General features: G+C 42.6%; 2 protein-coding genes across 2 annotated transcripts; both read right to left on the bottom strand.

The window, feature by feature from the left end:
* Positions 1–3,480: 3,480 nt before the first annotated feature.
* Positions 3,481–15,366, bottom strand: Amacr (alpha-methylacyl-CoA racemase). Its single transcript, XM_005356631.2, has 5 exons — positions 15,077–15,366; positions 13,881–14,024; positions 12,585–12,745; positions 8,927–9,113; positions 3,481–4,234 (listed from the first exon to the last, which is right to left on the bottom strand). Exons 1-5 carry the CDS (start codon positions 15,321–15,323, stop codon positions 3,825–3,827), a joined length of 1,149 nt encoding a protein of 382 aa, XP_005356688.1. The 5' UTR covers positions 15,324–15,366; the 3' UTR covers positions 3,481–3,824.
* Positions 15,367–19,249: 3,883 nt separating this feature from the next.
* C1qtnf3 (C1q and TNF related 3) lies at positions 19,250–42,107 on the bottom strand. The gene is made up of 6 exons (XM_005356630.2): positions 41,977–42,107; positions 36,232–36,343; positions 33,562–33,716; positions 29,719–29,848; positions 24,365–24,464; positions 19,250–21,287 (listed from the first exon to the last, which is right to left on the bottom strand). Exons 1-6 carry the CDS (start codon positions 42,058–42,060, stop codon positions 21,128–21,130), a joined length of 741 nt encoding a protein of 246 aa, XP_005356687.1. The 5' UTR covers positions 42,061–42,107; the 3' UTR covers positions 19,250–21,127.
* Between the last annotated feature and the right edge of the window lie 22,105 nt (positions 42,108–64,212).

Genomic DNA, 64,212 nt, shown 5'->3' with positions numbered 1-64,212 from the left:
CACACACACACACACACACACAATTGTACACATTGATTCCATAGTTTTCAAATCATAAAGGCTCCTAAACAGAAACTAATAAAATGTAAATAAATGTAATAATTTCTATAAACTTCTTTCTATCGAGCTGTATATTCTCTTTCCCTGAATTCACATTTTCTACACACAGCTTAAAAGATAAATTAACTAGACTTAAAATGGTGGGTGGGGGTGTCACCCTTCACTGAACTCATTGTCACCTAAGTCCCTGAACGGTTTTCTCACTGCCCTCAGTACATTTTCAAATGAGATAATTCAGACAGTTTGTTATATCCTTTGTTATTTCCTTAATATATCCTTTGATTAGCCTTGATCTCCAGGACAAAGATCAGGTTGATTCATGGTATCCCCAGCATGTAGCCTGTCACCTCTTAGGTCTCCCAAAATATTTGCTAATAAATACAATGAATTTGAATGAACAGAGTATAATAAGTCCGTTTTGTGCCCTTCACTGCCTACTTTGCTTAGATCTTGGGACTACATTTCCCAGGTTCCTTTGTTCTTTGGCTTCTGGGTATATTTGCCCAACAGCAAGCTTTGGTGAAAAGCTAGGGAGGAAGGGAAAACATGTATAATCCAGTTTTCTTCATACCAAGGTATTTTTGGCATTGACTGTACACCCACCGTGAACCTACCTTCTAACAGCCACACTGGACTGCTGGATTTCCTTAACTCCCCAAAGTCATTGTTCCCACAGCCCTAGATGTGACCCTGGCTCCTTGATTCTGCTCATATTGGGGTGGCCTCACTATCTCTGTTCTTTATCGCCAATGTAATCCTCTAATTAAATTTACTGTTTTAAAGACTGACTTCAAGTAGGTCACATTTTCCTTACTGGACCCTAATAAAAATCCTTGGTAGGAAAAGTATCTTAGAAGTCCCTGATCTCCAGAAAAAGGGAAGCACACATCACTAACAGGCTACTAACATTGCTTATATACATTTATTCTTTAAATTCACAACCTACCAAAAACAACGTCTCTTTCACTTTGTGTAATCACCTAAACTCAGAAATCAGCGTCAAAGCCAGCTCCTCTGATTAGCCACAGATCTTAACCAATTTGCATTTATCTTTTCCCTAACCACTCCATTGAACAGATTTTTTTTTCTGAGAACATATGCTAACAATAACAATGGTTCTAAAAAGACTTGTTTGGTTTATATCTCTTAGAACAATGCCACTTGTAATGGTCAGTCCGTCTTTTTATGTATGTGGGTGTTTTTCCTGCATGTCTGTCTGTTCACTACATGCATACTTGGTAATGATGGAAGCCAAAAGAGGGTGGTGGAGCCTCTTGACCTGGAAACACAGACTGTTGAGGGCTGCCAAGTGGGTGCCAGTTCCTCTGAGCCATCTCTCCACCCCAGCAATTGCTAATCATGATTGCCAACAGGACTGAGTTTAGAAGTCCCCAGGAGACTAGTGAAGCATATTTCTGGGTGTACTGGTGAGGGCGTTTGCATACGGGATTAGATCATGAGGACTTTCACCTGAATGGTTTAACCCCCTGATGGACTGATAATGTGGATAGCCTCTTGGGAGGCAGTGAAGCTGTGGGAATGGAGCCTGATTGGAGATGTTTGGTTGCTGTTGTAGGAAGGCCTCCTTGTGGGGGGGTACTTCATGCCTTGGCCCCTCCTATTGTCGCTCCATCTGCCCCTGCATGCCATAATCCTTGTCTTGCCTTGATGGTCTGAAACTTAGCAAAAGTAAACCTTCTCCGGTATTACCTGTCTCAAGTATTGTGGTCACAATAGTAAAAGCAAAAGCATCAGAAATTAAGCAAGGCAAAGCCTTTGAGTTGTACATTATATACAATGGCTTGGATCCTTTATAGAAATGCAAATGTGTAGGTATAACCCTTGGCCCACCGTATCAACTTTCTGGGAGCAGGGCTCAGATTCTGTGTTGGCAGATTCTATAAATGGTGTCTTTGAACTAGATATAAATACTACAGTCATTACCCCAGGCGATCATGGCTTAGTGAACAACTTGTAAGCCATAATAAAAAGTAATTTCTATACTTGGACACATAAACAGAGTACATTGGGAACAGAGCAAGGGCCCTAACAGAAAGAATGAACTACTTCTGAGCTTTTACAATATGTCAAGTACTTCCAAAGTATTGAATCAGACATCACATGGGAGAGTAAAATTTGAGCACATGACCTTTTTGACATTATAGCTCACATTCACTGTGCAAAACCATCCTAGGGTTGAGAAGGGAGGAAGTTTGACAAAGAAGGCTGCACTTGAGTCAACATGACTTTGCTGACCAAGCGGCAGGAACAAAAGGTGTATTGTTTGTCCCAGAAAATGATGCAGTGCATGGAAGTAACGGAAGCAAGAGATACCACAACATGCAGACATTTGAGTTGGTCCAAATGGCTGCAGAGCAGGAGCTGAGGATGGGATTGGTGATCTAGGCAGCTTTTGTTGTTGATTACTGTTATTCCTGCTATTAAGATTATATTTTACCCCATAGGAGAAAAATGCACTATTGCAAAATTTTGCATGCCTAAAAGGCTAGTCTTGCATCAATTACCAATACGGTGATATGACAGAAATAAGAGCAAAGTAGTGGTATCAGAAGTGGAGACAAATAGACAAACAGCAGTCACCTGTCGGGAGGGAGTTCTGTTGAGGTGGGGGTTGGGGGAAATGAGGGGTAGATATGCTCAAGATACACTTTATGCAAATGAAAATTTCAAAGGATAAATACATTATTTTTTAAGAAAAAGAGCATCTTAAAGGAGTTGGGGCGCCATTAAGTGATGGAGGGGGTGTTAAGTCGCTATAGAAATGTGAACTCGAGCACTGAGCAAGGAAAACCACGATGCTCTGATCCAAGACCAAGGCTGACAAAGCCATGAGCATCTTTTGAAGTTGTAATAGAGATGTCCAAAGATGAGGTGCCCACTTTGCTCCTGAAGTTTATCTTAGTCATGGCTCTCACTGAGGGGCAGGTCAGCGTTAGGATGTCTTCTTTGCACTGATTGGTCTCCATGTTGTCTGTGGAATACCTCCTGACTTGCCTGCTTAATTAAAGCTGCTTATTGTGATTTTCGAGAGGATACGTAGAAGGACTTCTGGGGCAGACAGAGACATGATCAGTTCAGAGGCAGACACTGGTGGAAGGAGCTTAGCAGACTTTCATTGGATACAGGGCAGTTAATTGCAGGTGATGGAGAAGGCTACCCGGCTACCCCCACACAGCCCAGCATCCAGCACACTGATCTGAAGCAGGGTTTTATGAAGAAAACTTAAGACCATTTGCTAACATCTGAGTTCAAAGACAAGGAGGGAATGAAAAGCCTTTTAAGGGGTATGCGTTTTTTTTAACAATAGTGTCCCAATATTTCAATGTACCAGAAAATTCTATTTAATGAAATTTAAAGGGCTTCCTAGAACGCTTCTACAACTTAAAAACACTGTTCACATCCAGGTGAAAAAAAAGCTTTATTTATTAAAATTATATTAATCCATTTAAAATATACCAGTTATATTTCTATAAGAGCATTAATACCAATGAATCATGTTATCAAGTAAATTGAAAGGCAGAAAAGCCATGACAAGTTAATATTGGTACACACACAAAAATATTCCTCAATCAGAGGCTCTGGCGCGCGGCTTCAGAATGCAATCATTACGCTGTAATCAGCCTTCAGCTGTGTCTTGATTGGAATACTCGGATCACTTCATTGCTATTCATCCGCATTTCCACGCACACCATGGGTGTCATTCTCCAGTGTAACAGCGTTCAGATTCCCCGGAGCTATGCGAGTCAGAGGTGGGCTTTGGGCTTCGTATTCCCAATGACTCCATCTGAGCACAGCTGCTTGATCTCATCTGGACTGAACCCAAACTCTCTAAGAACCTCTTCGGTGTGCTCTCCTACGAAAGAGTCCCTTTTGGTAGAAGGGACGCCTGGGGTTCTGGACAGCAGAGGTGCAGGGCGGGGGCTTGTGTGCTGCTCCTCGTCCGTGATAAATGAGGCGCGCTCCCTGTTGTGACTGTGGTGGACGGCCTCCTTAACCGACAGCACCGGGGTCACACAGGCGTCTGTCCCGTCAAAGATCTGGCACCACTCGGCCCTGGTCTTCTTTGCAAACACATCTGCAAATTTCTTCTTCATTTCCGGCCAATCAGCCATGCTCATCTGGGTGGGGAGCTCATCAGACTGGAGTCCAAGTCCTGAAGGGAAATGCAATGTCTTAGGTTATTAGGCTCCGGGCACAGCAATAATCAGCAAAGAGTCCACCATGACAACCTAAATCAGAGTTTCTCAAAGGACCGGCAAGGAAAAAACAAACCCGTTTGAAGCTGGAGCCAACGGCTGCAGTAGGCAGGGGTGGGAGCAGTGACAGCTCAAAACAAGCCCGTCATTGTCAAGAGTTTTTACTGACAACTTCAGAAAGGCAGTCTGTTTCCAATGATCTAGTTTCCAGAAATTGACATCTTCCCTGAGTAGATTTTTTTTTTAAAAGAAATATCCTCAGGATAGCATTATCTGTCTAGTTGAATTAAGGTAACATGACACTTTATATAAAAATAAAATTTTAAATGTTATACCTGACTATCACTGCTAACAAGAAAAGAGGCTCAGGATAAGTGGTAAGCACAGGGCTGTAGCTTTGTTAGTAATATTCCTTTCTCTTCACCTTAAACTAAAAGCTCAAAGGTTTTTAAGGTAGCCAAAGTCTAGGTGAAGGTTTTTAGACCTCACAGTGATGTGAAAATTTGCCAAACAACTATTATTTCTCATTGTCGGTGTTCAATAAATTATATGGGATATTCAACAGCTTATTATTTTTAAAAAGCCATGGGTTCGAGGAGTTTCCCAACTGTATAGTCTCATGTAAGTGTTCAGAGCCCATTAAGCTTCGCTGTTCAGCAGATGCATCCGATGCATCTTCGTGAGTTTGTCTACAACACTGCCCCAAGTGAAGGAAGAGCCACTTTACAATCTCACGTTCCTTCTTAAAAGTGAGGTTTTACAGCTGGGCGATGGAGTGCAAGCCCTTAATCTCAGCACTCGGGAGGCAGAGGCAGGCAGATCTCTGTGAGTTCGAGGCCAACCTGGTCTACAAGAGCTAGTTCCAGGACAGGCACCAAAAAAGATATAGAGAACCCCTGTCTCAAAACAAACAAACAAACAAACAAACAAAAAACAAAAACAAAAAAAAGTGAGATTTTACCTAGCTTAGCTGAGCACTAAGCTAACTGGGCAGACTTCAGTGATTACACTTACAAGTAAAACAGATTAAGTTAATGAAATTCATTAGAAACAACAAACCTGCAGAGGAACAGAATGCCATATTAATAAAGAGAAATGAACAGACTTCTAAGACACCACCAAATATATTTACAAAGGCATTAATAAGGTCATAAAAAGACAGGATAGAAAGGTCAGAAGAAAACAATTGAACAACTATCTTAAAAGTTTCAATATTTGATGAAAACCCCTAACCCACATGTGTAAGAAACTACTCATCAAAGAAGGAATTTAAACCACAGAGCATCACTGAGATTACAAGGCAAGTAGCCCAGGTAGACGGACTGGGAAGCTTAATGTGGCTAAAGACAGTAATAGCCTCACAGAACCCCAGTAATATCCTCAGATCAGAGCTTACCCTCAACAGAACCCCAGTCAAAATCTCAGCTATGGGTTGGAGAGATGGCTCAGTGGTCAAGTGTTGCCACAGAAGCAGGGAGACCTGATTTCAAATCCCTGGGACCCACATACAGCCACGGATTAGTGATATCTGGCTAATCCCGGAGCTCCTACAGTGAGATGAGAGGCCTGAGGATCCCTAGCTGTGTCAGCCAGTCTGGCATTTGCAGCAGCGAACAATGAGAGAGACTCTGTCTCAAGCAAGGTCTAAGGGCAACACTGGCCCCCAAGGCTGTCTTTTGAACTCCTCACAAGTGCCAATGCCCACACTGGCCCCCACAAATGCCACACTGCCCCCTACAAATGCCACACTGCCCCCCACAAATGCCCACACTGCCCCCCTACAAATGCCCACACTGCCCCCCTACAAATGCCCACACTGCCCTCCACAAATGCCCACACTGCCCCCCACAAATGCCCACACTGCTCCCCACAAATGCCCACACTGCCCCCCACAAATGCCCACACTGCCCCCACAAATGCCCACACTGCCCCCCACAAATGCACGTGCACACACATATCATGCACATAAGCACATTTAAAAAAATCAAATACCTTGTTTGCTGAAATTGACAAACTGATCCTAAAATTTACATGGAAATCCCAACAGCCAAGACAGTGCTGAAGAACACACACCTCTCAGTTTCGAACCTACTACGATAATCAAGACACAGCGACATAAAGACAGACAATGCAACAGAACTGAACGTTAGGAGTAGAGTACTCTCCTACCATGTGGGAAGACCTGTGCTCTAACCCAGTTCTGTCAAATGAAAAGAGGAGAAATAAACCCTACATGTATGGTCACCTGCCTTTAAGAAGGATGCAAATATTATTCTATGCAGAAAGAACTGTCTTTATTGGGGAAACTAGAGATCCCAATGCAAAAAAAAAAGGAGTTAAATCCTAACTCACCTTGACCATAGACATTAATTCAAACTGCACAAAGACGAAATGTGAGAACCATCCACCAACGCAGCCTTCATAAGAAACCCCGGGTGAGACTGAATAACTGGGAGTTTTCTGTACTAATTTCTGTGCACTGTTTACCAGAGGATAAGGGGAAATGTACCAAGACGGCTTTCAGTGAAGTTACTAGTGCTCAAGAGAACTGTGATTGTTTAAGAGTTCAGGCCGTGAGCTTTTTCACGGAAAATATCTTCCCTTTGAAATGTGGATGTTGATGAGAAACGACAGACTAAAATTTACTTAGCCATTTAAAGGTATTTTCTGTAGACAATACATATATTATATACACATGGCTGTTGTGTGATGTAAAGGCCTCCATGCTGTACCCTTGCTGCTTTTTCAGGGCTCTGTGGACAAGACATTATGCACTGACCACTGACCCTTCTTCATCTAGCATTACTTAGTCTAAAATTCTGAAGTAAGCCTTTAAACATAGTTTCAATTTCTGCTCTATAGTTTTATCGACTATACTTGAGTGTAAGTTAATACATATGATCATAAAATGCTTTGGGATGTCTATAAAGGCAACCAGGACAGGAACATACAGATCATATGTAGCAGTGTCCTGCATTTAGAGAGCCACTAACAAGGAAATAATGGTACTGCATCGGCTTTTTACACAACTGAAAAATCCCCAAACGGACATTAATTCCGCTTTTAAAGGACTGGCACCCATAAAGTGTTGTTCTTCAATGATGCTTGGAAGAACAGCATGTTTAAGTTCTTTTCTGTGACTAACTCAACACATGGGACTGTGGGGGGTGCGTCACTCAGCCCTCATTCGAGATGGTAATTAACAGACAGTAGACAGTGACCTCACTGTCTCTCAGCCTTGCATGGGATGGATGTCCTTATCAAATTTCTCCCCTCAAAGCTCAGGGGACAGTGCTAAAGGTGAAGCAGAAAGACTGTAAGAGCCGGGGGGGACTGGTGGTTCCAGCGAAAATGGCGTCTTCCAGATATGACAGGGTGATGCACATGTGAACTCACAGAGACTGTGACAGCAGGCGCAGGACCTGCAAAATTCGAACTGGACAAAATTCCAGCACTGAGAAGGGGAAGCCAACACAGGTCCCACCACCCTGAACCAAGAAGGTAAATCTGTGACTGATACCTGCTGGGAGAGGGAAAAGCAGTTTTCTCTAAGGAAGTGGCACTGGGTATATGAAGGACACTACAGGGCAAGTCCCATATCCAGGTGGGTAGTTGTCCAACACAAAACAAACTCGGTGGCGTGCGTGTGTGTGTGTGAGCATGTGTGTGCGTTGGTTTTTGTTAGTTTTGTTTTGTTTTTGAAACAAAAAAAGAACAAAAAGGTGGTTGGGAGAGATGGTACGGAGAAACAGAGAGGACTTGAGAGAGGGAAAAGAATATGATCAAAATATAAATATGCTGTATAAAAATTTTTAAATAGTAAAGTAATTTTTAAGTAATAAAAAAAAGACATACAAAATAAAGCGGAGAACAAATGAAGAAAGCGCTGAACCTGAGCCTCTAGTCTCTGCATGCGTTCACCTATGGTACCACGTCTGGCCTGGTGTTTCCATGCCTTCACATGCCTGTCTCTACTTCCTGAGTTGCTGGGATTACAGGCATCTGCTATCATGGTCAGTTTTACTTCAGAGTATATCTAAAACCACTTAATGAGCTGTAGTTGGACCTTTAAACTGAAACAGTTCACATAACGGAATAATTCCAGTCCAACTATTTCACAAGGGAAGAAGCCATCCCAAATTCCCCCAGATAGTGGGTGACATGCCACAAAGATAGGAACTCACAATAAAGGGAAATTTCCAAGGTATCAAGGGACAGTGACATTGTTCAGCTGAATCTCACTCACCAAAATCTCTCTGCGCTCAGGTGACTTTACTACACCTTAGTAAAGAGATATCCATCAAGGAACAGAAGCCAAGAGAACCAACATACCTCTTCCAGGGTAAGGAAGGTACATGAGGAGGATTCACATGCATCCAGTGTCATGAGCAGCTGAGGCATCAGCTCTCCCATTAAACGGATTGTTAATGTTCCTTAAGTCCTGAGTTATTTTATAGAGTAGTAAAATCATCTGTCGATTTAAGAAATTGACAGGGAAAATGCCCCCACAACACGTTGATGGCTATGGTTCCATTAACTAGAAAGTTGGACGTAAAAAGAGCAACAACAGAAAGACACCATGGAATTCAAAAGGTCTCACAATCAAGACCAAAGAACTCACAGCAAAGGAGGAACAGGAGGCTCCTTACCTTTGACCAGCAGTTGATAGAACTGAGGCTCTATTGCACCAACAGCCATGAACTCCCCGTCTGCTGTCTTGTAGGTTGTGTAGAAAGGGGACCCACCATCTAACAGGTTTTGTCCCCGAGGCTGGCCCCACAGCATCGTGTGCTGAGTCTTCCACAGGAAAGAACTTAAGTAGGCTGTTCCTTCCACCTTTGAAGAAGCAAGGCACTTTAGGTTGCAGATGCTTAGGGAAGTATAAAGGAAGGATGATTTAGGGTTTTGAATATTTATGTATCTGCCTATTTTACAAGGCATGGCAATTATATCTAACCATACGATTTCACTGATATTTCTGGAGGTTTCTTTGTGCTATTGAGGCTTCAGGGCAATTCTGGAGTGGACCTAGGGCCTTGCACAATTATATCTAACCATACGATTTCACTGATATTTCTGGAGGTTTCTTTGTGCTATTGGGGCTTGAGGGCAGTTCTGGAGTAGACCTAGGGCCTTGCACAAGCTCAGCAATTACTCTCCCCTAAGCTATGCCCTCAGCTCTCTGTTCATTTTTAACTTTGGACAAGGTCTCACTAAGTTGCTCAGGTTGACATGATTGCAGCCCAGTCACAGCTGCTATTCTCCTGCCTCACCTTCCTGAGCAGCTGGGTTACCTGTGCTATCTGGCCTTATAGTCTAAAAGTTTTAGAGTTCTAACGATGTCAGTGGCCCAGGAAGAGCCTCTTACCCTGAGGTTACCCACAGAGGGTTCCTTTCCAACAGTGAGCACGGAATTCCTCATCTGCTGGCCATGAAACAAATGCAAAACAGTCTTTGGATACAATCCAGTTTTCCCTTCCAGCTTAAACTCTCAGATGCACCGAATCATGGCAGTGGCATCTGTCATTGCCAAACACAGTCCTCCTATAGCCAAATGATGTGGGCTACTTATGCTCATGTAACCAGCCTAGCCACAGGCGATGCTTCTGTGGGGTTAGGTCAGCATTCTCATATTTGTATGAGGACATTCATGAATCGCACATGGATATACATATGCCCATAAGTATGTCACTGCTTTAACTGAACTTTATGTTTATCACTTAATGCTTTAATCCCAAGAAATCAGAGATCTAGCCACACTCATTACGAAAGCTTTTCCCTCTCCTTTTGCATAAATTTGAGCTCGTTATTAAAACACTCTAAAGGAAAACGACTGCTCTACACAGATCTTAATTTGGGCTTGCTTATTCCAAACCCACTACAAAAAGGGCCGGCTTTCTCCTCAGGCCTCACACCTGACAGACGGTTAGTGGAGCAAATACTAAGCAAACTGGGTTACCCGAACGGTGGCACTAGCAGTTCTCGTGGGAAGCTCAGAATACTGATCATCTGACTTTCATATTCAGGCCAAAGAGGGCGAAAAGTTTTCAGGTTCCAGACTGAACCAACCTTGTAACAAAGTCTTTCCGCTGGGCTTCCTTGTAAGCGAGACACACTTAGCATCACAGGAGGCCACAGGAAGAGACCTAGGGCCAGCGATCCTCATCGTATGGTGAGGCCCAAAAGTGGCTACCCCAGCACGTGTCTCCTTCTCGCTTTCTCACCTGCCACACAAGCTGCTCAGACAAGAGCCTAGGGCACAGGAAAAGGGCAGCCCCGACTACCACCACTGTCATCATGTGGGCCAGCAGTCCATAGGCAATGCACAATGCCAAGGTCAGGTGCACTCCAAACAGAGAGCAGATACAACAAAATCGACCTTTGCCACAGTTATCTTAACCACACAGGTTTTAGGGCAAAGCACTGTGAAAAAAAAAACAAAACCAGGCCCCATTTCACTTCAAGTCCTCTGGAACCAAGCATTCTGTTGCTCAACAAGGAGCTACTGGCCTGTAGGGAAAAGATATCTGGCTCACCTTAGTCAGTGTCTACAAATCTTACACGGCTGAGGACATGATAAATGAGGTTTACTCAACCCGTTGCCTTGAGTCATTAACCAACAATTATGATTGCCTAATGTAAGTATGAATTTCAAGGGAAGTTCGTACTTACTCGGACCGCACCGCTGTCTAATAATTAGGGAAGTCTAATTAGATACATTCTGATGAAAAGCGAAAGCATCTTCTACTTACAGTTAACTATAAACAGTCAATTACATGCAGCAAAGTATGATCCCCTATAACTCCTAAGGCCACATGTTTGTTCTTGGTCCATTCCTTTTGGACGGCATGCACTGTGGCCGCGGCGGGCAGTAGAGGAAAGCTTTTGAAAGCCTGTCTTGGGTTAAACTGTGCTGTGGTTCTGTCTCTGAATCTTTCTAGCCACCCTTCAAAGAAGAGTATCTGGAGCCTTCAAATTTTCAGTAGCCAATGGGAATGAGCCTATCGCCCTTGGGTTGTGCGGCTCCCAGAGAGGTAGCCACACGGCACTCAGTGATACAATATGAACTGTTTGCCGCTGTTGCTAGCTCATGTTGAGGCTGTGTAATGACAAGGCCAGGAGCCAGGGTTAAACAGTAAACCCTACATTATGCCTCCCAAAATACACAACAGAGGGACCAAAAGGACAAGATGAGCTGTGCCCATGACAGAATCACAAAAAATAGGCATAGTGCAGAGCTGGATATGATACACCCACGGGGAGAAGAAAGCAGTCAACCAAGGCTTCAAGGTGAGGAGGTGCAGTGGACATAGACTCTGTAAAGGTCACCTAGTGACCCAATCCAATTTACATTGCTCAATCATTAAAACCTGAGGTGCTCACAGGCCTTCCTTTGACCCTCTGGCCATTAGTGTTCTCTGGGCACTGTCTGACTTTGGTCTCCATGATGCTAGTCCCTTCTTGTTCTAGGCTTACCCTTCCTCCACCATTCTCTCTCCTCTTCTGCCTACACACTGCAGACAGAACAGCAGTTTGTCCCCTCCCCAAGGGACCATGGATGCTCCACTTCATTCCCAAATGACTGCAAATCTGTCACTAGTCCCTACTTGGGTATTCCCCCTGGACATCAAAAAGCTCCTTCAAGCTTTAAATGCACAAAACTAAATTCATTTTCCTGTAAGGGGCGGGGAGAGACAATCACAGATCCTTAGAGAGTCAACTGGGGGCACCGCTGACACACCACACAGCGATGAACTAACCCCCTAGCAACTCTGACAAGTTGACATGTTATTCCTTGACACGGTTGGAATGTGACCATCCAAGAGGCCTGCAGAGCTAGGAGGAAAGCAGCTGCCAGCCTGGGCTCTGCTGCTTCGTGCCATCAGAGGGCACAACAAAGGAGGGCGCAGGGTCTCCCAAGCTGCCCTCTGACCTCCAGATGTACTCTGACACACTCACACAAAACAATTAAATGAACGAATAGGTTTAAAGTGCTGGCACCATAGGCGGCTTCGAGATAGCATTCTAAAGCATACGGCGGGTGGGAGGGGGCATTTGAAAGAAAAAGATACCTTGTTAGGCATGGTGGCACACACCTTTAATTCCTGCATGCAGGAGACAGAGGTAGGTGGAACCCCATGAGTTCCAAGACAGCCAGGGCTGTCTCAAAAAGGGGAAAAAAACCCTCTTTGGTCCCTTGAATATTAAACTTTATTTATTCCTTGTCTTATTCGGAGAGTTTCTGAGGCAATCATACATCACAGGGCAGCCCCACCATCACCAGCCCACCACCCAGTTAAAACTCACCATGTTCGCATCAATGACCTGACCCTGGCCAGAACGTGTGCGTTCCAAGAGAGCGAGCACAATGCCCAGTGTGCACATGAGGCCACCACCACCAAAGTCAGCCAGGAGATTCAACGGTGGGTATGGGTTCTCCCCACTTTGGCCAATCTTTGACAGAACACCTGCGCCATGGACAACAAATTGAATGCCCCTTTTAAATAAACACACGAGCATCTTCGAGGGATAACCGATTTTTATAATCATCGACCTAAGTGAAAATGGTACACGGTGCTCTTCAAACTATGAATCCATTTGGCTTAACTTTTCCTCTGCTAAACTGTCCTAGAGTCAGGCGGGGTGGCACAGCCCTGCAAACCCCGCACTCAGGTGACTGAGGCAAGCAGATCTAGATTTTTAGCCTGGGCTATACAGCGAACTCCCCCAGCAAAATACATAAATGAGTAAAAACAAGAAAATCACTGCAACTGACATTTTTAATATCTTATTAAAGTTCTCACTAAGTTTAAGAGAAAAATTACTGTCAATTTGTTTCCTGGCTTTAAAGCAGTACAATATACTTTCATGTTTTATCAAAAGGAAATGTAAGAAAAATAGAGTCAGGCCATTCTAACACAAGTTCTCACAGGCATGGATTCCAATGGAGTGATGGAGAGACCTGAAAACTGTGGGCTTTTCACAGAAGTCTGAAATGGTGGCTCAAAAGGATTCTTGGTGAGGGAATGTAAGAATTAAGCTTCACCAACTTTCCCAAAATGTAGAACGGTCATCCATCTTATTACCTTGTTCCTCACCCCTCGTAGGTGCCTTTCTGAAAACTGACTTCCCAATCGTAGAAAACAGGTGTTACTAGTGATTATCACCCATCAAATGAGCTGTGGGGGGGGGGCACAGGTAAAGCTTTAAAATGACAGTTCTAGGAACTCAAATCAACCTGTTTTCAACAACCACGTTCTCTTTGCCAGTTCCAACAAGTATTTCTATCTTTACACTTTAAAGTTCTTGCTCATCAGGGCTGGGGGCTAGAGAGATGGCTCAGTCATTCAGAGTGTGTGCTGCTCTAGTTGAGGGCTCGTTCAGTGCCCAGCACTCACAACAGAGACCTGTGACCCTAGCTCCAGATGCTCCAGGACCCTTTTCTGGCGTCCAGAGGCATGTACGCTCACACTCATATATCCACATGCATACACACAATGAAAAAAATAACGAATAGTTTTTAAACCCTTGTCAATCAACGGAACTGCACTTTCTGATGTTGAAGCCAATCCCAAGGCTTTTCAAAAAGCAGTTCCCACATACCTGACAAAGCCAAATAGTTGATGTCATGGCCAGCTGCCTTGGAGAAACTTCCCGACTGGCCGAATCCACTCAGTCTGGCATAGATGAGCTTTGGGTTGTCTTTCAGTAGGGTTTCTGGCCCAAGCTGAAGCTTCTCCATGACACCTTTAGAGAAAAGTCATCAATTGTTTGGGGGGTTTTTGTTTTTAAAGAGAGCACGAGACAGGGATAATCCCTTCTACAGGGAAAACTAAGTGTGCTCATGCAAGTAACACTAACAAGAGTTGCTGTAATTTTGATTAAAGCTGTCATAATTAAGAGTCATTTGGACCACCCTCATCTTCAAATGGGGCACTCTAATGCTATGATATAATCCTAACTGTTACCGTTACTGTCCTCAGATATGCCTGTGAAGACTAAAAGTTTTTTTTAATTTATTTTATTTATTTATCATGTATACAATATTCTGTCTGTGTGTATGCCTGCAGGCTGGAAGAGGGCACCAGACCTCTTTACAGATGGTTGTGAGCCACCATGTGGTTGCCGGGAATTGAACTCAGGACCTTTGGAAGAGCAGGCAATGCTCTTAACCGCTGAGCCATCTTTGTTACATATAAATACACCTGGTGCCCCATCCCCACTCCGTTCATTGTCCATCTTCCACCAGGCAGTGTCACTAAGAGTGTTTAGCAAGAGTGGCTAAATCCGGGATCGATGGAAACACAGGTGCATGGGATACTCTGGACTAATAATACAGGAGGAAAAAACATTTTTAAAAGGATGGAGAAAGACTTGACTCGGTTTGTGACAGTTGCAAATGCCTGTGGACGGCCAGATGGGGGTGTACGTCACCAAGTATGCAAGTCTACAGCTCGAAAATGGTGTCTGCAGAGCATTCAAACAGTGTCTTTGCAAGGCCCAAAGTAAATGAAGTGATCTTGAAGTCGGAGTTTAGGAATATCATCATTCAGGGAAAGGTTAGCACGGACTGTGGATAGCTTTAGAGCACATAGGCATACCAACATGTCAAAGGGTCAGTGGCAATATTCCAATGAGTTAGAGTCTCAAACGGTTCAAGGCCCCCAGAGAATAAGGGCAGATGTAGAAGAGCTTTTAGGGTCCAAAAAAAAAAAATTAAGCAAATTAAAAGCCTAAGGAACCAGAGAGGCTCAGAGTAAAGAGCCAGGAGAGAAGGGCGAACTCGCGGCGCGGCTCACCGCAGCGGAAGGGCTCCAGCAGCACGTCCGCGCTTGCGCACATGCGCCGCAACACGGCGGCTCCGCGCGGCTGCTTCAGGTCCAGCACGAGCGAGCGCTTGCCCCGGGCCAGGAGGCTCACGTCCCACGCGGACCCCGGCCGGTCTACGCGCACCACCTGAGCTCCGAAGTCCGCCAGCATCATCCCGCAGAACGGCCCGGGGGCCAGGCCCGCCAGCTCCAAAACCCTGATGCCACGCAGCACCATGGCCAGTCCCGCGGCGACAGCCGAGCGCCCCGGAGGCCCACCCGCCCTGTATCATCTCTGACCCCGCACCCCGCCTCCCTCACGCGCCTGCGCGGGGGCGCCCGAGAGGCTCTGCGCTTGCGCACTTCCCGCCTACCCGCGGTAGACCCAGGCTAAACTTTAGCCTGTGGTTTCATTTAATGGTTTAATTCGGGTGCCAATGTTAAGTCCTTGACCTTGAACTCTGGCTTCTGCCAAACCTATCTGGAATCCCTGCTCCCATCCCCCATAAGTGACTAAAGGTACTTTAAGCCCTTCATTATTTAGAGCAATATAAGAAGGCAAGCACATATCCTTCCATACGCCACAGGGTGTCTCCCTTGCTGTCCTGAAAACTGTTTCTTTCCAATAACAGTTTGAAAACCCCTCCTAGACACCCTAAGATTTAAAGGGAAGGCCTGGGGGTGTAGTTCAGTTGGTAGACTGAGTGCCTAGCATGCATAAAGACCAGCGCCGCTTAAAATACCCGTGGTGTGGATGGACTCTTATAACCCCAGCATTTAGGAGTCTGGGATATCAGAAGTATTGTTCAACCGGGGCTGAGTGAGAGCCTTAAAAATGGTTGTGGTTTGTCAGCTGTCGGTTTTATGGACAACTACAAGTTCGAGTTAGAAACTCTTTTTTCAACCTTTAAAAAAGTACGACAAACAATCAAATACTCTACCCACATTTACGGGTCGTATTACCAGTAGTGGTGGAGACTGCGTGCAGGTGGCCAAATGCAGTTTCTAAGAGCTCTAGGAAACTGCATAAAGCGAGAGAGACACAAATTCTATAAAACTCTGGCACCTATTCTTAACAAGTGAGGCAGATAAGAAAAGCAAAGGTGAAATGCTACATAATTGTAGCCAAAACTCTTTTAACCAGCTGCTGAATTTTAAGATACTTCTGGTCAGGGGGATATGTGCTCTCCCAGAGTGAGCTGCCTCCTGCCTAGGGCAGGCATCCTCTGCACGATCTCCAATGCTCCCCTCTGGTCAGTTGTTGTTTTGCGTGTCTACCTTTGTTCCAACTTAAAGTTTCCTATTATCGCCGCTTACTTTCTGTGCATTTTGAAAAACTGGAAAGGAAAGAGAAAATTGCAAACCCTGGTATGGCTGGCTTCCACACCGAGATAGCAGCATTTTATTGGAGTTGCTTCTGTTCTGTTTTTCTGAAAAACCTGGTACAGATGTGGCTTGAGCTTACATACAGAATCATAGTCACGTGAATTGAAGGTCTTAACAAGTACCATACTTTACAAATCATTTCAAAGTACTGAGTTATTCAGAGGCCCAGACAATGTACTAAGAAATCGCAACCCTCCAGATCTTTCCTCTGGCACAAACTGTCTTCACAAAGTTAATCAGAGGAAACAATAATCTAAAATTTTTGGTATGGTGTCAAACAGCTGTCATCGCAGCACTTAGGAAGTAGAAGCAGAACTATCAGAAATTCAAAGTCATCCTTGACTATATATAGCATGTTCAAAGCCAGCCTGGGCTACATGAGACCCTGTTTCAAATCAACCACAACAACAATAAATAAACAAATAAAATATAGATGCAAACAAAAAACCTACTAAATCAAAAAGATTAAATATTTAAGAAGCATTATTTTATACTTTTTTTTATTGGTATGGATGTTTTGCCTGCATGCATGTCTGTGCACCATGGGCAAGCCTGGTACCTGCAGGGCCAGAAAAGGGTGCTGTATCTGAGGATACAACAGTTCCCTGAGAGAACTGGAGTTACTGGTGGCTGTAAGGTGCCACATAAGCACTAGGTATCAAACCTCTAAAAACAAAAAAATAAAACAACAACAACAAAAAAACCCTCTTTGTGGGAGCCTAGAGGGTTTTTTGTTTGTTTGTTTGTTTTTTGTTTGTTTGGTTTTTTTTGTTTTTTTGTTTTTTTTTGTTTTTGTTTTTTTAGCAAATGGGAATTCTCTGTTGGGTCAAGATAGGAAAATATGTAGAAAACTTGTCAAATGATGTGTCTTATTACTGTGTTTGAAAATAAAAGTGTAAGTCTACGGTTGTTGGTTAGTCATAGAGTGTTCATGCTTAAGGTGATGGGCTTGAAACCCTAAACAATGAAACAATAATAAAGCCACAAATGCATACAGAAAAGGATCTGGCCCCTTGCGGTCTGTGGCTGTTGGAATCTGCCTCACACCATGTTCCCACTTACTTTTAGCCTACTGTCCTCTGTTGAAAACTCAGAGAAGGCAGACGGAATGGCTGAGTAGCACGTATCTTGCAATGGGTAGATGTTTACCAGCTGTAGCCTTGTCCTTTGGGATTTACATTCTCATTGGAATACACATTTATTTTGGTTTAACTTTACTTTTTTTTTCCAGTCATGGGATTGAGCCTAGTGCCTTGTCTATGCTAGGTAAGCACTCTACCTGGGCTATATCTCTAGCCCTGTTTATTTTCTAGATTGATTCAGGATCTTGCCAAGTTGCCCAAGCAGTATGGAACTTGTGATCCTCCTGCCTCAGACTGACAAGTAACTGGGATTACAGACTTACACAATTCAGTATTGCTTTTTTATTTAGACTTCAACTCTTTCTCATAATGCACTCCCTTATTTTTTTTACTATTTCAAATAATGCAAATAGCATCTGAGAATGTTCTTAATACATAAGCTCAAATCCTAGAAGACTGCATGTGTGTGCAAGTGCACATTGAGTGTGAATATTTATTTCCATATATGCTTATGAAGTTTTTCTTGCAGCAGTTTTACCTAAGGATAACTCAAAATCTTCTTCCAAAACACTTTCTAGGTTAGTGGGTACTCTTTTTCCTCCATACACTTAGTAGTATGTATGTTGATGGAATTTTTCTTATAAACACATTCATGAGTGTGTTTTTTCCCCATTGTACTTATTCACTTACGGTTGTGGCTTTAACTTACGCAGTTTGAAGTCGAGCATCAAATCTGGCCCCAGCTTTTTCCTCCTTCACACTGCCACAGGCAGATGTTACTGTCATCCTAGCAGCCTTGCTATGTGATTTTGTTCTCTCTTTCCTTTTTAAACACAGAGCTTTCCCCTTTTCACTCAAGGGGAGCGCTTCATGGCTTCTCTGTGGCATGCCCAGCTTGTCAATAGCACGGCTTTGTGTTTATTGCCATCATTGAGCAAAATAGGTGTTTCTTGAACCCAGGAGCTGAGATGTGAGATGATAACCATGACAGACAGTAAGCGACAAACAGGCTGGCAACATACATAGTGTGGATATGCACAGCAGATATTCCTGTCTTGTGGTGAAGGAGTAGAGAACATGAACCCCATTAGTCTGCCCGGAATGGCATACAATTCGGATCTTATTATGAATGTCTAGGGTGTCCTACTTAGAATCTTTAGACCTCAGTTAACCACATGTATTTGAAACTTGCAGAAGACATCACCTCAGAGAAGTGACTACTGTGTATTTAGACCATGAGCTGTAGAACCATTATTGATAAGTGCTTTGATCTTCCAGTTCCCTCACAAATCACCTTCCGTTACCCACTGGTACGCTTTTGCAAGAGAGGTAATTGCATCCTCCACAACCAATTCCATGTACAGCTCTGCTAGGATGAAAATTAAGATTAAATTGTGACATGAGCATAAAAAGATTGTAGGTGTGTGATGAAGACGCATCCACTCAGAGATACTCGGTTCTTAAAAGGGAACTGGTACCCACAGATGTCTTAAAGGGTTAACGATATGGAGTAACTGGAAGTGGAGTCTTGTGGAGACAAGTGACCCTGCAGTTTGCACATCTCTGAGTTGCATGACTGGTAACAATGACAGGGAAATATATTGCTTTACATTAGCCACATGAGTTACAATTATACCACAATTGTGCTTATTAAGAACAATTACAAAACAAACATGATCACCAAAAGTGTGTTTATTTCCACATATACTTATGCAATTTTTCTTGCTACAATTTCATCGAAAACTATGCCAGAATCTTCCTGCAAAGCAGGAAGTAGTAGGTAGTGGATACTCTTCAGATATGAAATTCCTTTGGTCATTATGTAACAGTCCAATATCTTATGCACTTCTGTGAGATGTTTGTGTCATTTAATTGCAGTAAAGCTTAACTTTGTGACCCCATATGCTCTGAGCATAGAACCACACACTAAATCACAAAAATACTGTCTGAGAAGGCAAATAATGACAAATAACCTTTCACTTCAAAGAGGTTAAACAAGTTTGTGGGTGAAAAGTATAGGGTCAAAGGTTGAACTGAACCTGGCCACCAATGAATTAGGCAACAGGACAGCCTCACTTGACTTTCATTGTCTCTAGCTGTAGGGTGATAACTTGAAGGAAATCTGTGGTTTAAATGCCTTTGCATAAGTTTAAATTGTTGTAGAAAATAAATTCAGGGTTCATTACTTTAAAGAGAATTGATGATATGGTATTTTTCATATAAGAATCTCATTAGTGCATTTTATATATGATTTAACACCAGGGGTAAACACTTTGAAGTGCTATGCTTCAAGGAAACAAACTTGGGTGCTGAAGATGTAGCTCAGTAGAAGAGCACATGCCTAGCATGTGCAAGGCTTCAACAATACACACACAAACACACACACGTATGTATACTTATGTATATGTGGTACTAACTGTGAGTGCCAGCTTATGGCACATTCTATGAAGGTGTTTTGATGACAAATTTAACCCTTTTCTGATAGATTCTGGGGTGGCGAAAGTTAGTCAAAAACCAACAAGCCCCATCTGTAACATATTACTGTTTTGTGAACGTTAGTCAAGTGTGATAATAAAGAAAATATTACTTTTATTGCAAACATTTAAGATGTGTTATTTTGTGTCTCTTAAATGGAATACTCTTATATTTTGCATCCATTAGTCTGCCTGTATATAATTAAGTTAATAAGTCCTTCAACATAACATGGCATACATAAAATATAAATATTTTGGGATAGTTCTCAAATTTAAAAAATGTGATAACATCTGCACTATATCAGCTTAATCTTACCTCAGCTGGTTGTACAGAGTCCAGAGAGCTCTACTGTGGTCCAAGTAATGCCATAGCAAAGACGAGATCTGGCAAGCCAGATGTGATAAGCCCAGTTCTGGATTATAAGAAAATTTTATATCTGGAAATCTAAACCATTAGAACTCAATATTAATTTGCATGTTTGTTTATGTTCTTAACAAGGAGCCAGTTATTTGTGGAAATAATTGTACTATTTAAAAGTTATCTGAAATAACTAAAGCTTTCTTATAATTTATTCATGAGCATAAGAACACAAATCCATAAAACCAAATGCTATTTTGCAGCGTAGACTTTGAAAGAATTTCTCCAGACAGGCTCTGGTAAGATAGGCTCTAATTCTCTCCCTAGCCCTGCCGTAATCAGGCTATTCTCTGGAATGTGAAGAACAGTAAACTAGAACTTGTTTGGCTCCAAAGCTGATACTACATTTAAACAGAGCACCAAAACTCTTTGCAGATGCTTTCTTTGAGAGAAACACTTATTCCCAACCTGCATCAGGTGACAATTCCTTCAGATGTGTAGGGAAGAGTGATAAAGATGCTGAGTGTCTCCCAAGGTCATCTGGGAAGGTTACCTTGTGGTCTATTCTTCTGAGTCTCCGAAGCATCCAGCATTATTGGTATACCAGTAGAACGAGTAGCAATGTGACCAATACAACAGTTAAATATTCCATATAGATCCCCCAATGAAACTCCCTTCCAGTCATAACACTCCAAGCTCAGCTACAAGTCTCCCTCAAAGTAGAGCTATCCTATCCTTCCTGTCACTTAGTCTCAAAGAGCAGGAAGCCTGCGAAGGTAGAGAAGCGCTGGTGGTCCCCATGGAGGGCACCGTTGCCCATTCTCAGCCAGACTTCATCCCCTTTGGCCAGTTTGAGCACTGCGTGGTTGCTGGATGTGTCTGACTTCCCCTTTGTTTCGTAGCTGGAAATAAAGAGAAGGACACACTACTTAGTCTTCACCATGCAAACCCAGCCCTTGAACCCACTCTGTCTCTACCTTCTCCTACGCTTTAGGTAGAGTCGTGGGTTAAGTTCTCTAAGTGGCATGCAAAAGGGAATAGCATAAATCACTTCTAGACCTGTCCAGCAGGATTACTATATAGAAGAGAGTTCCTTATCCCTATCAGACTAGAAACTTATGCCCAGCATTATCTTACCAAACCTCCCTGGACTGTTATGTGAGAAAAAAGAACAGTTCTGCTATCTTTGAATATTTACATATAATCTTTTTTTTTAACAATGATTTATTTTCTTCTTGACAATCTGGAATTTGGTATTCAAGGAAGGTACTTTCAACCACCAAAATGAAAATGCACTTGCTAACAGCCAGGCAGGAGGCAATGTAGAAATAAATTCTGCGTACTGAAAAGATAAACGCTGGTGTGTGGTGGTTTGAATGGGAATGTGGACTGTCTAGGAAGAATTAGGGGTGTGGCCTTGTTGGAAGAGGTGTGTCATTGGGGGGCTGTCTTTGAGGTTTCTAAAGCTCGTGATGCACCCAGTCAGTCTTATATTCTAATATTCATATATATTCTCTCTGTGTTTCTCTGTCTCTCTCTCTCTCTCTTTCCTGCCAAAGTGTGGATCAGGATGTTAGCTCTCAGATACTGCTCCAATGGCCATGCCTACTGCCGTTCTCACCAACATGATCTTCAAGAATTCAGCCTCTGAAACTGTAAGCAAACCCCCAGCTAAATGCTTTATTTTATAAGTCTCCTTGGTCCTGGTGGTCTCTTCACAGCAGTAGAACAATAACTGAAACACCATGCTATGCGTGGGAGATATTTGAAAAAAGCAGGGTAACATAGACCTGGTATACAGTCACCACTTAAGATAAAGGATTCCAAAGAGGTAAATATTCTTTGCAGATTTATGATGTTTCTTTAAAAAGATGAGTTTGGAGAAGTGCAGACATGCTTGAAAGATAAATAGAGTCTAGACAATCAAGGCTCTCACAAGGTTGGAAAAAAACAAACAAATAAAAAAAAAAGGTGCTTGTATACCTGAAGAGCCAGGACAAAGCTGATGTGTTCCCATTAGAAACTTACACCCAGAGTCACATGGCACTTATTTCCTCTTGGCAATAATGACTGCATTTAGAAAAGGGCAAAAATATGAAGAGCCACAAGAGTAACCGGCTGTCTAGAAGGTGTATTGGCTATCATTCACTAACATGTTCCTGACTGTGAGCCAACAGAGCAAAGACCTGATATGTTCTATAGAAATCCTTGCCGAAGACCCAGCCTGGGTTAGAAAGACTTGGGATCTCTGGCTTAGTTCTCAGGTTTCCACTGACTGGAAGTGGAACATGAAAAAGCTCTAAGACAGAATGACTTACCCTTTAGATGTGACCTTGGATAAAAGTAGACAAAGAAGACCCTTCAAAAGAAAGAATCAGAAGCCAAAGAGAAAATCAGCTGAAAACTGTCTTAAGAAAAGGATTATTCATCTCTGAGTTCTGCGTTTGAACTAGTTTAGGCTATCTCCCACGAAGACCAAGACAGAGAAGTGTGTCCTACGGAAGGAGGAAGAGCTGGGTGGATGTTTGGGAATAAGGAGCCTGAAAAGGGCTGGCTTTTACCAGAATTCATTGTCTCCTTGTTATGGATTTGATAGAAAATGTCCCACACCAGCTCATGTGTTTGAACACTTGGTCCCCAGCCAGTAGAATGCTTTTGAAGGTTGTGAAACCCTTGGAAGGTGGAGGCTGGCTGGAGTAAGTAGGTTGTAACAATGCTTTCTTGAGTGGGTGTTTTTGTCACTTGGTGTGATTGCTGTGTTCTTCTACAGTCTGGCATCAGTAAGAAAGGAGAAGGATGAGTTAACAGGTAAAACAGCATTGTTAGACATCCAGAACATACGGTCTGAGACATATCAGAACCCCGAGCTTTCCTTGATCCTTGTCCACTGAGGTGTGAGGGGCCATGCCACACCAGGCTCCTACGGAACTCTCCTATGCTGTCTTTGCTGTGATGAGCTGAGCCCTCTCAATAAACTTTCCCTTAAGTTGCTTCTTTCGGTGATGATCACAGAGATGAGAAAAGCAGTGAACGCCCTCCTACACAAGAACTGTACTAGTTCATGCTGTCCTCGAGTTGGTAAGGTAGATCTGGGATCAGGGGGATTGAATTTTCTGAATAGAATGACAAACAAAAGTGTTCACTGTCTGTTCTTTCCTCCTCCTGACTCTGGAAAGGACCGTGATCAGTGAGAATTTAGGAGTCAGTTTTATAGATGTCTAATTTGCTTCATCAGCCAACATCCCTGAAAATAAAAACAAACGCAAAACAGGAAGAACAGCCCCCACCCACACTGCTTTACAATGCTCTCTTCTTCCCTACTGCCAGCCTATGTTCCCCTTTCTGGAACCCCTGCCCTGGTTGCTCAAGGTTCCGATATGACAATGTGTGCTGGATGGCTAACAGCTCTGTTACCTGTTTTAACTCTTTCCCTTTCTTACAGATGCCAGACTCTAGAAGAACACAGAAATCACAACAAGTGAGAAAAAAAAATACAGGGGAAAAAAATAAGAGACCAAAAATGTTTCCCTTAATTACAGGGTGGGGGTTGGAGGGTGCTGGCTATCTGCATGTCCTAGCAGCAGAGCATGATATGGTGCTGTCTAAAGCATTATTCCCCAAGGAACTCCAGGGCCAAGGTGATGAGTATCAAAGTAATACACATCATTAGACATAAGGACCTATTCTGCCTTCCTCATCAGCAGTGAAGGCTGTGAAGACCACTAATAGTGCCCAGCTTCAGGCAAAGCGGAAATGGGGAAGCAGAAGAAACCAAAGGGAAGTGAGGAGTTAAAGAAAGGATCTGAGTGGTGATGGTGAGGAGTGCTGCTGGCCATTTGCCCAAGGTCCCTTTACTTGATAAGTTCATTACTGCTCTTCCCAAACAGGAGTGATAACCTGACCAAATAGAAGAGAACAAACCTGCTAGAGTAGGCTCTGTGAGTGCCTAAGCGCTTCCTGTGATCAAGACGGCACGTACCTGTACATGCTGAAGACAGTATTGCCATTGTGCATAAGGTACACGTACACCTCCTCTACGTCCTCATGCTTCATCATGCTGAAGGTGAAGAAATACACACCTGGAAAGGACAAGGGTTTACTCATTCACTCATCCGTAGAAGATGAGTCAAGCGATTGCACACATGGCTTTGTTTTATCTGTGTATTGTCTAGTTTCATGATCTCTTCATATGAATATACTTTCGTTTGCTCCCTTAAAAAGTACTTAGTTTTTTTGGGGGGGCAGATTTTGAAACAGGGTTTATGTGTGTAACAGTCTTGGTTGTCCTAGAACCCACTTGTAGACCAGACTGGCCTCTCTAACTCACTGAGATCCACCTGCCTCTGCCTCCCAAGTGCTGGGATTACAGGCATGTGCCAACACTGCCTTGTATTTAGATTATTTTTAACTCAATGTGCTTCCTGTTTATACTTAGTAAGATGACAAAATAATTAATAAAATTAGTCAAATATGTACTTAAAATGTACAACTACATTCCCCAAATATAGCAAAGGCTACATATTAGAACACAAGTAAATGTTTCATAGTTCTAAAGAAATGGTTTGGGTCATTTCTCACATGACCCATTGTAAATCAGTAACTCTGCCACAACACCTTGTTGCTAAAAGTATATTCTTACTGATTTCCATTTTACAATTTTTGAAGTACTAGCTATACAAAAGTCCAGAAATATCTATAGGAAAAAAAAACTAAAACAGTGGAGCAGTCATATTTCTTTTCAAACACCTATTTCTTTCTTATGAGGATATTATCTATAAGGATCCATCTGATGTTGAGCCAACTTACAGAGGAAAATTATGTTTTGTTAAATGTTAGGGATGCGTATTTGATGGCAATCTGTGATGCCCATTCAGATACCAAGAGATTGGTTCGGAGAGGAAAAGTAAGGTCAGATGAAAATTAAAGTTCTTCAAGAAACAGTTTGTATGTATCTAGTATTTTACATTTTATAGGATTTCGTTTTATACACACATAACAATTATCAATGCCTGCAGAAAATAAATTTATAATCAAAATGGCAGGGAAGTATCTTAGCCTTCCTTTTAAAAATGTACTGTAAATGAAAATAGATGTAGAAACACTTTAGAAAGAGCAGGCTACGAAACCAGATGGTAAATAACGGAACTCTTAGGATTAGAATTGCAGAAGTGAGCCGTACGCACATGAGGCTCTCTCTACCAGAACGTGGGATGACACACTTGTGCTCTGGTTTTCAGGTCTTTGAGCAGTAACTGCAAACATCAGTATTATCAATTTTAAAAGCGGGAAAGATGATCATTAGTGTGAAACCACTGGGAAGGTTAAAAAATAAACAGTAAGTAAACGGATTTAAATTACTATTATCAGAATGGTGTCCAACCAAGGGAGCACAAAAATTTAATTATGGAGTCATTGACCTCAATGGGACCATTGATCCAAGATATCTAGACTCTTATCTGTAGCACTGGTCATGAATTGCAAAAATTTTTACATGAAACTTAAAGCCCTCAGAGCAAAAAGATCCCAAAACTGACATGGAGTGAAGTATGATGGAAAGACTGTCTCTGTAGTTGCATGAAGTTAGGCCATTCTTACTTTAACAGGGTGAAATAAACCAAAGCACACATTAAAAGCATATGTGTAAGTTTAACACAGCCAGCGCATTCTTATAATATTTTCCCTGTATATACCATGGAGGGGAACAAGGAAAAAACCCTGAAAAGCAGAAATTGAAAAACTGTCAGATTTCTGCAAAACTACGACACTGGTGGAAATCAATACACTTCAAGTATGTAAAGGTGCTGCCCAACGCAGCAGGAAGCTGGACAGGGCTTCTAGGAGCAGCAGATCTCAGCCCTGCCAGGAAAAAATATTCTCCCTGATGGAGAAAGGCCATTCTCAACTGTTGAAAGACAGTTCTGGGATCAGGCCTAAGAGGGCAGTTTGCTAGGAAAAAAAACACAGACTGCAAAAGTGGTTTTTTTTAGTAGCCGTTACCAGGATTTGCCAGCAATAACAAGATTCCTGAAAATCAGGGAGTTTCAACGCTGCTTCAGAAGTCTTTCTCAGGAAGTATGGGGAGGAACTGTGGCCACAGGGGGTGAAAACACGGAGGAGCTCTGCTTAAGAATCTTGTGCTCTTGGTATCCCTGGGAGGCCTGCTCTTTCTGCAGGGAAATAGAATAGCAGTGGAGGTGGGACTTGGAGGAGTGGAGGGAGGGGGAAAAAATACAGGTGGGATGTATTGTATGAGATCCCTGGCAACAAGGAGAGGCATGGAAATGCCACAAGATCGAGGTTGCCTGGGTCCATTCCCCGCAATCTTAAACAAACCGCTGGTCAAGGTGAGCCATCAGCTGCCTTTCAAAAGCAGAAAAAAAAAAAAACCAGCAAAAATTGTACAATGGATGATTAGTCCCAAAGGACATGTTGTCATATACCCAATGGATGATTTTGCCGAATATGTACATCACTGGTTGTAAATATACCAATAAAGCAAATGGCGCTGTTCTAAAACAGAATTCAAGAAAATAGCCAGACGAGAAGGAACTAAAAACTGAAGACACTGGGAAAATCTTGTTGTAGTAATTATTTTCCCAATAGTTGTGACCAAATGCCTGACAAGAAGCAAGTCAATGGAAGAATGGGTAATATTAAGAAGTGTTCTTAATATCCTCAGCTGTGATCACAAGTGCAAGACTGATTCTTCTGGAATCGAGGAATTCTCTTGACTGTGGGTCTCTGCACAGGTCAAAACCATACTGTGTACTTCCACCATAGTGACACAGAGTAAATATTCCCATTCTAAAAGGAAGGAATGGGAGCAAAACCAACCCTACAGCTCCCAGTCTGGGATCTGGGGTCTGTGACAGCATTATTTGGCTCTAAAGGGCCTTGTCTGGCCTGCCCATCCAAGTCAGCTACCTGTAGCATGTATAGCTTCTCTCTCAGGTCAGATCCACCCTATGGCTGCAGATTGCCTCCCTGGAAAATCCCAACGTTCTTTCAAAGTCCAGCATCTCCAACATTCTAGGGTTTCCGCTCTACCTTGACTTCTTCACCTTCATAGCTTCATAGCAGACTCTCAAGTCCTCTTTGTAGGGGCTCTGACCGTGCACCCATTGGATGGCCCCATAGGCTCTCTGAATCCTTGGTACCAGACTGCAAAAACTCCACAACTCCGTGCATCTTACATCATTAATGTCTCCAAAATCAATACCATGAGAACGATGCTGCCAACTTCTGATGCCAGCTCAAAATGTAGCCTGGCCCACCTTGTATCACAGCTGCAAAAGCCTCTATGTGCCTTTTCCACCTGGGAAAAACACTTCCCTGGGTGGTCTTTAACCCCCCTGTATTCTCTGCATTCCTGTGAGTGCTCTGGCTTCCAAGTTGCCATCAGAAGCTTCCACTAAGATCGGCTCGCAGCATCCTAGGGCTTTTCTAGTCTGAAGTTCCAAACACTTCCACATTCCTCCTGCAAACCAACTCCAAGTATTTGAAAACCACATGGTCAGACAGACGACAACAATGGCCCCACTGTCCCATACTGGTTTTCTGTATCACTTTTCTCATTGCTCTGACCTACTGCTTGTAAAGAATCAAGTTAAAGGAGGAGGGTTTACTTTGTCTTGCAGCTTAGGAAAGGCCACCGTCCATTACTGCTGGGGAAGCTTGGCATCAGCAGTGTGAGGCAGAGATCCCATTACCACTGAAGTCAGAAAGTATGCATCACAGATAAGTGAAGCCAGACTAAAGGCTCAAGACCTGTCCTCAGTGACCCTCTTCCTTCATCAAGACCCGTCTTCTAAAGGTCCCACCACCTTCTAAAACAGGGTCAAGTGGGGACCAAGTGCTCAAACATACAAGCCTACGGTGGACATATCACATTCAAACCACAACGCTACTGAATTCCGAATAAATTCCAAAATCAGTGGCAGTGTTGTGCCCAGTGTATTCCTTCATTTTGGTAATCAGATTTTAGTTCTAGTAAACACAAACTTCAGAGGAAACACACTAGAGTGAGCACAAAACTTTGGCAATATTTTTGTAGCTCTTCTGTCAGTCTAAATCACTTTAAAATTAAAAAATTAAAACAATAGAGCTTTTTGTTTAGTTTTTAGTTGGCCAAGTGTCCAGACATTTCAAAGATTTTGCTGATGGCAATATAGATAAATGAGTGTTTCCCTATTCTAGTAAGAGGAAGAGACGGCTACAAGCCTTACAACCTTGCAGAGCTGGTCAAACTCACAAAGAAGTCCTGTCTATGTGTTGCTTTTATTAGTTACTAAAGAAGCTGCTTTCAGCCAATGGCTTAACAGAGTAAAGCCAGACTGAAAGAGATATAAAGAGAGAGAGAGCAAAGTCAGGGAGATGTCATGTAGCCACCAGAGAAGAAAAACACAAGCCATAAACTGGAAACTTTGCCAGTAGGCCACGGCCTCGTGGTGATGCACAGATTAATGGAGATGGGTTAGTTTAGGATGTAAGAGCTAGTTAGAAATATGCTTACGTGATTGGCTATGCAGTGTGTTAATTAATACAGTTTTGTGTAATTATTCCGGGTCTGAGCAGCCAGGAACAAGTGAACAGCGTCAGCCTACAAGAGTTTGTCTTTGCTTCCGTGATTCCGTTCCTGGTACTTGAGCCTACAGATATACCTGTGTGTGTTCAATTACAAACTGGCATAGGAAAACGACTGACAGAAGGCTTATTTTAATAACAAAATGTGGAAACAGCCCAAAGGGCCAATATAACAAGGAAATCAGTAGGTACATTTTCATGTTATTTATAAAAGAAAGTCATTACAAGGGAATATTTTTAAACATTATGGCAAGTCTTTCTTTAAAAGCAAACTCTATTTAAAATATAGAGTATGCTAACTTTTATATAAGGTTAAATATGTTTCCTTAAACAGACTTCAAAAGTTGGATTATTTACTCAATTTTCAGTATTAAAAATAGAACAGGTATTCCTTGGGGGCAATGGTGAAGGAACACAGTTATCACACAGTGACACTGTGAGAATTATGTTCCGGGGACTTTGAACATCAGAGGTGTCTGTACCACCTCAGGGACATAGATCACTCTCGGTTCTTCCTTCCCTCCATTCCTTCCTTCTTTGTTCTCCGCAATCCTCCTTCCTGCCTCCCCTTCCATCTTCCCTTCCTCTCTCTGCCTTTCATCCACTTCCTTTTCCTTCCTGTGTGTCTTCTTCCTCCTCCCTTCTTTTCCTTCCGACCTTTCTTTTCCCTTCCATCTTCCCATCATTTCTTCTTTCTCTCCCTCCTCCCTCTTTCCTTAATGGCTTCATTCATGGATGTGTAAATCTCACCTGATACAGGAGCCCCAAATCTACCCGTCATAACATCAAAGAAGTTTCCAATGTTGGTCTCAACACTGCTGAAGATGATGCCACTGTTCTGATTGCTGAAGTGAGTTGCTAGAGAAGCCATGAATGCGATCTAAGGAGAAAGCTGGTGGTCAGTGCAAATTTGTCTTAAAGAAAAACATCCCTATACAGGTAATTTTCTTTCAGTGTTATTTGTAATGGAAAGCTTGAATACAATAAGTACCAAACAATAAACAAAGAAGTAAATAAATGATAATAATTTAATGTATTTATTCCATATAGATATAGTCTACATTAACAATTCTGAATGTATTTAAAAAACTACTAGTCCTTAAAAGATACTTTTTTAAATATTAAGATTGTGTTATCAAGTAAAACTGAAAAAAAATTGGATAAAGTTCTTGGGCTGTAGTATTAGATACATATTTGTATATTAAGTGATTAGAGAAACTTACAGTTGAACTTCTTACTTTAGTTAACCCTAGGGAAATGTGTTTTAATGCATTAATTAAAAAGGCAACACAAGATTATTGTGACTTAATATTAGACTTCATTAAGTGTTCTATTTAAGTGGAGTTGTTCTGTAGTCAAACTGAGAAAAATATCTTCAAGAATATCCATAAGTGGATAGCAAGATGACTGAGCAGGTAAAGGTAGTTACTGTTGGGTTCAGAGACCTGAGTTTGATCCCCAGGACCTATACTGTGGGCAAAGAGAACCAACTCCCCAAAAGTTGTCCTGTCCTATTTATTTTACAATGAAAGGGTATTGTATGAATTACCTTAACAGGCAAAAGAGAGGTTTGAAGTTATCCAAAACATAGCAAAAGTGGTTAAAGAAAATCAGAAATCTATTTGACTATTGGAAAAGAAAATTTTCTGAGCTTAATTCTGCATAAAATAAATATCAAACAAATTGAGGCCAGAAAATTCAAGAGAACCAGAGAATCGGTTACTGTGAGCAGCCCCACCTGTAATTTAAGACTAATCCCTTATGTTTAGGAAACCTTGAGAGCCTCAGCTTAATTCATGGAAGCTGAGTAGCAACAGTTACTCTGAGAAACCTGTTCCATGATCCAAACACGAGATCCTATGGATTGGGGAATAATCTATCTATTTGGGTCCTGTCTTAGGGTTTCTACTGCTAAGAAGAGACGCCATGATCATGGGAACTCTTATAAAGGACAATATTTGATTAGGGCCGCTAACAGTTTCAGAGGTTCAGTCCGTTATCATCATGGCAGGGAGCGTGGCAGCGTGCTGACAGACATGGTGCTGGCTACATCTTGATCAGAAGACAACAGGAGGTGGACTGTTGCACAGGGCTTGGCTCGGGCATATATGAGTCTACCCCACAGTGTCATACTTCCTCCCACAAGGCCATACCTACTCCAACAAAGGCACACTTTCTAATAGTGCCACACCCTGTGAGCTTATGGGTGCTAGTTACATTCAAACTACCACAGGTCTAAAGATACATGATTGAGACTCAGCTTAAATCTGAGCCTCAAATATCCATGTCCCTTAAGTTGAGAATGAGGCACCATTATTGCTCTTTTATGGGTACTGCCGTTGTTACTGCTAGTAGTGTTCTAAACTAGAATTTGAATAATTAAAAGAGCATTAGAACAATTGTCTCTATCAAGAAATGATTTCACTTGATAACACTGTTGGAGGAGATTTGAAAGTCAATGACAATCCCTTAAAAATAAGCAGAAGTAAGAATAATAAATTCTTTAACATGTATTGGATGTTAATCCCCCTTCTTCATAAGTTTTTGTAATTTTTTAATTTTAAAATTAAAATATGAATTTAAAACCTTCCGCTTCCTTTTAAAATTCATGGCATCTTTTCTATTATTTTGTTATTTTTGTTTGTTTGTTTGCTTTTTGAGACAATGTTTCCCTATGTAACAGTTCTAGCTGTCCTGGAACTCAGCTTTGTAATGAGTTGGCTTTGAATTGACAGATATTAGCCTAATTCTTCTTACTAAATTCTGGGATTAGAGATGTACACCTCCGAGCCCAACCTGTGTCCTCTTTGTAAGAAATTAGTATTGTTATATATACAAATGCACAAAAACATAGATATAACCTGCTGAGTCCATTTAGTGTTGCATATATATGCATATATGTGTGCATATATAAATATAAACACACATTTTCAGGACTGAACACTTGGTATTGAGTAACCAATTAGGGGACTCATCCCTGACGAAAACTAAACCACCGTCTCTCAGTGCTTAATTGGCTGTATCTCTTTGTTTAGAAGTGGGGTCTAAGAGATTCCTTTCATCCATGTTAGCATGTCTGTTGGTGCTGTCGTTGTTCAGAGAGCCATGTGGTTGACGATTCATGAATGTATGATTCCTGTTATTGTTAGGAGACAATCTCACAGCCGACTTCCTGTTCCTCCAGCTCTGACGATGTCGTTCTGCCTCCTCTGCTTTGATGTTCCCTGAGGCTCAGCTGTGGGGCTGGGTTGTAGATGTATCAGCTACAGCGGGCCACCTCACAATCTCTCTGCATTTTGAGCAGTTGTTTCCACAAACTCAAGTTTCCATGAATGTGTGAAAGAGTCCTCCCAAATGAGCATATTTGTAACATTTGGGGAAACAGATGACATTTAGTGGTTGCTCAGATGTCCCCACTAACTACCTGTCCCATGAAAAGACCATCTCTACATTGTTTTTTGCTAGTTTTCATACATCTCTAGACCATCATAGAAATTACCTTAGCCTAGCCAGATGACCTCCCAGCCCACTCGTTAATTTATATTGACATACGAATCCCATCATGCTGAAAGTATTAAACAGAATTAAGAAGTTGCCGCCAAGCCCCTCAAAAGTCAGTTCTGGTAAAACACAGGACATCTTATTTTACACTTGAAAAACAGGAGCCCAAGAGAATGGTGCAGTGTACCCAAGAGTAAACAGCATGACTGTTGCCCAAATAAGCAGCAGTTTCCTCTCATCTTGCAAACAAGAACGGTTTTGTATACCCGTTCTCAGAAAGTCTCTCTTGTTCCAGAATTTTCTCCCAAATACTTAATTCTAACCACAAATTGCTCTTTGAGGAAGACAAATTAGCCAGACACAACCTGAACAACAATGACAACAAAAAATCTATTTTTAAATATTAACAAAAACTAACATAGAGTTAACCATTTTTCTGGGTGACCTAACTTCAATATTTACAAATTTTAGATGTTGCAATAAGAATTATAAAGATGAGTTCAAAGAGAACTAAAGAATGCATCCAACTATAAAGGGGTTATGGCCATATAAATAGATTTTAAAGCTTCATGTAGAGATGAACATAGCCTGATCTACCAAATGGAATAACTCAAAAAGTAAAATGTCCCTAGTGAAAAGAAGACTCTGATGTGAAACGTTTATATAAAATTGAACTATAAAATCTAATTTAACAGAAAGAATGTTAATATACAAAGATGAAATTTAACTACATAATGTGGCAAATTAGCAAATAAAATATAACTAGATGCCTAGCCATTCCATTTGTATGTTTAAATGTTTTAGTGCAACTTGGTTATAACCCTCTTATTTAACCCATTGTCTCATCTGGAAAATAGGATATGAGTTTATATTTATGGCTGTTTGGTCCTATGAGGGAGCTGGATCTCACACTTGATAAATACCCTTTCTTAAAGCCATGTTTGAGAACAGGCCTGCCATGTAGCTGAGCAAATTGAAACTGAGATTATCTCAGGATAACTGACGGTTTGTTTACTAGAGCCGTTTGGTCCCTGGTCCCGAATGTGCATGCAGCATTAGAAGTCACCTGGGGATCTGCGGAGGGTGGTTTACCTGCAGTTCTGGTGGCACTCCTGGGTAGCCCTTCTCTCCTTTGGGGCCATGTTGCCCCCGCTCCCCTCGAGGCCCCAGGTCTCCTTTGTCTCCTTTCTCGCCTTTAGCCCCTTCGTGGCCAGTGGCTCCATTATTTCCATTGTTTCCATGGTTTCCTTTAAAAGTCAGAGATCATATGAGAAAACTGATTCACTCCGACCTCCATGTGCTTTTAGACAGACACAATTGCTTTCTTCAGAACTAGTCAAACTCATTTGTAAAGGGAGACCATTAAAGAACCCTGACCACAGCCCTTTAAAGGGCATCAGACGAGTGCTCTTGTACTGGGCTCTGGATACGATTAGAGACCAAGACCACAAAGCACGCTTTTCTACAAGCAAGGATTGAGTGGAAGAATGTATAAAGACCATCACATTGCCATTGGAAACAGTGAAGATTAACAAACACAATACCCACCAGTGCTAGAATGGCTCAATTTTAGTAACGGTACATTTTATTAATTACATATTTATAAATGATCAATGTTACAATAAACATAAGTGATATTTTAGTTATGGTTGTAACAAGTAGGGATGGTGTGGTACTATTTCAGTTTGAATCATTGTATATTTATATATTATATGCACAGATGAAAAACTAATTCTAGTTATTATGCACAATTATTTTAGTTTTTCATGAATAGATGAAGCAGGGGTGATTTTTGTGTTGTTCTATATGTTTTTCCATCTCCTTCAAGTCTTATACAAAAGCAATTTTATAATTGGGAAGAAAAACTCATATAATAGCATAATAATTTTTCAAATCAAGAGTCAGGTAGTATCTTCAAAGGTTCACTCTGCTGCTCAGACCAGTTCTGCACCTATCTTCAAATCAAGAGTCAGGTAGTATATTCAAAGGTTCACTCTGCTGCTCAGACCAGTTCTGCACCTATTTCTTATTTTCATATTTGCTAACCTTCCATATCTTTTGTGTTATACTTCGTGTGTTATCTTTGACAGGGCAGTAAATCAGGCTTGAAATGTTCGCAGATTAATAAACTTTGTTGGATCAAAGTGTTCTGTCTCAAAGGTGTTTCTCATGGTAAACCTTTCACCAAAGCCAGCTTCCCTGTCACCTGAGAGGAGGTCAAAGAGCCTTGCTTCACATCACTGACCCTGTGAACGAATGGCTTTGGTGGACAAAGACATAGGCTTAAATATAGGACAGGGTACGAGGGTGGGAAGGAGTTGTTAGGGTTTTTTTTTCTTTCATTATAAATTTGGTTTCACATGAGAGGTACAAGGAGTTAATCCAGTTTTGATAAGTATAAACATCAGTGGGGGAAAGTCAGGGAACACAAGTAGATTTCTTGTAGAAGGAACTCGTCTGGGGTGGGGCAAGGATAAAGGTCTTTGCTTTGTCCACTCTGTTCACTGTAGTAACGCTCTAACAGAGTGACCCAAGCTTAATCAGCTGGAACAATACAACACAGGTTAAGCATGGATCTAGAGCAGTGGCTGTCAACCTGTGGGCTGTGAGCCCTCTATGGGTTGAACTGTCCTTCCACAGGGGTCGCCTAAGACACCAACTATTTGCATTACAATTCATAACAGTAGCAAAATTAGTTATGACGTAGCAAAGAAAATAGTTTGATGGCTGGGCTCTTTACAGCATGAGGAACTGTGTTAAAGGGTCACAGTATTAAGAAGGCTGTTCTGGGGCTGATGAGCTCAAGAGCATCTCCTTTGCTGCTGCAGCTTCTAGAACCCAAAATAATACTCATGAGTCCAAGTGAGGCGTGGAAATCAACTAGAAACAAGGATCTGAAATTAAAAAAAAAAAAAAACTAAACTAAACTGACACAGAAAGTCAGACCCCTCAGAGAATGGTAGAGCAAAATCCAGCAAGCTTTCCTTTCTACCTTTTCTACCCACCTCCATTTGATATGTTTTAAGAAAGTTATGGTGTGTTGTACAAAGTACACTATGGCAGAAATACTGACTGCTGGGGTTTAGATAAATGCCTCCCCAAAGCCCATGTGTTCGAGGTTTGTTCCCCAGTATGGTGCTGTCAGAAAGTGGTGCAAACCCCAAGAGGTGTGGTCTAGGTGGAGGTTAGAGGTCACTGAGGATGTGTGGCTTGAAGGAGGTTATAGGGGCACGGTCCTTTGTGCTCCCTTCACTCATGACGTGAGTGCCTTTGCTCCCCCCAAGCTCCCACTAACTACAAAGTAGTCTCAGCCAGCCATGGGAGAAGCCTCCAGAATCATGAGCAAAATCTAAGTTGATTAGCTCAGGAATTGGCAACAGTACCGGAAGGTACCTAGGTGGTAAGGTGGGTGTCGGTGCTAAGGTGGATGCTGCTGCTAAGGTGGGTTCCCTGTGCTAAGGGGGGTCCCGGTGCTAAGGTGAGTCTGTTCTCAGTAAGTGGCTCTGTCCACGGGCTGGTGATGAACCTTCTCTCTTTTGAGTCTCAGCTTGGATGCCTGAAGTCTCTTGGATTCTCGAAGTAGTGTGGAGAATAAACACCACAGGGCAGTGTTCCACTTGAACTGACATAATGAACCCAGCTCCTTGCCAGTTCTTTATCTTTGCCATTCGCAGTACACAGTATGTCAACACAAAGGGTTTGCGTTTGCTCTTGGCTTCTGTTTCTGTTATTGAAATTGCTGTGCAAACTGTAGGTCCTTACCTGGAATGCCAGGAGGGCCTGGAGGCCCAGGGGGGCCTTGGTAACCACGGAATCCATAATCTCCATGACAACACTTGCTGCAGTCTGGGGGCAGTCCTCCAGTTTGTGGAGACTTGAAAACAATGGGAAAAGAAACTTCAGGTAAAGATATTTGCAAGCACTTAAGAGCTTTTTAACTTCCTCTGGCCTTCACCCTTAGATAAGTTTCACTCCGCTCAACTCAGGGTCACATCAGAAAAGATGGTGTGGGACATGGGGAATATCTGTGACCTGGGGGCTAGGGAGTGGGTAAGGTGAGTGGGTGATCAGAGGTTAAGGATACAGGGAGTCCACGGAGATGTGCCGTGGGGTGGTGTGAGGGCAGGACGGTGCAGAGAACAGGGGTGGTCTTGGACAAGCTCATGACAGCAAAGGCAGTATCTTGTTCCCAAGAGGAAGAGGACATGAAAGCCCCTTCTCCCTCGATACCCAGGAGTCTCAGGTACAATTAGACTATAGTAAGCCTCAAAGCAAGCGAGCAACAACTTCCGAGGTAGCTACTAAACACCACACTCGTAACGTTGGCTTTAGAGGTCTTAGGACCTCTGCAACTCCACCTTCCCAAACCTCTAAAGCACACAAACTGCTGAGGAAACAAAATATTCCTTAGTCTGTACATTAGCTCATTTATTTTTAGATTGAAAAATAGAAATATAGTTATCATATACAACAGCTGTTCTGAGACACGCATGTACGCCCTTGCTGAGTGACCAGTTCATATGCATTACCTCGCTGGCTTTCCTCTGATGGGTCCATTCGAACCCTTCTTGGCAGTTTTCAGGAGTTCAATACACTGCTGCTAACTGCGCTCATCCAATTGATTCTTATTATGTACACATGGGGCAACTCTAAACTCATTATAAGTATTTAACATTTTATACATTCTTCTTCTAAATTTAAAGTGATTATCTCACTATGCAAACTAATATTTAATAAACGCTAATGGACATTATGTGCTCAACTGTGACTCCCATATAAGAAGACTATAAAAATATAGGAATAAAAACAATTCTCAGTTATACAAAGATAAAATTCTAAAGTGTACTCTTGCTGTGAAGGAACCAAGGACCCAGTGGACTGACTGGCGGGAGAGTCAGAACGTGTAAAATCTGGATTCTCCTCTGCACTGGCAACCTGCCTTCTAATTGTGTCATGCAAAATACTTGTGGAAACTTTCCTAGATACCAGTTACAATCCAACAGTTTTGAAAACAGCACGTGGTTGCTAAGGGATTCATTGTGAAAAGAAAAGGATCCGAAATGGAATGGACAGAACAGAAGACAAACATGGAGCACGAGGCAGGGAAAGAAGAGGAGGGAGGAATTTACCGTTCTGCTTTTCTCTGCCACTAGATGTCCTCCAAGGAGAAAACTGGGTGAAGAAGTTTTCACCCACAGCTACACCTTCCTTTGATTGGTTGGTCTTAGAGACTTGGTCATTGTCCTCCCTTTCCCTGAAGTTTTCCATTAAACCATTAAGGGAGTAGCCCACCCTGGACCAAGTCTCTGTTGCCACAGCTCAGACCCAGTGTTGAGGAATCAGGAGCTAAATGCTGGAGATAACTCTTAGTCTTAAGTCTGCCAAGCCTAACCACAGACAAGTATAAATTCATATTGGCTAAGGAAAAAAAATCAACTAATACTCTTGGTTAGAGATGAAGACACTTGATATCAAACTCCACAGGCAACCCCACCTACCACACATCTGAGAAGTGTGTTCGTCATCTCCTGGGATGCTTTGCTAATGTGAAATGTGGCTTCTAAACCCCAGGACCCAGAGTTTGGCCAATGATGGGTTTCATGGATAGAGTGGTGGTGGGGGAGGAGCTCTGTAAAAACAGAATGGAAACTCTGAGATGCTTAGGACTGTTAGAATAATCAGGGCACTGGGACCAGGGTCCCTGCTCAGTTCTTTGTGGCCTTCGAAAGTTACCATTCCCAGACATCAATCTGAGCTGGCCCTGAATTTCCTTTCTAGTGCTAAGATGCAAGCAAGGGTGCTATTGTGTTTAACTTTCGATAACAATTTTGAAAGACCTTTAATATTTTTTGATTTTTTTAAACAATTTTATTACATGTATTTCTTCTTTCTTATATGCATAGGACACGTGATGTGACACACATGTGGCAGTCAGAGAACAAACGTGGATCCTGGGGAATCAAGTTTAGGTCAGTCAGGCTTGCCAACAAGTACCTCTGCCTGCAGAGTCAGCTCACACACGAGAGAGTCTTGATACCCGCATTTGTAAATGTCTAGTATCTGAATACGGGGAGGTGGTGTCTCTTAGTATCCTAGCTAACGAGGATGATTGGTGTGCATGTAAGCTATCTCGAGTAACGTCAGGAGCACAGAGCTGCCACCAGTACAACAGGCAGGCTCCTGGTTCTCCTAGTTGGATGCCTCCCAGGAACCCTCCTGCGATGTTTTGTCACGTGTTCTTCCGTCTGGCCTTGTCTTTCAAGGTCTAGTTCAGAGGGACAATGATAGTGCAGTAAGGAGGGAGGGAGAGAGAGGGGAGACAGACAGACAGACAGACAGACACACACACACACACAGAGATAGAGATAGAGAGAGAGAGAGAAAGAGAGAGAGAGAGAGAGTATGCTGTACATATTTGTTAGTGTAGGGTGTGCTCATGGGTGTGCCTGGTGGGGACCAGAGATGAGTGCCAGTTTTCTTCCTCCACCATTCTTTTACAAGACAGAATCACTGAACCTGAAGCTTGTAGGTTAGCTAGGCAGGCTGGTCAGTGAACTGCAGGGATCTGCCAGTCTCAGCAGACCCCACCCCCACCCCAGCACTGGATTGCAGATGCGCAGGCACACCTGTCTCTTTATATGAGTGCTGGAAGTCTGTCTTCAGGTCCAGTGCTTACATAGCAGCCCGACCGAGCCATCTCCCCAGCCCTCTCATGAGGCTTTTGCTGGGCTCTGAAGTCGGACAGGATGTGATCTAGACATTTTATTCTCGCTAAGGAGGAATTTTTATATGGGAAGTCACTATCCACAGCCTCTTCAGTTTGTCATCCTCCTTCCCAAATCAGATAGTTATACACTGGGAGCGTGCAGTTGAGCAGCTGACAGGACAGGGGTGTCGTCTGTAAGACAAGCTCCACCCATTCCACAGAACTGAGTTCTACTCTCAATGACTATAGAAAATGAATACACAATTCTTTTCTTGGAGAAACAAGATGGTAGGAAGGGAAGGGGAGAGAGGCTTTGGTGAAGAAAGTGCCCGGAAAAGAGAAGGGAGATAGAACTCTTCCAGCACCAAATCACCACGGACCCGACAGCCAGCTCCCTTTCTGGTACACAAAGCTTGTTACCTCCCTGCTCGGCTGTCACAGGCTGAACTTTCAGGAGCAAAGCTTAGTTAGTCTAAAGTTAGCCTAAACTCCTTTACTAGTCAAGAGTACTCCCGTGGCGCCCAGACATGCAGGTCATCTGCAGTCTCCTCCATCAGCACAGGGCCCAGCCACACCCAGCTGCTCATGGGCTCCATGGTCCTCAGTGTCTAGTACTCTTTACACCTCTGCTATGAACATCCATCTGTTCGTTTCTTCTCCTTACTATTTTTTAAGGTCCAGTGACCAACACTATTCATTTTTCTCACGTTTTCTTTGTGCATTGACCTTGTTTACCACACGGAATTTAATCAAACGTAATTCATAAATTAACAGAAAAGACTGGTTGAATATGAGTAATGAAACCTGTTGCTTTAGAGCTAATATTAAAACTTAATAAAAATTCAAAAGAAATAAAAAGGTTGAAAAATGAGTGAGTGAATGCATGAACGAATGAATGAATGAATGAATGAATGAACAAATAAATACTGATAAAATTTTGTTCCTAACAGAGTACTTCAGAGTGGTTGGTGATGGGGGCTTGGGTGTGTTTATGGTCTCAGTTTCCATCCTATAGCATGGAAGAAGTCAAAGCTGGGAAATGCTTGGGGAGTAATTGATGGGGGAAAGGAGAATAGCATAAAGAAGAGGATGGGGGAAGTAGGGAGAGAGGGAAGAGTTTCACATGATCCTAAATACAGTATCCACTTGCAAAGAAATGGTACTGAAAACTTCCGGGATGTTACTGGCTCTGAATCTTCTGGGCAGCTCCACAGGGTCTTTATCTGAGGATGCTTCAGGAATCCAGGGCTAGAAAACTAGAATGTAGGGGGGAGCAAAACTATAGTTGGTGTTGGTTATCAGGAAATAACCGAAGACAACCTATAGCAGCCCATTGGACACCTAGGAAAGACACTATCCATCAAGATGGAAAGCCAGATCGGGGACTGGACACAAAGTAAATGAAGATAAAAAAAGTTAGATGAAGATCACTGAAGCAAATGTCTTTAAATAGAAGACAGACTTGGAAAGAGTCATTTTGTTCATACACACACACACACACACACACACACACACACACACACACACACACCCTTGACAAAACCCCACAGAGCGACTAAGAAACTGCACCGTGTGGTCCAGTTACATGTCTCAGGCTATTCCAGTTCTGCTGCTAAGTCTGTGTGGGATCCTAGGCTGACCACATAATTGGATAATCAACCAAGACTTCTCAGTCTGGAGTTGGGGGTTGCAGCCATGTGAAAAGAAGTTCCAGGGTCTCTACAAAGCATCCAGTTCATGGTTCCTGTGCTCATATGTCCTGCTTCAAAGACCATGTAGTCCAAGTGCCCTTCTCTCCACTCCATCTAACTTTAGCATTTTGTGTGTTAGATTCTAAGTACAAATAAGTTTCTTCCTGTTTTTGCTTCTTTTAATTAAACTGAAGTTTGCAAATCACTACACCAAAAACCTATGCTCATTCCTAAAAGATGTAAAGATATGTCCTCAGATGCTGGGCTTTTGTCCCAAAAATCAATCAAGTTCTCTTACTAGGAGACTGAGTAATTCCGTACCTTATAATTTAAACATGCAATCTTTTTGTTGTTTGTTTCTTTTTCTCTTAATGAGTTAATCTGTTTTTTAAAAAAAATGTTTAAACGAGAAGGCTTAGCAACCTAGGCTGCTACAAAAACAAACAAAACTAGAGGGGAAACATTACAGAAAATCCCCAAATCAAAGTAAAGCAATCTAAACTGGCTTTTGGCAGAGGCAAAGGGCAGCTTCTCCCTGCTGGGGAGGATTAAAAAGAACCCAGTGCTTTGGGGATCAGCAAAATAATTATCCACAGCAATGCATCTATCCACATGGGTGAGCCCTTCTTCTGCATCAACAGAGCAATAAAATAACAATAATAATAAGGTCCCAACACAAAAGTAGGCTGACTCCTCCTGGTCCCTGTTCTCACCCAGCACATCATGCCAGCAACTAGGAGTCCCTGTTAGATCCCAGATACCCACAAGCAGCTCAGCAAACTGCTCACAAGCACAGATTTTAAGAATCATAGTTAAAACAACAGAAACAATAGTCATTTACGTCTGCAAAAAGTCATTACGTCTAAAATCTTAGAAGAGAATTCCGAGTACCTGGCCCCAGAATGGGTTGATCTGGGCTAGGTCCTCTACCTCAGGGTGCGGAAGCTCATCTGGTCTCAGGGGTTTTAGGTCTGTAGAAGTGTTATTATCCACAGTCCCAGTTTTAGGATGGCTCCGCTCTCTCACTTTCTCCCTCCTGGAGCCGCTACGGCCAGTCTGCTGGTGGCTCTGCACTATCCTGGCCACCGCTTTATTAGCTCTTCCGCTCACCTCCATGTATTCATCTTGACACAGGCAAAATGGGAGGGAAAGCAAAGCCAGCAGGTGCCACCAGACGATCTGCCTCCCGAGCATGACTCCCAACAGAGCCACGGAGTCTTCCTGGGCAGCTGGTGGGGGCTGTAGGTGCCGTGGTCGCTTCAGGCAAATGCCAGGTCTGGAGATGAGAGCTGCAGCCGGCTGGGTGGTTTTATACTTTCGGTGTGTAATAAATAAGGCTGCAGTCATGCCAGAGTGACGGCGGCCCTCCCCCACAGACAGAACAGCCCCCATTCATCACATTCCTGCACCACAGGCAGGATAGTGTGTGCGCGCGGAGTCCAGTTGGTGGGGTTCATAAATGTCACACCTTGGCATGTTGTTTTGTGTAAGAGCGAAGAATATGTACACAACCAGCTGGAAACAGAGACTGTGTATCCAGTGGTTCGCTTTCGTGATTAGACACGGAAAGGCTGAGCCTTTGTGGTCTAAAACAACTTTTGGAAAAACCTCCCCCTGAGCTTGCCAGGGAATCCAGCTCAACTGTATCAGTTCCTGCAATTACAGCAGGAACCGGTTCAGGTCAACGGAGCGAGGTTTTGCTCTGAGCAGTATGGTTTGCTCGTTCCCACTTTGGGCCACTGCAAACCGTGAGTCCTCCCTCCCAGATACCAGCAGGAGCCAGCAGTCTGTGGACTAGGAAAGACTGATCAGAATCCAGGGGCAAAGGCTGAGTTTGGCTGAGATGTTTCCCCCATGCTAAACCTTATTTTCTTCTCCTTTGCATCTCTAAAAGCCAACCTTACGCAACACATGGTCTAAGTTCTTGCTAGGTGGAAACACAACCTACTTTCTTGTTAAAGACATCCTTCTCTGGCTCCTCTGAACTAATGGAATACTGATGTGCAGTAGTACCAAGAAAGGTGGAATGCACCCAACTAAACATACGATTCTCAGGGCTCAAAATTGAGAGAACTCGCACCTCTGAAAGCTCCTGTGCTTGTCTTGATTAAACCAAAGAACAAATGGACACGCCCAAGCTCTTTAGTGATAATAAGTTTAGAGAACTGATAGTGTTGCCTTTAAACATTGATTCTTCTTTTATTTTTGTTTTCTGTTTTGTTGAGACAGCGTTTCTCTGTGTAGTCCTGACTGTGCTGGAACCTGCTCTGTAGACCAGGCTGGCCTTGAACTCACAGAGGTCTGTCTGCCTCTGCCTCCTGAGTGCTGGGATGGAAGGCAGGTACCACCACCGCCCAGCTAAAAAGTGCTTTTATTTACAGATCATTCCATCTATTACTCACTGATCAGAAGGTTGTTGGCCCACCCCCTTGAGGCTTGTTGCCGTCCTGCACTCTTAAAGGGGATGAATGGGCTAGTGTCTGGTCTGGGTCCTCAAGGGCAGTTATAGAAGACAGCCAAGATAGTTTTCTATATAGAAAGCAGGGTTACTTACTGAGCAGACAGAGAAAGCAAGGAAGGAGCTGCCACAGCTGCCCTGTTTCAGCAAAGGGACTTGAGAAATAAATGCTGCCTCTGAACTGACAAACTGACAAATGCTACCGTGGCCAATCCTGCCACTCATTGCCTAGCCAACTATCTCCCAGAACCCACATGAATCCAAAGAAAGTGCTGGGAGCCAGTGATAGAGTTTCCCCATAAAGTCAAGCTCCCTAGGTTGCAACAGGGGGTTGGGTGTCATGATTAGTCAGGGCCGGCAGTTCTCATCTTCTGGACAGAGATACCCCAGTTCACTAGTGTGCTAGCTGCATCTCAGATGTCTTCTGTCTTCTTGGAGCACACATAAGCATAGTGCAAATGTAAACAACACATCGGACTACAGTCCAGCTTGGATTCTCTCAGGGAACCCCCTCCCAGGCCTGGATGCAATCCGGCAGGATCACAGCCTGTGTGAGCAGACATCAGTGGTGAGGACTCAGCTGTGGGTGAGAAGAACAGCATCTCAGTGGGGTGCTCCAACCTCAGAGAGGCCTGGAATAAAAAAAAAAATGACAAAGTGAGAAACAGCTGTGAAAACTAGGTCACCTGATTCACTGATTCTCCAAAAGCTGCCCGGGCTTTCTCTGTCAGGCGTGCGCTCTCCTCTCTATTAACAACAAATCCTCTTCTCTTGCCTTCTCGGCACAGCAAACCCCTCATTAGGGTTTCATTCCTGCCGTCCATCCTGGTGGTTCTCAATCCTAACTGCACATTAACATAAACCCAGGGACTTCTAAAAATACCAGCACCATGGTCCTGCTTCAGACCTTCCCGTCAGAATCTCTGGAACACCAGGCGCTTCCAGCCGTTTTCCCCCAGGATGAGTGAGGGCTAGGAGTCACTGATCCATGTTCTCCTGGACTTAAGGAGAATAGATAACAATATTGTGATGTGTTGATACCATATGCCAGCCAAATGCTTCTTTGGATTAGCTCACTGACTTCTCTCAGCAAACTTCTCCACTTTCCAGAGCAAACCTTAGATGCTCACAGAGGTACAGTGGCTTGTTTGGTGTCACACAGTGGGAGAGGGGTGATTGAGAAGACACCCCATCAGTCTCCCATTCTGTACCCTCTGCTTTCTTTCACAGCAGAGCAGGGAGGTGGGCATAGACTACCTACCCTGTACCTTCCAGGGAGCAACTCGTCAGAGGCCCCACAGTGTCAGAGGTCGATTGTATGTATCCCAAAGATAAAAGGGTGCTGTAAAATCCCCTATACTTTGAGTATGAATTTATTTTCATAGATGATCTCAATAAGATCACTGGAGTTGGGTCTTAATCAAATATGACGATGTTCAAATTAGAAAGAAGACATGCACATAGGCAGAGCACCATGTGGAAGTGAAGGTGGAATCAGGGCAATGCTTTAAAAGCCAAATGCTTTAAAAGCCAAATGACACCGTGATTGCCAGCAAACCACCCAGAGTGGAGAAAGAGACACAGGACAGACCCTCCATCCCTTCAGAGCCCTCAGCAGAAGCAACTTCACTGACACCTTGATCTCTGACTCCTAATTTCAGAATGTGGCATGATAATTCTTTCTCTGTGGCAATCTTCAAGTGAATAAAGATGGCACTGTGGAAAGTTAAGGAAAAAATAAGGCTGCAGACAGAACAACAGGTCTCCTTGATGTGTAGCATAGCAGGCTAGCTATGGCTGACAAAATTAATAGTCTGTTCTAGAATAGCTAGTAGAAAATATTCTAATGTTTCTAGCATAAAGTAACTATAAATTTTTGAGGTGATATGTCTATTATCCAGACTGGGTATTTATACATAGTGTGCATGTATTACATTTTATTATTCATTCCTAACTATAAATAATTACTATGTGTCAATTAGCGATTACTTTAAAAACCTGCAGACTCCTGAGAAGATCCTGTATCTAACTCCAGGCCCTGAATGACCTTGGGCTTTACTGGACACTGTGGCACACTCCTTTAATCCCAGCATTCAGAAGGGAGAGGCAGGCAGATCTCTGTGAGTTCGAGGTTAGTGTGGTCTACAGAGTGAATTCTAGGATAGCCAGGACTATTTACTAAGATCCTATCTCACAAAAAGAAAGAAAGAAAAGAAAGTAAGATAGGAAGGGAGGGAGGAAGGTAAGAGGAGAGAGAGACAAGAAGAAGGAGGAGGAGGAGAAGGAGGGAAGGAAGGAAGGACAGAGATGTGGATGCATGCCCCCATCCCTAACGCAGAAGCTATCTTCAGTGGATAACCTCTTTTAAAAAAAAAAAGTTTTCTCACAGAAGTCTCAATGGAGAAACAAATTACTCTTAAGGGTAGGCTGTATGCCCAGAAGTAGATGGCCAATAGGAAATGAACTCAACAGCGCCTTTGGAGGTTCCTTATCTCATAATGTCTTGTCTGGGTGTTTGTTTTTATTTATTTATTTTCCCTCTTTTTACCCTGTAGGTCTTTTGGGTATATATTATGACTTCCAATTTTGTGTTTTTATGGGAATTCTGAGTGTGCAAATGAGTGGGTTTCTGTCTATCTGTTTCTTGTGCCTTTCATCTGACCCAGATGGGAGGGGAGGAACTGAAAGGAGTAGGAAGAAAGGAAACCATAATGAGGATACATGAGAAAAATCTATTTTCAATAACAGTGTGAAAAACCCTGAAGACTGCCATCTTATTCCTTAGGAGATGGTAGTTTGATGTTTAGCCAACAGCACAAGTTCAAGGATGACAAATCTGATTCGCCAAGTCCCTGGTATTTCAACTCAAGTTCTTTCTCCTTTATACTCAAATTTCCCATTAAATTGCTTAAACCTTAGCTTATGGTTAAATGTTACATCCATACGTCTTTCAGGATGTCTCTTCTACCTGGTGTTCAAAGGCGAAGACGTAACTATGATGCTTGCCTATGGGTTAAGTATCAACAACATCTGGAATCTTCCACTTCCCTGTAGATGATGGAGTTCCAGTTCTGTATAGCTGGCTTGGGCTCCAAAAGCTCCCAGAGGATGTATGAGGACATTGGGCTCCCGAAATATCCAGGACTGCCCCCTACATCCTTCCTGCCTTTCCTCCAGCCCCAGCCCGGGATGTTGGCACAGCTTGTAGTACAAGCAGCAAAGATGTAGGTGCATAGGAATATATGCATAAAAAACCCAGTCCCCTAGCTTAGCTTTGCATGTTGGAGGCAAATATTTGTTTAGCCTTACAAAGGAGGCTGTTGTGAGGTGTGTAGGTGCCCTGTGGCCTCCGCTGCTATGCTTCAACATGGCTTGGGTCCAAAGAGATCAGTTATGGTCTGGCGGTAGACAGTCAGGAGTTATGCTGGATTCAAGGTCTCTTTATTTCAGGGCCAACTTAAAGAGTAGCTAATGAAGGAGACTATCTGGCCAATTTTCAGAAACACTTGATGAGTAACCCACATTTCCCTAGTCCTTTTGGGTAAAAAAAAAATACTCCTTATACGCACTTGGGTGAATTCAGAGATTCCACAATCAAGGCTTTATCCCTTTGTTTAAAAGACAGATGTGTTAAACTCCAAGTGAAATTAAAAACATTCCCCCAAAAGAGCTAAGTTAACTGTGTGGTCGTTTACATCTAAACATTTAAGCCCTCTCTAGATCTTTTCTGGTAAGTTTTATTTAGAAAAAACTTTAAAGACCAAATGGGATCAAAGAGTTGACATTGTCTCTAGATAGGAGATATTTATACCTGCAGAAAAGGCAATCCCTGCTTGCTCAAGATGTCTCTGTTTGCTACTATGGGACCAAAGCAGGAGAGGAGCATGGAAGCATGGTGGTCAGCAAGTCAAAGGTGCCATTGCCTTGGTTGAATTACATGGTTCAGGGAGGGACTCATCTGACACATGCAAGAAGCCCAGCTTCAGAATCCAAGTAATGGACCTGCCTCTATGACCAAAATAAGCCAATGAGAAATGGATATGCAAACACCAGCTCTTACACATAATTCCCTGTTAGTTATGTAAGTCACACTATTTGATGAACAATGGGTTCTCTGTAGGCAATAGACAAGAAGCCAATCCGATGAGAGAAGTGTGTGATGGTGTGTGTGTGTGTGTGTGTGTGTGTGTGTGTGTAAGGGAATTTGTTGAATATCATCAAGCATTTGTATCTGTCAAGGACGAAATAGAAAAACAGAACTGTGCTTGGTGTTTCAACAGAAAGAATTTAATAGGAAGAATGTGTTCAACATACTAGTGATTTATGTTGTTATCTGAACTTAAAAGCTTGGAGAAATGGCTTTGCAGAAAGGTTTGTGGAGGAGGGCAACTATTCGGCTAAAGATGCCACCTGTACTGGCATCCAGTGAGACACATTTTGGAAACATGAACAAGTGCTAACTTAGGGCCAATGGTGACTGCCAAGATGAAGGCCATCGTTCTAATGACACGTGGTGCTGGAAACAAATGTGGGTCCCTTGCATGAGCATCATGTACCTTAAACCACTGGGCCATCTCTCCAACTCACATTCTCCTTTTTGTTTGGGGTAAGATCCCAGCTCATGAAGTAGTGCCACCTACATTGATGGTGGGACTTCCCACTTCAGTTAACACAGCCTAGGAAACGCTCATTAAGATGCCCAGAGTTTTGTCTCCTAAGTGATTCTATACCATGTCAAGGTGACAGTATTAACTATCACAGACACTAACATAACTTTTCCAGGGCAGGCCTGCTCAACGCCAATTCACTCACTGAGAAATGGAGGTTGACTTCTAGACATGGAAGCCATAGTGTGATCCAGGCTTCAGTGAAGCCAGAAGCATGAGTACCTTTGACACTTAGGGTCTTATTTCCCAGCAAGATTCTGCTTACATCAGCTTCCTAGTCATTGAAAAGCAAACGGTATTCACAATAAACAGGAGACAAGAGTTTTCTCAAAGATCTGCCTATTCTATGGCAAGATCCAGAAAGACTCAAGCTTATTCCTCAAAATGGTAGACTACTGTCATCAGAACCCTTGTATTAATCAGGAATCTCCAGATAAACAGACATAAGATACATACATGTCATACAGATGTATATATGCAATATATACATTATACATGTGTAAATATGTTTGTTCCTCTGTATGTGTGTGTCGAGAGAGAGACAGAAAGAGAAAGAAAGAAGAAAAGAATGAAAGAAGGAAGGAAGGGAGGAAGGAAGGAAGGAAGGAAGAAAGAAAGAAAGAAAGAAAGAAAGAAAGAAAGAAAGAAAGAAAGAAAGAAAGGGAAAGGAAAGGAAAGGAAAGGAAAGGAAAGGAAAGGAAAGGAAAAAGGAGGAAAGAAAAAGAGAGAGAAAGACAGACAGAAAGAGACAGATTGACTAATTTTGAGGATTTGGGAAGGCTTCTATAGAAGGATATAACTACTAGAAAACAAATGTGTGTGTGTGTGCGTGCATGTGTGTGTCTGTATGTGTCTGTGTGTGTGAGCGCGCGCGTGCATTTGTGTATTGTAAAAATGGTTTCATGAGTTAGAGAAATGGCTCAGTGCTTGCCATAAAGCATGAGGACCTGAATTCAGGCCCCCAAACCCATGTAAAAAAAAAGCCCAAGTGTGGTGGTGTTTGCTTATAAGCCCAGCAATGAGGAGACAAACAGGTGGATCCCTAGGGATCCTTAGTCACCCATCTTAGCCAAAGCAATGAACCCTGGCCAGTGCTATCTCAGAAAAATAAGGTGGAAAGTGATTGTGGTAGACCCCAGAATTTGACCTCTGGCTTAGTTATGCAATACACATATGTTTATATGTACTTACATACAATGTGCATGGGCACATACACTCATATACACACACACTTGGGAATTCACTGTATTGATTTGAATTGGCACCTACACACTGGAACTTTGTAGTTGTTCAGTTCACGACGCATCCGGCAATCTCAACCAGGAGCTGAGAAGATTCCTGAGAAGTCTTTGTTCTTCAGCCAGCATTAAAAGGCTGAGAAGCTGGGGGTCTAATGTCAGCAGAGGACAGCAACAGCAGTAGCAACAGGGATAGGTATCCACCAACAAGAACCAGAGTTAGGCAGGCAAGCAACATTGCTTGTTCAGATCTCTTTGTATCTGACCTGCCCATTGGAGAGTGACACCCACTATGGAGAAGACTCTTCTCTCCCAGTCAAACCTTTCCGGAAAAGACCTCATGGACCTGCCGAGAGGCGTTAGTTGATTCCAGAGTTCATTAAGTTAACGATGCTAATGACCACAGGCCTAACATAATCAAGAAGGCTGTCAGTCTGATAGTCTTGGGACAAGCTAACAGGCTGTAAAGCATGAATTGGTGTTGTAGTTTTGAGTCCATTGTCATCTTCGGGCTGAACTGCTTGCTGATTGGGGACCTCTGCCTTTTCCCTGAGGCTTAAAATGGATTAAATGAAGCTGCCCTACTTTCATTTGTTCCTGTGATAAAATGTCCTGATGGAAACCCCAGAGTCAAGAGTAAAGACAAACGGATGATGCTCCTCTGCTTGCTGCAAGCAAGCTGCTATGCAGCCAGCCCATATCAATCCTTTATAGATCAGGGCCCCAAACCAAGATATGATGCCTCCCACAATGGTCTGGGTCCTTCTACATCAATCAACAGTCAAAACAATCTCCCACAGACCTGTGGGCCAATCCGATCTAGGCAAGCCCTCATTTCTTTCTCTAGGTGATTTTAGGTTGTGAAAAATGAAATTTCAAAACAAACCATCGTGTAAGCTTTACTACATTATAAAGGTAACTTAGTTTCTTTTCTACTCTTATGGTAAAACCTGTGATCACAGCAATTTACAAGAGGACGTTTATCTGGGCTTAGGATTACGTTAGAGTTTATGGTGGCAGAGCAAATGTGTGATAGTCGGTGGCTAGAGCAGCTGCTGAGAGTTCACACCATCTACAAGCAGGAGGCTGAAAGAACACTAGGAACAACACAAGTGTTTTAGATCCTCAAAGCCCATCCCTAGTGACACACCTCCTTGAACAAGACCACACCTCCTAATCGTTCCCAAACAGTACCACCAACTGGGGACCAAGTATTCTACTCATGTCTTACGAGCTTCAGGAAGCCATTCCATACCATCACAGAACGATATTGTAATTTATCCAAAGGCTAATAATTTACATCAGTCACATTGAAAAAAAAACCTTCATAAAAGCATCTAGATTGGTGTGTGACTAAACAGCTCGGCACTATAGCTGGCCAATTTGACTCAAAATTCACATTTCTTAATAATTTCATTTTTTTAAAAGAAAACTATCTTTTTCATTTCCCAGTTCCCACTTCCTCTTCTCCTCCCATATCCTTCACCTACTCCTCCACCCCACCCCCAATCCAAACCTCAGAGAGTATAAGGCTTTGGGGAAGGTACATGGCCCTCCCTACTATATCTAGGCTAAGCAAGGTATCCATCCAAATAGAATAGGTTCCTAAAAAGCCAATGCATGCAGTAGGGATAAATGCTGGTGCTATGCCAGTGGCCCCTCAGTCTGCCCCAGCCATACAACTGTCACCCACATTCAGAGGGACTAGCTTGGACCTATTGCTATTTCTTTCTCTGTCTAGCTGGAATTGGTGAGCTCAGGTAAACTGTTTCAGTGGGTGTACCCATCATGGTCTTGACCTCTTTGCTCATATTCTCACTCTTCAACTGGACTTTGGGAGCTCAGTCCAGTGGTCTGGTGCAGGTCTCTGCCTCTGTTTTCATCAGCTGCTGAAAGAAGGTTCTATGGTAACATTTAGGATATTCATCAATCTGACTACAGGGCAAGGCCAGTTCAGGTACTTGTGGATTCCTGGGAATTTCTCTAGTGCCAGGTTTATTGCTAGCCCTATAATGGCTCCCTCAATCAAGATATCTTTTTCCTTGCTCTCATCTCTGTCCTTCCTCCATCTCAACTATCCTGTTCCCCCAAGTTCTCCTCCCCTTTCCTTTTTTCCCCTCCTTTTTCCCTTCCACCCTCTCTTTCCCCCAACCCCCATGCTCCCAATTTTGTCATGCAATCTTTTCTATTTCCCTTTTCCAGATGGATCTATGTATGTTTTTCTTTGGGTTCACCTTGTTACTTAGCTTCTCTAGGATCATGAACTATAGGCTCAATATCCTTTGCTTTACAATAGTATCCCCTTATGAATAAGTACATACCATGTTCATCTTTCTGGGTTACCTCACTCAGGATGGTTTTTCTAGTTCCATCCATTTGCATGTAAATTTCAAGATGCCTTTTTTTTTTTTTTAACCACCGGGTAGTACTCTAATGTGTAAATGTGCCACATTTTCTTTATCCATTCTTTGGTTGAGGGGCATCTAGGTTGTTTCAAGGTTCTGGCTATTACAAATAATGCTACTATGAACATAGTTGAACAAATGTCCTTGTAGTATGATTGAGCATCTTTTGGATATATGCCCATGAGTGGTATTGCTGGGTCCTGAGATAAATTGATTCCCAATTTTCTGAAAAACCACCATACTGATTTCCAGAGTGGTTGTATAAGTTTGCATTCCCACCAGCAGTGGATGAGTGTTCCCCTTACTTCAGATTCTCTCCAGCATAGGTTATCACTGGTGTTTTAGAGCTTAGCTATTCTGACTGGTGTAAGATTATATATGAGAGTCATTTTGATTTGCATTTCCCTGATGGCTAAGGATGTTGAACATTTCCTTAAGTGTCTTTTGGCCATTTAAGATTTTTCTGTTGAGAATTCTCTATTTAGTTCTGTAACCCATTTTTAATTGGGTTATTTGAATTTTTGATATATGATTTCTTGAGTTCTTGATATGCTTTGGAGATCTGTCTGATGTGGGGTTGGTGAGGATCTTTTCCCATTCAGAAGGCTGCCTTTTTGTCTTATTGACTGTGTCCTTTTCTTTACAGAAGCTTCCCAGTTTCAGGAGGTCCCGTTTATTTATTGCTCTCAGTGTCTGTGCTGCTGGGACTTGGGAGATGGCTTAGCTGCACAAGCTCACACATCCTCAGGGTTGCAAATACATTCCCACTCCAGTCTGGCTGTTCCTTCTATGCTCCATCAATCCTAATACATTCCTATCTCTTGGTCTTGGCCATTGTCTCTTTGGCCAAGAAACTTCTCATTCAATCATGTTTCTTCACATTTTCCAATGTATTTTCCTAATGTTAAAATGTATTTCCAAGCTGTTCATTTACCACTTAACATCATTTATATAATAGATGAAATTTATGTTTGGCCTGGAAACTATTATTCTCTTACTTCCATGTGAAAACAAATCTCACTCTTATTTTTCTGTCTTTTAGAGGTAAGTCATGATGTGTGTGACCTGCTGTGGTCTGAGATTCTCCATGCCTAAAACTGGACATAGAGAAAGAAATGTACTTTTCCTGTCTCTTTCTCCACAAATTCGATCGTGATTACTTGTAAAGTGGGACACTACAGAAACCTACAGGATTCCAGAACAAAATGATGGAAGATTTTTTTTCCTCTTAACCTCTCTTAACCACTGATCTAGCAAGCCTCAAACCCACTCAGCCAGCTTCTGCGTGTGACATATGGGTGCTGTGCTTGTAACTTGAGATGTCTCAACACTGTCTTCAGCATGATGCTCCTGGATGTTCTTTTCAGCTGAGATGTTGGTAGGAATAGAAGTACCCCGGTTATCATGCTATAGAGCCTTGTTCTACAACTGACACATCAAAAACATTTCATAACTTTGCATCAAGAGAATACATTGAAAATATAAAGTAAATTCATAGATTCATAATGAACTGATTAATTAAAGACTGTCTAAGATAAAATGTATATAAAGGAGGTGAGAGAACTCTTTCCCCCATTTTAATATCCCCAAAATATTTCTGGCAGAAGCTGAGTAATTTCTCAATTACTGCCAAAGTCTCTCTCCACAGAAACAAAGTTCTGTGTTTAGTCAATAATGTGCTTCCTGCACACCTCCCCGCCTCCTCTACAGTTACACTGGGCCACGTGACTGGGTTCTGGCCAGTAGACATAAGAGGTAAGCCACTTCTAAGTTTGACCTTCAACAGGAAGACCATCTGACTGTCCCTTTCTTCAAACACTGACTTCGGAAGCTGCATATTCCACATGGTGGAGCTGTGAGGGCAGAGCTTCTGCCAGCCTAGGTTCTAGGGAAAGTGTCTGGAGATGGCTGTCTGCTGACCCTACAGACATACTCTAAGCTGGTAGCGAACTTCATTGTGCTCAGCCATTGCCTCCAGAATTAATTTGTCAGTACAGGAAGCAGCTAACTTACACCCTTAACTGTTTTCTCTCTTGAATGCTTTCAGGGTACTAAACTTTTTTTGTAAGCATTCCAAATCAAAATTTGTATGTATTTACTGTATTCTTTTGCTATTTTTTCCTTACCGGCATGTATATGCCATAATAAAACCTTTTTCTCATTATTTTACTTTTTTTTTTTTTGAGTCAGGGTCACATATAGCCCACCCTGGTTCCAAACTGGTTATATAACATAAGCTGCCCTTGAACAACTGCTCTTCCTCTTCTACCACATTATTACTATAGTCATTAAATATCACACTGACTTTACTGCTATATTTTTTAATGCCTAACATAGTGTTGGATATGATAAATCTAGTATTTGTTAATGAATAAATGGGCTTACGGACAGATGTGAATTGATTTTAGCTTCAGGCCCACCTAAGTCTGAGTACCATATTCTCAATGTTCTTAGACTGGTTACCTTAACCTTTGGAAGCCTCGGTTTCCTCATTAGTAAAATAAAGTGTATAGCTTATAGCAATGCTAGAAAGATTTAGAGGGACATCCTAACAGTCTCTAGAACATCACTCCTAAGATCCACTGTCAATACTGGCCATTGCTAATTAGAATTTTTAGGAAGACAATGTCAAGGCAATGCAAGTCTTACTCTGCTTCACGCAAATGATTCAGCAAATGTAATTGGAATCAATGAACCAAACAGAAAAAGAAAATTTGTGCTTCGTTTATAGACTAAAACAACCTCTTCCTGTTTATTTTAATTGATAGTGAGAAATTTCTGCTTGTCAAAATCAGTTTTAAGTATTCTAGGGCGTTGGTGTTCTTTTGTGTTTGGGAGCCTAATGCATTTGGCAAGTATGTCTGTATCCATTTTATTTCCCAAAGGTGCATCTGAAAAAAATCAGGATAGTGCTCTGGAGAGAAAGACAAACATCCTGAAGAAATAAAGCTAAGTTTATGAAAAATCCAGATGAAACTTTGAGTCTGCCTTCAGAATTAATCATCTGATCCTGCCAATAGCGACGCAGCTCCATCTTGCCTGCTTTCATGGTTTGCCACAGTCTGTTCCAGGACTTTGCAAGCATTAAGGAGCGGAGTGTTTCCACATGAGTAATGCTGATGCTAGACACTCCACCCGAACCACAGGGGGAGCAGATTTGGGGCTGGCAGCCCAGATACATTTCTTTATTCCCAGCCTTAAACTAAGCAGTAAAGGAACGGCTCTTGGACGGTAACCCTGGAGCATCTCCAACCATGTCCCCTTGGTTCCTGTCTGCTGGTGTGACAGACATAGTGCTCTCGTCTCTCACTGTCATCCGCCTCATTTGTCTGCCTACTTTTCCACAGACACAGTCAATACCCACCTTCCAAGGCAGCCTTCTTGGCTGGCCCCGTTGAGGATGGACTTTGATGCAAAAATCAGGTGATTTTTATGCACTTGGTGGAAAAGTGCATTGGCTGAGAGGGCATGTGTTTTATAAGCAGTCAGGGCACTCGGGAATTTTAGGAAAAGCTGCAGCCCACTTAATTGAATTCTGCCACCTTATTGGTTTGAACAAACAATGGCATAAACAGGAGGACTAGCATGCCGAGGATAATACAGCTCTCCAGTAGCAGCGCCAGCACTAAAACATAGATCTGTTGATGGCTAGATGAGTGTCTTCGTGATTCATAGTGTTTGATGGGTTCTGTATATAGCACAATGAAATAGTGCTCTTTCGTACAGCTGTCTTCCAGATAGTCAAATGTTTTATAGACAATGCACAGTACTTTAATATCACTTGTAACTATTGGCCAAATATTTTAAACCCTACCTAGATTACTTATGATCTCTAAAACAATGCAAATGCTATATTAATGGCTATGACACTGTCTTGTTTCAGAAACCCTTGTGTTTTTAACTTTATATTGTTTCAACCTTTTTTTTTTCATGTTTTCTGTTTCTTCTTCCTATTTTTCCTTTTGTGTTTTGATTGCCGCCATCACTGCTGGCCAACATATGTTGACCGAAGTCATGTGCCTTATTTATGGATTTAGAGATAAACTACTGAAACCCTCTCAGGATGTCTTCGGCAGAAAAGACTTGCCTGGAAAGTTGTAGGGATCACAGAACGGATGGGGAGCTAAACCTCAGACTTGAAAACATAAGTCAGAAATGATTTAAAGAGTCCCACACAAGAAGCTGATTATTTTTGCACAGGAGCAGTCAGGATGTGATGTCATATCAATAGAATGAGACCTGCATATCCCTGTACACTCGTGAGGGTGTCAGGACTAATATGCGCCTTCCTTGACTGATTTTAAATAACATGCCCAATCCATCATTGCTAATGATAAGAACTTACCATGCTCCATGACAGAAGGTAGGCTTGAGTCTTCCGCTCATGCTACATACATATAAGGAGGAATTCTCACATAAAAGGGATGCAACATTTGCTAACCAACATGGTAACAAAAGGCAATGAGCATATATGAAGAATTCAGGGTCTGTGAAAAACTCCCAATTCACATCTGAGGCTGGCATATCAGGAGAAATATAAGCTGTCCACGGTCTTTTTACTTGTGTTCTGCCTATAAGTTCGGACAAGAATAAGAGGTATATATGGTTACCCTAAGGAGATTTGCATTGCTATACATGGATTTTCAAGAGGCAAAGGGAACTGTGAGACTTCTGACTTATCACTGACATAGATTCCCGACCGTGACCCCATGGTGCTAAGAAGCCCACATCTGTTGTTTAAGCCTAAGGCTTTACTAATAAGTTAAAGCTCCAGAGACAGATACAATTCTCTGGCAGTTATGTAAATCAATGTCTCATATTTTCCAAGATGCAGTGGGAAATCTGCATACATCTGTCTTCGGCTCTGAAGCACACAGCAGCTGTGGGGCAGCTGTTCAGCCTTGGGAAGATAGGGTTTATTGTCCCCTGGGTATACACCGCTCAAAATCTGGTCCTTTTGTTCAAACCGCTACAGTTCCAGACATTCTAGACCCAAACAGCAGAGAGATTCTTCAAAGATTACTACATTTGTTCAAAGTATTAAAATGGGAATCTGTAGGTCATAGTAAATTAAGAACATAGGGAGGATGGGACAATGGGAAACATAGAGAGGGGGTGGGGACTCCAGAGGTTAATACAAAAGAATAATGCATGGCTGTTATAAGGGCTAATACCAAGGGCAGGTGTAGCTAACCAAGCAGATGATTGCTGAGTAGACCTCACAGAAAGGTTTTCTGTGTAAGGCTACTGTGAGATGGTGGAATTGTGGTTATGTCTAAGTGTTTAGTGCCAGGTGTTCATATGACACATAAGCTGTTGTGTGATGTTTTGCTCTTTAGACTTTTTGGATTCCTACCACCCAGCTCCCAAATAAGTCATACATGGAAGCTTATTCTTAGTTATGGATGCCTAGCCTTAGTTTGGCTGGTTTACAGCCAGTTTTTCTTAACTGAAATTAACCCATCTTATTTCGCCTCTGGCCTTTTTCCTTTTCTTACTTCTTTATATCTTACTTTCATTCTTATTCCATGGCTGGCTGGGGAGCAGGGAGGTCATGGGGACCTGGCCCCTGATGTCTCCTTCTCCTTGTTCTCTTGCTTCTTTTCTTCCTGGTTTCACCTTTTATTTATTCTCTCTGCCTGCCAGCCCCACCTATCCTTACTCCTCCCTCGCTATTGGCCATTCAGGGCTTCATTAGGGCCATCAGGTGTTCTAGACAGGCAAAGAATCACAACTTCTCAGAGTTTAACAAATGCAGCATGAACAAAAGCAACACATCTTTCCATCGTTAAGCAAATGCTCCACAGCACAAACAAAAGTAACTCATCTTAAAATAATATTCTACAGCAATAAGCACAAGATCCCCTCCTTCACAACTTCCCAGGTTCATTTGCTTACTTATGGTTATGACTTGAGATAAGAGACTCTATTTTGATTCTGACAGCTTTCACAGGAGAAAGCTACTACAGGATGTGTGTGTCACCTAACTTAGTCACTGTCACTAGAATTTCAAAACTTCACTTTGTAGGAGCAGCCTCCATCACCTTGACCATTAAATATGTAATTTTACATTTTATGATAAGCTGAATTCTTAGCATTTGTTCATTTATTACTCTCGATTTACTCTTTGATGACATCCTTAGCCTCAGGTTCTTTGTCACAGCCCTTGACTGGTTCAAAGCTGTAATCAACCACCTTATCCGTTTCCTTTGTCAATCATTTTTGCAGACACCTGTCCACTCTCCCAGTGTCTTGCTGTCAGCATCCTTAACTAGATTGGTTTGGTGTTCAACACAAAGGGCTTCCACCCACTTGACCTACACGGGCTCAATGGCAACAATGACCTACACAACTGACAACAATAACAGAGATGGGTCTAGTGCTTGTGTAAGCCTTTCACAGCTTTGTAAGTTCCATGCGCCAGGCCATCAGGGCTGAGGGCCATCTTTGGCACTTCTGTAAAGCAGTATTAGCATCCATTACATACCCAACAGCTGTGTCATCCTCAGCCATGGCTGTGAGTTAGGATGAAGCAAAACTGTGTACGCACCCAAGCCTCCGCCTCCACAACGCTCCATGGGGAGAAATGTGTGATTTTTTACTATGGTTCAGAAAAATTTGATAAGTTTCAAAGAAATCAAAAATTGATTTGCTCTTCCACTTTAATAAAAAGTTGTGCAGTTATGGTGGGTTACAGAGCTTTGTGTGTGGGCTCACAACAGACCTCACATCGAGGAAAGGAGGACGCACAGAAACCAAGTGCAGCCATGGCCCCGTCCTTGAACTTTGGCTTACGGTTGCTGTATTTGTTTCTCATTCTTGGGTTAGACAGCCTCTGGGAAATATCACATGGGCACTGGAGTCTTAGTTTTCATTTTTGGATAATTTCAAACATTATTTGAAGTTGTACAATGTCATTTACAGTAAAATATAATTTCCTGATTTTATTATGACTTTTGTATTCTAATGGCTTGGACAAGCTACCAGATAATTTTTTATATTAGAGATATTCAAATAGAGAAATTAATGAGGAAAATGTAAGTTTAATGAGAATAACAGTAACTATTAATGTTATACTTTAATTCTCCCTTTAATGAACATTAACAGAGGCAAGATGACAATTGTAGGCCTTTGGTTCATTAAAATGTATAAAACTTATACGAGACTGGAGCGATGCCTCAGAGGGGAAGAGAATTTACTGCTCATGCAGAGGACCTGAGTTCAGTTCCCAGCACCCACACCAGATGACTCACGGATGTAACAGCAGATCCGGGGATGCCATGCTCTTGGTCTCTAAGAGCATCTAAACTCACATGAACATACCCACACACATACTTACATATAACTAATAATAAACACAGTATTTTCTTTTAAAGCACAAAACTTTTAGAAATATTCTGAAATTTCTGGGGATATGCTTAATCTTAAACGTAAAACTTCTCAATTTTATACCTACTAACATATTTCCTCTGAAACGGCCAAGCCACCTTCTAGCCACTCAATTAACGTGGGATAAATGGTGGCCCAGAATCACGCGCCACCAAATAGGCAGCCTTGGCGCCATGTGAAATAGTCAGTAGAAGAGGCGGCATGGGGATGGTTGGGGCTAGAATCATTGACAGTTTGGTCAAAGGAACTAAAGGATTACCTAAAACAGTATTGACAGTTGTTGGCAGCAGGACTCAGAGTCACTAGGGACGGTTGAGAGTAAGTCAGTCAGCAGAGAAGAAAGGCAACTGTGAGCTTGTAATATTAGGATTTTAAGATGTGGGATCTTGTTTTCCAGGAAATAGTTTGCATGGGGACAAATGATACTCAGGGACATTCTTTCTCCTTCCTGCTGTGTGTCCACCTGGGATAAATGCAAGGCATTTCTTCACTGCTCATTCTTTCTAGCACATAGCCTATAGTCCTTATTTATAACCCATACTCCAAAAAGATATACCCTTCAACAACTCTAGACTCTAAATGTGTTTGCTAAGTATTTTTGGAAAAACAAACAAAAACGCCTTTATTACATACTCATTTTTTATAACTAGGGCAAATTTCTCAGTGTCCATGAGACCTGGTTTTGCAGTAATAGGAAGGCTGGAGGCTCGAAGCATGCACTAAAAGTTAGCCAGCCTGGACTGGGGTGTGGTTTAGCAGAAAATGGCATGCACAGACCCAGGGTTCCAGCCACAGCACCAGGAGAAAACAAAGGTGCCCGGCTTTATTCAGAGATAACCAGAGCTGGGAGGGACCTCAAACCCCTCGATCTAGCACCTCCTCACAGAGATGAAGCACTTCCCTTTCAACTCTAAAACCCCAGTGCCACAGAAAAGAGGCATTTGGAAGGGGTGCCTGGGCTCAGTGGACAGAAGTTCTTCTTGCTACAGCTCCTTGGCTTCCTGAGCCCTTCACTGGACCGTATCCATGTGAGGGGTAGGATCCCACTGGCAATGGATGAGTGTTCAGTCTGGTCAAGGGCGTGTGTGCAGGTTAGCAGACCCTGCTGCAGCCTGAACAGCATCCACGAGTCCTCTGAGTGTCACAGCGGGATTCTCTCTCGCATCTCTTCCCTTTTTCCTCTTTTGTGGATGCCGGTTGAGGCCACTTCTCTTTGGAGGTGTGATTCTTACCCGTTACCTTTGTTCATCTTCTCTGAAGCTCCCTGAAACATCTGGATTTTGTCCTCATTATCTCAAAGCCATTGATTTCAGGGTTGTAGACAGATGGGAAATCAGACAAGGGGATGTGGAGAGAACTGTGTCAGGAAGGAGCAAAAGGGGCAAGGGGCAAGCTGAGAGCCCCTTAGCGACCTCCCATTCAAGTTCCTGCCAAGATTAACATGTTTAACCACACCTTGTTTCCACAGTGCACGAAGCTGCCACTCAGTACATTCGAAGACAAAAAAGATTCCGGAGAAATGTCATTCTCATCAGAATATGATAGCCTCGAGCCCAGACAGGGATGCCTAAGTAAGACAAATGACGCGCTGTCGAGCGGGGTTTGGCTGACTCTTGATGTGTACTGGAGCAGGGAGGGGATAGAAATGTCAAGCAAGCGCTGTGTTTCCCTGCTCTCTTTAGGAGGTGGTTTAGAGCTTAGGTAATGTGCTAAGTTGCAGAACATAGACTCGCAAGTAAATGCTGTTGACATGCGCTGTAGTCAACTGTCCATTGCTAACGTTAGCTGTGGGGAGGAAGTCATCTCAAGCATATGCTGGGTCCTAGTCTCTTCTCTTCTCTTCTCTTCTCTTCTTCTTGGGTTGGCTTGTGGGAATGTTTCACTCTATTTCCCTTTGTGGGAACTATACTTTGTCCTATGTGCAATACTTGCATATACAAGTATATTATATTGTACATATATTGTATATATTGTACACTGGTATATTACACTGCAAGTATAGACATATGAATTCATAAATCTTTTTAGGTCTGAAGCTCATTCTATGTATTTTATTTGCCTGGAAGATAGCATAATACTGGATTTCACGCAATAAACTCTAATTGGTGGTGTCTTAATTAGGATTTCTGTTGCTGTGAAGAGACACCATGACAGGAAAAACATTTCATTGGGGTGGCTTATATTTTCAGAGGTTTAGTCCATTATTATCATGGTGTAACATGGTGGCGTGCAGGCAGACGTGGTACTGGGGCAGAAACTGTGAGTCCTTAAAAATACATGCACACACAGACAGACAGAGAGACACGGACACAGGTCATCCTTGATACAAGAATGCCAAACTTTATTGTGCTCAGGGGCAGCTTATATAGGGATCCTTAGCCACGCCCAGCTCTCAGGATCTTTCAGCCACAGATTCATGAGGCTCAGAGCAGCTGCATGCAAGGTCCCGTGCTCAGAGCAGCTGCAGGCACAGGGATTTTGCTCAGTTCACTCCAGCAGGCAAAGGGTCTAAAGCAAGCAAAGAAAGCCAAGGGTCAGGGATCTGCAGCTGAAGATGCTGTAGGACTCTCTTATAAGGACACAGTCATATGGGATTAGGTCCACACTAATCTACTACCTCACGCCTTAGTATGTTTGAAGATTTTAAGAAAGCCTAGAGATGAGGTAGTTTTATTTCTCATGTTCTGAAGATGAGCCAGCCGAGGTCCCAACAGATTCAGTGTATGGTCAGGGCCCCCTTTTTAGTTCACAGCACCCATTTCCCTGTGTCTCCATATATCCAAAGGTCCAGGAAGCTCACTCTTAAGAGGTCATGAGTCTTATGAGAGTTTCACTCTCAGGGCATAATACCCTCCAAAGGGAGCTATATCCTGGTATCATCACTCTGGTGGCTAAGATCTAAACTTAAAAGCTTTGGGAACATACAAGCCTTCAGTCCATATCTCCTCTGTAAGGAACCGACCTCTGGATGTAGTCACCCTGAGGTCCTGGGGTGACAAATGGACTTCAACACATATATTCTGAAGGGACACAGCTTGGCTCAATAATTATGGCCCATGAATAACCCAGAAAGGCTATGGGAGCACATTCCACAGCAAGATTTGACAGTCTTTTTCCTTGTGTCCTGCGTATCCATTTCTGAATACCATGCATTTTGTCAGTGCTTGAGGTATGGGCAGTTCCTTGCCCAAAGGCCAATTGTGCCAAGACAGAACATTCCTAAAGTCCAGACAACCTGAGTTCCAATATGTGCCACATCCACTCTAACTACCACAGACACTGGGTGTGGGCCCTCCATCTCCCTTAGAACAAGACAGACTCTGAGGGTTATAGCACGACAGCAAGCGGCCATAGTACTAAAGACAGATCTGGAACAGAGCTTAATTCTCTATGTTAGTTTTCCTCCCGGGGCTCTTGTATAAATATTTCCTCATTTAAAAGTCTTCACTGTCTGGCTTTCAGGCTAGCCCTCATTGATTGTGGTCTTTGTGATCCCTCATATTACCCCAGAGTCTGCATCCTCCCTCTTTTATACTATGTCTAGTTTCTAAGTAGCTTCATTCTCTTGAGAGCAAAAAAAAAAAAAAACCCAATTGTGTTTGCTGATAAGCAAGGGACTAGGGCATTAACTTTCTCTTGAAAGTTACATGTTTAAAGATATAAAAACTTTAAAATCACGTTTTACACATTTAGTGCTGTGTGTGTGTGTTTGTGTGTGAATATGCGTGCAGATATACTCACATGCCACAACACAGGATATGAAGGTCAGAGGGTGTCTTAGGGTTTCTATTGCTGCAAAGAGACACCATGGCCTTGACAACTCTTATAAAGGAAAAACATTTAGGCATAGGGGCTTACATTTCCAGAGTAGTCTAGTCCCTTATCATCATGGTGAGACACGGTAGCATGCATACAGACATGGAGAAGGAACTAAGAGTCTTACACCTTGACTTTCAGGCAGCAGGAAGTGACCTGAGTTAAATGGAGAGTATAACTTGAGCAAAGGAGACCTCAAAACCCACCGCACAGAGATACACTTCCTCCAACCAAGCCACACCTACTCCAACAAAGCCACACCTCCAATAGTGCCACTCTCTATGAGCTTACTAGGCCAGTGACACTCAAACTACCACAGAGGGCAACTTGTGGGACTCAGTTCTCCTCTTTCTCTGTGTGCTTTCTGGAGATATAACAGAGGTTGTTGGTTCTGGTGGCAAATACCTTTAATCACTGAAGTATCTCTCCAGCCAAAATTATTTTTAATTTTATTCCTTGTCTCTTTCACTTCAAGCCTCCTGATTTCACCCATCTATCTCCCCACCCATGCTGTCTCAAGACAGATGAGCGACAAGGACAGGTCTCCCATTCTCACAACTTCAGGCCTGACCCATCACACCTCTGCCAAGAGGCTTGGCTCTATTGTGCTGCCTAGGCAAGGTGCGGGGCCTGCTGTCCCGAGTGTTGTAGCTGGGGTGGGGCCAGGGACAGCACTTCCACTATTAGGACCTCAGGGCCAGCTCTTCCTCACTCATCAGACATTGATGGGCAGAGGGGGGGGGAGGTGTCTTTCCCCAGCCCATGCTGCTTCAAGACAAATGAGTAATGGGGGCAGCCCTCCCAAGCTGGCAAAAACCAGCAAGAATGAGAAAGGACTAAGGGTAAGGTAGATCTCTGAAAGATCACATCTCCACAAGCATTAATCATTAATGAACAAGTAACTTACCATTACCCAAAAGAAGACAGAGTTTTGCTTGGTAGGCATGATGGTTCATCTCGGTTTTCAACTTGACTGGGTGTGGAATCAGCTAAGAGACAAGTTCTGAGCACACGTGTAAGGGATTTATTATTGTTATATATTAACTGAGCTGGGAAGATAACACTCTAAATGTGGATAGCACCTTCTGCCAGAGCTCTCTATGTTAGACCCTCAGGGGTAGGTTCATCAGGTCTAAAAGAAAGCACCTTTATCCTCAGAGTCATCTTGCCGGCCCAGGTCTCTTGATTTTTTCAAGTACTGAATTGTCTTTCAGCTGTGTCTAATATCCTTCCCAGACCCTCCAACCTGGGCTGAAAGCCACTGGCTCTCCAAGAACCCTCCAGACCAGAAGTTCTCATCCTCCCTAATGCTGCAAATTTTAATACACTTCCTCACGTTGTGGTGACCCCAACCATAAAATTATTTTTGTTTC

The sequence above is a fragment of the Microtus ochrogaster genome, chromosome 19 (genome assembly GCF_000317375.1).
Source record: "Microtus ochrogaster isolate Prairie Vole_2 chromosome 19, MicOch1.0, whole genome shotgun sequence".
In the NCBI taxonomy this organism is placed as follows: Eukaryota; Metazoa; Chordata; class Mammalia; order Rodentia; family Cricetidae; genus Microtus; species Microtus ochrogaster.
This window is presented reverse-complemented; position numbering and strand designations above follow the sequence as displayed.

Coding starts and splice junctions, on each gene's coding strand:
- Amacr (XM_005356631.2), bottom strand. CDS start 15,323: ATGGTGCTGCGTGGCATCAGGGTTTTGGAGCTGGCGGGCCTGGCCCCC. Junction 14,025..15,076: donor GCTGGAGCCCTTCCGCTGCG/GTGAGCCGCGCC, acceptor TTTTCTCTAAAG/GTGTCATGGAGAAGCTTCAG. Junction 9,114..12,584: donor AGGTCATTGATGCGAACATG/GTGAGTTTTAAC, acceptor GCTTCTTCAAAG/GTGGAAGGAACAGCCTACTT.
- C1qtnf3 (XM_005356630.2), bottom strand. CDS start 42,060: ATGCTCGGGAGGCAGATCGTCTGGTGGCACCTGCTGGCTTTGCTTTCC. Junction 36,344..41,976: donor GTCAAGATGAATACATGGAG/GTGAGCGGAAGA, acceptor ATTGTTTTCAAG/TCTCCACAAACTGGAGGACT. Junction 21,288..24,364: donor ACTGTCTTCAGCATGTACAG/GTACGTGCCGTC, acceptor CTTTATTTCCAG/CTACGAAACAAAGGGGAAGT.